Source organism: Chrysemys picta, chromosome 20, assembly GCF_011386835.1.
Source record: "Chrysemys picta bellii isolate R12L10 chromosome 20, ASM1138683v2, whole genome shotgun sequence".
In the NCBI taxonomy this organism is placed as follows: domain Eukaryota; kingdom Metazoa; phylum Chordata; order Testudines; family Emydidae; genus Chrysemys; species Chrysemys picta.
In genome coordinates, this window is record NC_088810.1 from 4,845,916 (window position 1) to 4,917,074 (window position 71,159).

At 50.4% G+C, this 71,159-nt stretch overlaps 2 protein-coding genes across 2 annotated transcripts; both read left to right on the plus strand.

Annotated features, from left to right (window-relative positions):
• Positions 1-9,679: 9,679 nt before the first annotated feature.
• LOC135976896 (sialic acid-binding Ig-like lectin 5) lies at positions 9,680-29,281 on the plus strand. The gene is made up of 9 exons (XM_065574649.1): positions 9,680-9,719; positions 21,580-21,977; positions 24,371-24,680; positions 24,912-24,982; positions 25,025-25,373; positions 25,870-26,175; positions 26,424-26,517; positions 26,779-26,884; positions 27,897-29,281. The coding sequence occupies exons 1-9, from the start codon at positions 9,680-9,682 to the stop codon at positions 28,086-28,088; spliced, it is 1,866 nt and encodes a 621-aa protein (XP_065430721.1). The 3' UTR covers positions 28,089-29,281.
• LOC135976793 (sialic acid-binding Ig-like lectin 12) lies at positions 22,127-24,056 on the plus strand. The gene is made up of 2 exons (XM_065574289.1): positions 22,127-22,444; positions 23,925-24,056. Exons 1-2 carry the CDS (start codon positions 22,129-22,131, stop codon positions 24,023-24,025), a joined length of 417 nt encoding a protein of 138 aa, XP_065430361.1. The 5' UTR covers positions 22,127-22,128; the 3' UTR covers positions 24,026-24,056.
• Positions 29,282-71,159: the final 41,878 nt, after the last annotated feature.

The window sequence follows — 71,159 nt, forward strand, 5'->3', positions numbered from 1 at the left end:
CCCAGTACCTGGCCTCCTCCCTACCCCTCTGAATCAGACCCATCATGGGTCCATCTAGCCCGGTATCTCGCCGCCTCCCTACCCCTCCAGCTCAGACCCATGGGCCTGGGAATCACGTGGAAGCTGCCTGTAATATTTGTATGACCAGTAGATGATCTGTTTGTTGCCCTGATGGTTATGACCAGGGCTGGCCTTAGGGAAAATGGCACCCTGGGCAAACTTGTATTTTGGTGCCCCCCCATCACTCCTGGCCCGCATGGTCTCCCTGGGCTTCCCCGCCCCATCACCTCTGGGCCCCATTCCCTCCCACAGTTTAATTTGTATTGAAAGAGATGCCAGAGCTCAAATTAAGCCCTGGCAGGGTGGCCTGATAAGGGCGGGTGCTGGCCGGGCACCCAGCTCTGAAGGCAACGCCACCACGAGCAACACCACAGAAGTCAGGGGGGCCTGGAACATGGGATATTGCCACCTTCCTACACTGCTGGGGCTTGTGGTGCCTGATGCTCGGCATGTGGCTCAAGGCTTCGCGCTGTCACACGTGGGCTGCATCTCGCCAGTGCTCACGGCCTCCTGCAGCCCCCTGGCCACTCCTGGCTCACCTGGGGTGGGGGCACTAGTTCAGATTTGGGGTGGGGGTGTGTGGCAGGAAACTTTAACCATGATTCTAGGGACTACTTAGGCACCTGAAAACTCTCAGGTTTTTTTCAGATATATTAACTTGTAAGCAGAGTCAGGATAAGCTCTACCCTGACATCTGGTGGTGAATTATGGTGAGGGTTGAAAAGAACTGCAGGGGCTGATCTTGTTTGCATAGGCACACCCACCCGCCTGGCCTGGTACAACAACAACTGAAAGTGGTTACTTTGGCTGGTGTGGGATCCCCAGTTTCTCTGTTATTGGGGCAGGAAGAATAAAGTGTTGTTACCCTGATTTGGTGAATCAAGGCCAGTGGAACTGTTGTATGACAGAGAGATTCACCAGTAACTAAGTAGCACTTGCTAGACAAGGAACATGGTTTCCACAACCCAGTGAATTGAGAAAGAACGGGGGTAAGTATTTGTACCTGATAGTGTGGTCTTCCTTTGGGGGGGGGGGGTCGGGTCTGAAACACTAATTGCACTACTGTCACTGTTGAATGTCAGAGCTAACTTTGATTCTATTGGGAGTCTAGTTACAGGCTGCTAAGCTGGATTTGCTTTGCACCAATGGTGCACCAATGCTGAGGCTCCCCTACTATGAGCTGAAATCACAAAAGAGCTAAAGTTATTAAGAGCTGAGATCACTGAGAGCTGTGTTAAACAGTGGGAGAGCCTGAAGCTATATTGCTAAGCGGCTGGTGGAGCAAGTTTGCAGGATGGCTGGAGCGGCTCACAGGTTGTTGAGTGGAGCCCTTTGCAGAGACGGGTGGAGCGTCTCCTAGAGCAGAGCAGTTTGTGGGATGGCAGGAAGTGGACTGGCTCGTGATGAAGGCTGTGGAGAGATGGCTGGCTGGCCTCAGATCATGTAAGGTGCCCCTTAACACCCTGCGGGGCCCCCTTTTACTCTGGAGCTGCACTGACCAGGGACAGAGACTTTGGGGGTTGTTGGACTTTGGGGACTCTGGGTGATTTTGGGGTTGCTGGATTCAGGAACCCAAGGGAAAGCATACAGCCCAATTTGCTGGGATGGGTCTTTTGCTCATGGTTTGTGTTATGAATCCTGTTTGTGGGGTTTTTCCAATTTAATGCTGATGTCGTTTACCTCATGTTATTAAACATTTTCTGTTACACTCAGACTCCGTGCTTGCGAGAGGGGAAGTATTGCCTCTTAGAGGCGCTCAGAGGGTGGTATGTAATTGTCCCAGGTCACTGGGTGGGGGCTCGAGCCGGTTTTGCATTGTGTTATTGAAACGGAACCCCTAGATACAGAACCCGGCCCTTGTGGCTGCCAACTTAGATGGGCAGAAGGGTTACAAACTTAAGGATTAGCTGACAGGAGCACTGTATCTAGCTATTATATAAAGATAGAAAAAAAATATACAAAAGCCAATTAAAGCCACGTTTAAAGCTTATATGTAAATTTAGAACAGTCAGGAGATAATACAGCAAGATATTCCCAATCCCAAGCCTTTAGGTATCAGTTCTGGATCTCTAAAGCAGATATCAGAAACATGTCTCATACTTTGTACACTATCTTTAGTAGAGATAAATAAAATCTGCTTACACAGACACACTGTGTTACTGCCATTATCTCCTCTATTTTAGTCAATTGTTTTTCACTTAATTTCAACCTATGTGATTAAGGTTTTTTTTCTCTTTTATTAAGAAAGGGAATTAATTTTTTAAATTATTTTGGCATTTATGTTTACCGACCACAATCATGTATTTGTATGTGACTCACTAACGTTTGACTCCATCATTGCTATTGATATCCTAGTTGGAACTGCAGTTATTTTCATGCAAATGTTGTTAGTTTACAGATATAACTAAAAATACAATTTAAAAATAAAGGACTTTCATCTGCGCAATGTCTCTAGTTCTGTGTTTAGCTAATGTTTTTGAAAATGGAATTACTAAAGTGAGTACAAGCTAAAGCTACATTCTAGGAGAATATTATTATTCGATTGTACCACTTTACATAATGAATGGCAGAGCACAATATGATACTAACAGTAATAATGCTCATTACTCCGGCCAGGACAGGTTAGGCAGTTTAGAACTCACTACTCAAAGAATTCAATGTAAGCGTAAGCGAAAAATAAAATTATGAAATGCAGAAACTCAAAGAACAGCACTTTGAAAGAATAAAATTACAGAGAATATGTGTGTATTGCAGTAACAAGAGCACTATAGGTATGTGTAGGGGGGTGAGTGTGAAAGAGACAGTGTGTGTGAGCTGGGGGAGTGTGTGAGCTGGGGGAGTGGGTGCGGTACCGTTCATTGCCCCTTTAGGAGAGCGGCACTCAGCAGTCTGAGGGAGAGCTCCTTCAGACACAGCAGCAGCCGCCAACAGCACCGTCCCTCTCTCGGAGAACCCTGTCCCCCCACCCCACCTGCTCTGAGGAGATGGGGTACATGGGGGGACAGGGGACAGACTGATATCAGAGCCCCTCCCCCCTGCTCCTTACAGCAGACAGGAAGCTCCCAGGAGCAGCTGGACAGGGGCAGCTCCAAGGCAGGGGGCAGGAGCCACAGGGCTGCAGAGGCCAGCAGGGGGAGGAGCACCCCTGCTCCGGAGACACCCCTGTGATGTTACACTCCATCATGCTTTATACAAATGTGTATAAGTGTGAATATAATGTAACTGGAATGTGCTTTATGCAAAAGGTCTCTTGTAAGGTATCATTACAAAGCTTATAATCTACTAAGTGTGTTCCCCCTATTTATATGAATGCATCATTCATGTTCCAGAATCTAGGAATATGTAGCATAACTCTGAGGTCCTATTGTAATTATGCAAAGTGTGGGCCATTAATGGTGGTTTGGAATCTCCAAGGCAGGGGGCAGGAGCCGCGGGGCTGCAGACACCAGCAAGGGGAGGGGCACCCCGCTCTGGAGGCCCCCCCATTTGCCCATGCCTTAGGCTGGCCCTGGATTACTTTGTTTTCTCTGTGATGTCTGCAAGGTGCCCATATACCCCTGTGATGACTGCAGTACGACACCCTTTAGTTTAGAGCAGTGGTTCTCAAACTGTGGATCAGGGACTCCAAAGTGGGTCGTGAACCCATTTTCATGGGGTCACCAGGGTTGGCTTTGACTTGCTGCGGCCTGGGGCCAAAACCCGAGAGCTTCAGTCCTGGGCTTTGGGTCTCAGGTTACAGGCCTCCAAACCCAGGGTTGAAGCCCTTTGGCTTTGGCACCCCTACCCACCCGTGGCAACGCGCCTCAGGCGGGCTCAAACTTTGGTCCCCCTCGTGGGGTTGTGTAGTAATTTTTGTTTTCAGAAGGTGGTTGTGGTGGGATGACGTTTGAGAACTGCTGCTCTAGAGAATGGAGCAGACCAGCTGATGCTAGTTACTGATCCCTGCAGGACAACGCCCAACCCGGCGGCTCTGACGGATGATCCCAGCCAGCGTGGGGAGAAAGTTTCACTGACAAACTATTTTTGGGTGCAAAATGCAAAATTGGCAACACCAAAACTTTGTTTGAATCTGGGTCGATTTGCCAATTTGTTTGTTTGGGGGAAAAAAACCTCCCAAAATTGAAAGATTTCATTTAGGCATTTTCAAAAAGAAACGTTTCACTTTCTCGATTCAAACACACTGTATGGTTTGAAATTTCCTGTAATTTTACTTTGTAGTTAAAAAACATCTAAAATGCTTGAAAATGAAACAAAATGTTTCATTCTCAAACCAAATCAATTTCTGACCTTCTGGTTCATTGAACATTTTGACCAATTTCCATTTTTGGTTTTACATGAAAAGATTTTTTCCCCTGACTTTGGGTTCCCTCAAAATTAATCAGATTATGCTTTCAGATTGACCTCAAAGTATTTTTTTCAAATGTTTGGTTCGCCAAAAAATTTGGTTCTACCCAAACAGTTTTTAGTTTGCTAAAATTTGTTACCTATTTTTTTTTCAAGCCACTAGTCAGGTGGGGAATGCCAGGGCAGGGGACTGGCTGGCTCAGGTAGCAGCGGTGGGATACCTGTGATGATGAGTGCAGGCTGTGTTGCTCAGTAGCTGTGCTGAACAATTTCCCCTTGCAGATGTGCAGATAATAGCAGCCCCCATCCCCGTATCTCATGTTCTCGATGCCCAAGGAGCAGCGCCCCTTCTCCAGGTACCCCAGCATCCAAAAGTGGACCTGTGCCTCCCCCAACACCTCTCAGTAGGGGATGTTGGCAGCGATGGGTTTCCCCCAACAGACGTCCACTTGCTCCATGAACCAAGGCTCACAGATCCCACCATCCTATCCAACCTCATCAGTGGCTTGAATGTGCAGGGGATGATGAAGCAGAGACCCACCCAGGCTCGCACCGATTCTGGGACCCTCAGGCCCAGGTCTCGTCTCTGGGCAAAGAATCCTGCATAGGAGAGATGGGATGGGAACAACACGCTGTTCTTGATGGAGCCACCAGATGGCGCAGTTACACAAACCCAGACATAATCTTAGTGTGTGACCAAGTGTTAAGTCTTTGGAGAAATGCTGGATTGATTGTGTTCAATATTTTTATGTAGACATATACCTCTCTCTAGATATATGTGTTGTGTGTATATATTTTTATGTTATTATATACCTACACACACATATATATATAGACACACAAAGTATATATAGACAATATATCTAATTATGCTCAGTTTTATGTTAATATAATATACATATATATGTGTGTGTACACACACATACACTTACACACACAAACACATATATAAACACAGAGAGAGAGAGAGAGAGAGAGAGAGAGTACATATAGACTTTGCATACACACATATACTGGATATATACATATGTTGACTATTATTTTAGGATATATTTTATATAATGATGGTAATTATGTTTTATTTCTTGTATTAAATGTATTGAACCAGATCTGGGTGGAGTCATAACCTCCCAGGACCCGGGCTCTCTTGACTCCTTATGGTCCCTGGGAGGACCCCCCTTCAGTGTGACAGCCCTTCTCGGGGTCACACACACTCTGGGGGGGTTAAGACCTGGGATGCAGCGCCTCATGGAACCACACCTCCCCGAGCCTTCAGCCTGCCTGTCACCATCAGCCCCCTCAGGGAGTCCCCTACCTCTGCACCACTGGGGTGTCCCCAACCAGAGGGAGCAACGCCCCCCGATCTCTACCCTGCAGTGACCCTCAGCCAGCATAACACAGGAGGTTTATTGACTGTCTGAACCCAGCACAGGAAGTTCTCAAGGCCCTCAGACCTGGCCAGTCACAGCACAGTCCAGCTGGGTCTGACCTCATCCAGGTAGCTCAGGCCCCTCTTTGTCCTCAGTCCAGAAGTGACCTCCTTCCCACCGAGCCCACCATATCCCCTCCCCCACCAGCCCCTCCTCCACCCTTTGTCTTTGTTCCTGGGCAAATAGGTCATCTGGGCTCCATCTCTTCCATCCTTTGTTTCCCAACTGACCAGAACCAGCTGCCTTATCGGGCCCTCTCTCCTCCACTTTTTATCCTCCTGCGGGCCTGTCAGGGTTCACTCCCTACTCTGAACTCTGGGGTACAGATGTGGGAACCAGCATGAAAGACCCTCTTAAGCTTATTTTTACTAGCTTAGGTTAAGAACTTCCCCAAGGCACAAATTTCTTTCCTTGTCCTTGGAAGGTATTGCTGCCACCACCAAGGGATTTAGACAAAAAACTCAGGAAAAGCGTCACTTGGAGTCCCTTGTTCCCCAAAATATTCCCCCCAAGCCCCTTCACCCCCTTTCCTGGGGAGACTTGAGAATAATATATTAACCAATTAGTTACAATGTGAGCACAGACCAAACCCCTTGGTTTTTAGGACACTGAAAATTAATCAGGTTCTTAAAAAAATAATTTTGTTTAAAGGAAAAGGAAAAGAATCACCCCTACAAAAATCAGGATGGAAGGTAACTTTACAGGGTAATAGAAAGATTTAAAACACAGAGGATTCCCCTCTAGGCTCAGCTTCAAAGTTACTAAAAACAGGAATAAAACTCCCTGTTAGCATAGGGGAAATTCACAAGCTAAAACAAAAGATAATCTAACGCATTTCCTTGCCCTTACTTACAATTTTTGTAATCTTAGGTGCTCATTTCAGGTATGATTTCAGGAGATGTTTTTCCTGCCTCGTCTTTCTCTCCATCCAGAGAGAGAACAAGAAAGACAGCACAAAGAAAACCTCCCCCCTTGATTTGAAAGTATTTTCCTTATTGGTCCTTTTGATCAGATGCCAACCAGGTTATTTGAGCTTCTTAACTGCTTACAGGATTCAGTACAGATGCTCAGGCGGGATTTTATGCTACCCTTAGCTGTATGTTCACGACAGGGCCAGAACCAGCTGGCTCCCAAGATGGGATGGGCCTCTGGGTCATTGGCTGCTAAGATCCAGTGTCCAGGCCAGTGTCCAGGGTCCAGGCTGCTAGGCAGGGTCACACCTGGCCCTCTGCAACCACAAACCCCCTCGCCCACCACCTCATTACACATGCAGCACACAGAGAAACTGAGGTACGCACCATATTAATGCAAAACACTAACAAAATCCCCCACTTCATCATATCTCTCCCCACTTCGAGTCTGAACTGAGCAGGGTCACTTCAGCCAGGGCCCCGGGGAGGTTCAGGTACCTCTATCCGGGACAAAGCCTTGGCTATAACATTCATACTCCCATTCTTATGGCCCACCTCCATCTCGTAATCCTGGAGGCTCAGACTCCATCTCAGGAGCTTGGCATTCGCCCCTTTCATTTGGGGCAGCCCGTCAGCATGAGTGGTCAGTGTACACAGTAAAGTGCCGCCCAAATAGTTATACCTGCAGCTCCTTAAGGGCCCACCCCCCTGCCAGGTATTGCTTCTCTATGACTGCATAGTCCTGCTCCGCGGCAGCAAGCGCTGGGAGGGAGGGGGAACAAGGCACACTCGGGAAAGAGTGGGGACCGGGGCAGGGATTTAGTTTGATAGCATCCTGTCTGTCAAGAGATCACTCATCAATAGCTGTGGTTGTGAAAACCTCATTTCTTTATTGTTTTGTCATTATGGTCCCCACTTCCCTATTGTTTACCTGTCTGGTTCAGTAATTGTTTCTGTCTGTTACATAATTAATTTTGCTAGGTGTAAATTAATTCAGGTTTTGGGATAGGATTGGTTAGAGAATTTTGTGACACTATGTTAGGATTGGTTAGCAAAATTTTAGTATCATGATTGGTTAAGGTACAGATTAAAAGGGCTCAAATTTCACTATATAAACTGGGGTCCAAAAGGAAGTTCTTTGGGTACCAACTCCAGGACACAGCCCCAAGAACAGAGCTGCCAGACCTCAACTCTCTGCCAATGACACCATGCAGAAACTGGAGTCCCCCAGATGGACCTGATCCTGACTGGCCATCAAGAAAAGTTCATCTGCCTGATTGGGAGTGGTGAGCACTGTATGTGGGGAGAGGGATAGCTCAGTGGTTTGAGCATTGGCCTGCTAAACCCAGCGTTGTGAGCCCAATCCTTGGGGGCAGCATCTAGGAATCTGAGGCAAAAATCTGTCTGGGGATTGGTCCTGCTTTGAGCAGGGGGTTGGACTAGATGACCTCCTTAGGTCCCTTCCAACCCTGATATTCTATGATTCTATGTGTAGTGTGTGCAGTCTGGTTTGGGTGATTGTTAATAAATAGAGCTTATGTATGATATTACTGTGTAAGGCTCTTTCACTGGTAAAAGGTCCTGCAAACCTGCAGGGCTCTGCCTGAGGCCTAGGAACAGGGTAAGGTGGGTGCCCTACATTGTAAGGTGACACCTTGAGCCCTAGGAACACAGTAAGAGCAGGTGCCCTTGAGTGTGTGAGTAACAGAGAATTTTGTGCAGGTAACAACTTGGTGGCAAATGCCTGGGCAACCTAAGGTCTTTTGGACTGAACTGATGGAGTCTAACACTGTAAATAATAGCAGAGTACCTATGCCTGCTGTCAGAAAGGGTGGCTACCTATGTGGCAGAATGACCCCCCCCCCCCCGAGCAACAAGAAAGAAAGGGAACAAAAAAAAGGACCAGGACTGGTGGGGTCTAGCTGAGGAGTCCACCCTCCTTGCTAAATGGTTACTGCGACAAAGCCTGTGCCCCTGGGAAGGGGCGGTTCCACAAGAAAAGCAGGATCGGGCCCAGACAAGCAGGCAGGCAACAGAGAAGGAGATTGGAAAACAGGTTGGAAGTACCCTGTTACTAAATACTTTTCTACCATGTGCTTACTAAACAGACTCTGCCTGCTTCTCTCTTTCTTATTCTCTCTCATTCTGATTCCACCATGTGCTGTCTATCTTTTCTTGTCCTGTTCTTTCTTTTACCCTCTCTTTTTTCTTAACCTACACTGGTATTGAATAGTCTGAATGCATTTTTATTCACTTTTTTACCCTGTGCTTACTAAACAGGCTCTGCCTTAGTAAATTCCCTTTTTAAACCTATTTGTATTGTTTTTAATATTATTTAATAAGTTTAAAGGCTCTTTTCTTAACCAACCCTGATAGTGAGTAGTTTAAATGCTTTTTTATTTATTTTTTTTACCCTGTGCTCACTAAACAGGCCCTGCCTTAGTAAATTCCTTTTTTAAACCTAGTTTTTAATATTATTTAATGTTTTTAAAGGCTTTTTTCTCAACCTCCCCTGATAGTAAATAGTTTACTTGTGTTTTTCTTAGCCACCCTTTATAGTTTTTGGCCATGGGCTTACTAAACAGGCTGGCCTTAGAAAATTCCCTTTTTTGGCTATATGGGTTCTTTTTAAACCTAGTTTTTAATATTAATTAACTTTTTTCTTAAACTAACCCTTTAAAAACAAAATTTCCTTTTTTCTGTAAGTTCTATTTTTCTATTCTTGAATAACCTGCCTTTACCAACCTCTCTCCTTACTCAATCACATCCAATAACCTTTCTTTCCTTTTTTTCTCTAAACCTTACCAACACTTTTTTTCATCTTTATACTCTCTCACTCTCTTCTTTCAACCATTTTCTCTCCATGTACCCAAGCACAAACACACACAACACTTCCCCTAGTCAAACACACACACACACACACAAATTTTCAAAATGGCCGATGGCGCCAAACTTCTGCACCAACAGAAACAGGGTAGGAAGGCAGGACATAAGCCCTAAATGGGATGTGGAAACCTGTCAAAAAATGCATGGTGATGAATGCTATTGAGCGGTATACTACTGGTGTAATTGTTAATATTAAACATTGGGATAAACTTGCTGTTAATAAGTACCCCTGTAACAATGTTTAGTGTCTAAGATTTTTGGAAAAAAACCTTTAAAGTCATATGGTAATGGTGCTTCTCAGCTATTACCTCTGAATAAACTTAAAGCTTAGCACAGCAGAAAAAACATTACATATCTGGTCTTCTGTATAAAAAGGGAAGCTGAGTTACACCACCTCAAGAATGTAATGACTGAACAGTGGGATAATTTCCCCTAAACCCTTAAAGGGGAAAAGCCAATAAACCTGGCCTGCCTATAGAACAAAAAACAGGAAAGTATGGAGGTAATTGCTCTGTTTTGCCTGTAATCAGCAAGGGTATTTGTAAAAGGAAGGGATATTTTAAGCAATAATCTGCCACCCCAAAGGGTTTAGAAACATGTTCTTTTTGTCTTTCAGAAAATCAGGAAAAGCTGGTATCAGCTGAAGAGCAACCCAGAATACCGTGAATCTACTGTCATAACAAAGATTGTGTTTTGTGGTTTATGTTTTGTGTTTTGTCTTATGTTGTTTGTCTTGTTGCTAGCATTGTTCTGTATTGTGTTACAAAAAGGAAAATACTGCATTAGGCAGAAAAGGATTAATAAGCATTTTAACTGTATTTACAGAAACCAATGTTGCAGAAGAGCAGAGGTCAAAGAATGCCAGTCTGTTAACAAGGAAACATCCTTACATGCTAAAGGAAAATTAAAAGACAAAATATGCATAAGACACAAGGTTTATCTGTTGGTGGGAATAGAACAATAAACATTAAAAAAATTGAAAAATAAAGGGAAAAAAAGGGTATGTGAAATAATTGGTTTCTTGGGGGGGGGGGATCAGTAATAATTGGCAAGTCTTTATCAACTTCCAGCATGCAAGCCCAGCTGAACGCACCTGTATGTTGTATAAAATTGTATGTAAGGAAAGAATGGCCATTGCAACATCTTCTCTGATTACTACAAGGGGCAGTACGGTAAAGGCCCAGTGAAGGTAGAGCTTCCCTAATACTATCTCAGTGTGAACTACTGAAGGTTATTGGATTTGCCTGGCAGCCAGGAGGGATGGGTACCCTAAAGAAAAGGCTCCCATTAAATGTATTGAACTGCTTTGGGTAAAACTGGATTAGGAGTTGGAGTACTGGATGCTACTAACATAGAGGTAATGGCAAACAAACTAAGTTATGCTACAGCTGAAATACAAGAATTGGGAAAGTCCATCCGTGCATCCTTATCAACATTAGGAATGGGTCAACAATTATTTTCTAAAATGCTGCCAGTATGGCAAGAGAAAGGTGAAAAGAATTTGTTATTGTTAGCAGGGACTATGGAATCAATACAAGAAAACGTGTCCCTCACATTAGCCTGTACACTGGCCCAGGAAATAAGTCAGCAATTTTGGTCATTCAAATAATCTGGGAAGGCATGCAAGGAAATTTGCCTTTGGAAATGAAAAAGTTGTTGGAAAATGTTACAGAAGGGGAGAGACAAGTAATGGTGTGGTGGAAATTGGTAAATTTTCCCTAAATAAAGATCAAATGGTTCTACAAGCACATGTAGTAACTGTACACCACAGTCTAACTATTGATATATATCCAGTGGTACCTGTGGGAATCCAATTAACCAAAAAATTGGTTGTGTATTACACTGATCATCATTCCTCGGCATATAAAGAAAACCAACAATGGAAAACCATTGACATGTTTCATTGTGTAGCCTATGAATATTTGGGATATGTGTGTGAGGATCAAAATTTACAAGAAAGAGATAAATGTTTCTATGTTAAAGACAAAGGAACTCAAAGATGTATAAATATATTCGCTGAACAAAAGTCAGCTGTTGTATATGCAGGAAGGGGATGTGTTTGTGTTAGAAGTCATTGTCCAATGGTGGTAGTAGACGATAAGGAATTGTATTTTATGACTTATTTAGTTAATTGATGTTTTTGCAACATTAGAAGTTGTGATTTTCAATACTGTGTACCTGTATGGAATGTGAACTACTTAAAGTTTAAACCACAATTGTATCACAATGTAACACCTGTAACCTTAGGCAGGGCCGCTCAGAGGATTCAGGGGACCTGGGGCAAAGCAATTTCGGGGGCCCCTTCCATAAAAAGAAGTTGCAATACTATAGAATATTATATTCTCATGGGGGCCCCTGCGGGGCCGGGGGCAAATTGCCCCACTTGCCTCACCCCACCCCCGGGCAGCCCTGACCTTAGGTATTATGACCATGATCAGAAAATTGTTAATCCATTCTCTGTTACATTCGCATTTACAAAATATTGCAAAGACAGAAAAACTAACACATATTGAAGTACAACATGATAATACAGACATCACTCATGTACTAAAAACTATTGCAAATGCAGGACAACACTCCTGGTGGGAAACACTATTAAGGTGGTCACCTGCAACTGGTATGCTAAATATCATGATTCACCCCATTGTGGTGATCATTGGAATCCAGTTGGCTTTATTAGTGAGCATAATAGCCTTGGCTTGCTGGATGAAGACAACTGTTTGTAGACTACAGGAAGCTGGCATGCAAAGTCAAATAAGGCCCTTGTTAATTATACCCAGGAGGAAAGCCCAAGGGGACTGTAAGGAAAAAGCCTTGAGCCCTAGGAACTGGGTAAAGGTGGGTGCCCCTAGAGTGTGTGAGTAACAGACAATTTTGTGTGGGTAACACTCCCACTGGACAGAACCGGCTGGCTCCCAAGATGACTTGCCCTCAGGGCCACTTTCTCCTAAGTTCCATAATGTCCAGGCCATTGTCCGGGGTCCCGGCTGCCAGGTGAGGTCACACCTGACCCTCTGCAACCGGAATCCCCCTCTTCCACCACCTCGTTACACATACAGCACACAGGGAAACTGAGGCACATACGGTATTCATGCGGAACACTCACGAAATCCCCCACTTTGTCATAGGTTGTGTTTAAAATAAAAATTTTGTGCAAATGTTCCATTTTCTAAAAACTAATAATGAGATTTTTTGGTTTTTAGAAAGGTTTCACAGAGATCTTGGCCGTTTAAAATTAATGATCACTAGAAAAAATTCACTGGCTAGGAAATTGTCACAAAAAATATCCCACATTTTTCAATTACCACCCTCTCTCCTCCACCTGCCATATTTTAAAATATACTGGTAATTAACCCTTGCCCTCCCATATCAGTAAGAAACGGACCCCAGTCCCCATGATCTCCATGTTATCAGCCATGTCAGGTTTCGATCTCGACCTGGCGGTTCCAAGATTTCCCAGTCAATCTCTTTTTTTCCTGCATCTGAACCTGGTAATTCCCAAGACCCAGGAAAAACACACAAATCAAATACTGAGCTCAATACAATGCACAAAGATCCCTTGCTCAGCACTGAGATGCGGCCACATCTGGAGTGGGGTGTGGGGTCTGTTTATAGAAGGATCCCTTGCCCGGCTGGCGCAGAAATGCAGCCACCTCCAGGTAGGGCATCTGTTTAACAGCCACTGAGGGAAACCTACTGGGCAGCTAATTAAAAAAAGTCTGAAACCAAATGGGGATTAACCAGAGGCAGAATGTACCACACCAAACTAGGGGCCAGCCCGGACACCAGGGTTCCTGCCCCGGCTCTCACCCAATGACCAGGGGTCTGCCCTGATCCGCATGGATCCAGTGCAGCAAGCTCTAACCCATAGACCTTGCAGCCACCGTCCCAGCAGGAATCTGCCCCGGGTTCGCCCGTTCCGCCATTGGCTGGGGACCTATGTCCATGCGGCCGCACCCCAGTGTTCAATGGGACCCTCTCCCCTGCTCTCCGCGGCTCTCGCCCAGCCACGAACAGGGGCCGACCGGCCGGAGGTGGAGCAAACTCACCAACTGGAAACTTCCTGTTGTGGAAGATCCGCTCAGCAACCAGCCTCCCAGCACAGCCGCCGGGGCCCACACACATAGGGCAGAGCTGACGTGCCACTGGCCTGCGGCAGAGCGGGCCAGGGTCTGGCTGGGGTGGGAGACTTAGGAGGACCCGGCCATCGGGGCTGGTCCCAATGCCCCTAGGGGGCGCAGTGTTCTTTTAGTTCTCCTGAGCCAGCCGATGACCCGGATCCCATCACAAGGGAATCCCCAGACTCAGTGACCCAGGACTTGGGAGACATTTGAGGAACCGAGAGACAGAAAACAAACGTCTGTGCTCAATGGTGCCTACTGGCATCTGCCCTGCTGAGAGACCCTAGAGGGGAAGGCCCCAGGTTCCATTCCTACGCCCCAGACCCAGCCAGTGCCCCACCCTGGGGCGGATCAGAGCCAGTGCCCCCTAGAGTGAAAAAGCCATATGCCCCATTCCCCCTACCCCTGGCCAGCTCCCAGCGGGGGTCCAGAAGCCGACTGTCTGTGGATGCTGCCTGTGTCTGTGACAATCTCCCTCTTGCGTCAAAGGCACCGAGATCTCCAGCCACTTGAACCGGCTTCAGCAAGACATCCTAGGGCCAGATTCACAAGCTGACTTCCCCTTCCTGTCTTGAAATCTCACATCTCACCGCAGCCCTCGCTCTGACACTTGCAACCGCTCCATCCCAGGCAGATCTCCACACGCACCTGACTCTTTCCATTGGAGTAGGGATTCACTAGCTGTCGTAACCAGGCATCTGCTGTTCCAGTGTGCTGTTCCTGTCCCCCCCACCCAAGAGGTGGATGCATCTCAGCTCCCAGTGAGCGACCCCTGGGCAGAGTCACTGTGTGGCTGTTCCCCAGCTGCCCCGCCTGGAGGTGGCTGCATCTCAGCTCGGGGTGAGTGATTAGCGTCTGCAGCATGTACAATACGATAAGAGGTGTGAGCTGCTAGCATTCAAATATTATTGTGTGACTTGAAAAAGCAGTAATAAAGGGATAGAGCTGGGATGGGGGGCAGGGAGCCCAACCTCCTGGGTTCTATCCCTGGCTCTGGGAAGGGAATGGGGTCTAGTGGTCAGAGCAGTGGATCTGGGAGCCAGGACTCCTGGGTTCTGTCCCTGGCTCTGGGAGGAGAGCAGGGTCTAGTGGGTTACAGTGGGGGTTGGAGGCAGGGACTCACAACTCCAGAGCTCTATCCCAGCTCTGGGAGGAGAGTGAGGTGTAGAAGGGCTCAAAGCCCAGACTCCTGGGTTCTATTTCCAGCCCCACAAGCAATATGCAGCCTCCCCCGTTGCAGGGAAATCGCAGGCAGCCCCAGCCACAGGGAGGGGAAGTGGGCAGGATGCTGGTGCTGTGGTTTCTGAGAGAGCATCTTCCTCCAACCCCCTCCTGTCCACACCCACTTCTACTTTCACATTCCTGTGCATGCCGCTTCCCCAGGCTCTGAGTCACAAACCCTGGGGAACTCGAGCTGCAAGGTCGGAGAACCAGGTGCCAGGCCCCACTCTGCAAATCTAGGGGTAAGTGGAACTAGGGTGGGGGAGGGAGCTGGACAGTCTATGGAGCCTGGTGTGCCCCTCAATTCTGACGCGCAGCCCCTTCCGATCCCAGCCCTCGGCTCCCTGCCCCCACAGCTCTGCCGGTGCCCCTCAAGCCCGAGCAGGGTCCAACCCCAGGGCTCCACCACCATGGGGACCACACTGGAGGCGTCGGCTCAGGGGGTCACGTACAACCTCATATCTCAGCCTCCTTCCCGAGAATGCCTGAAGGCAGCAGAGGGATGGTGGGAAATTGAACTGCTGGGAGTTTCCCCCTTCCTGATGGGGATGGTTTTGGGGGACAGGGAGTGCAGGCATTGCAGAGGGCAGCCCCGCAGGGATGGGGATGGAGGCTGGATCTCTCATGGCCGGCCCTAGGACAGCAGGGCCCGTCCCACCCTGCTCTGGCAGGGGATGGTGCATGGGCCACAGGGCATCCAGGCTGAGACCCGCCCAGCTCACTGCATTAGTGACCGGCCCCAAGGCTGCAGAACTCCAGCCTTGAACCCCACCTCTGATTGGCTGCCCTGACCACTTGCCCCACCTCCTGGAGAAGGGCAGCCAATTAGGAATGCTGCAGGAGGGAGGCAGCTCCCCCCTCAGGAGCTGAGAAGAGTTTTTAGGTATGGGAGGGAAAGGGGGGAGCGACCTGTACCATTTTCATGGGGGTGCGAGGAGCCATTGCCCTGTACCATTTGCACAGAAAAGGAATTGGGAGGTGGGGAGTGGCTCATACCATCTTAAAAGGAAAGGAGGTGTGTGGAGTGAGTAGTCCACACCATTTTCATAGGGGAGGAAGGGAGACCAGTGAGTCACCCATACCATTCTGACAGTAGTGGACGGGGGACCGGGGAAGGAGTGAGTGGCCCATACCATTCTCATGGGTAAGGAAGGGGTAAGAGGGAACGGCCCAAATCATATTAACAGGTGAGAAGGGGGGAAGGTGTGAGGAGAGTCCCAGAAGCAGGAGGAGCAGCGTGGAGCGGGGGTGGGGGAGACAGCTGTGGGGCAGGGAGGGCAGGATTATTGCCCCACCCTGGCTGCAGAGGGGGGAGCCATCAGCTCTCTGCATTCCCCCTCCCACTCCCGGGACGCTTTACCCACATCCAGGCCATCTGTCTCAACTGGATCCCAGCAGAACCGAGCCACTCACCGTGTGGGGGGCGACACCAGCACCAGTGGGGGGGGGGAGGGGGGAGCCAACGGGCCACAAACAAAAGGGCTTGCAAACACACAAATCTGTGTATTTTAAAAGCCAATCTCAGGATTCTTATACCAAACCTTGGCATTTATTAGTGAATATTGGGAGGAAGAGGGGAGTTGTCATCACATTAAATCTCAAGATTTTTTAGTGAATCCTAGAATCACAGACCCTAAGTGGAGCACCTTCCATTTGTCCTTGATGAATTTCATTGTGTCGTCTACAGCCCAGTTCTGCAATTTATCGAGGTTCTTCTGAATTTTAACTCTATCCTCCAAAGTGTTGGCAACTCCCCCCAGCTTTCTGTCATCTGCAGATCTGATCAGTCTGCTCCCTAGTCCTACATCCAGGTCATTGATAAAGGTGTTAAACAGCACAGGACCCAGAACAGATCCCTGTGGAGCCCCACTTGGGACCTCCCTCCAGTCCAATATCGTTTTATTAACAGTTACTCATTGTTTGCAGTTGTTTAACCAGTTATGTATCCACTTAATGGTAATGGACCCACATTTCTCCATAAGAACAGCCATTCTGGGTTAGAACAAAGGTCCATCTAGCTCAGTATCTTGTCTTTCAATAGTAGCCAATGCCACATGCCTCAGAGGGAATGAACAGAACAGGTAATCATCAAGTGATCCGTCCCCTGTCTCCCATTCCCCGCTTCTGGCAAACAGAGGCTAAGGACACCATCCCTCTCCATCATGGCTAATAGCCATTGATGGATTTTGTTACCAGCTTTGCCTCTGACTTTTGGGTACTTTGGGGTACACTCATTTATGAGGGTTACTCTTCTGGGTTGGAGGGTCTGTATTTCTATGGAGCTCTACTTCTCCCTGCTGCAAGTCCCCTCCCAGTGGAGCTGTCCTGCAGGACCTAGGTTCCCCAGGGCTGGGTTCTTCCAGCCCCAGAATCAGATGAACACCCACACAAACACACACACACTTTAATAGAGTGCATCTGAGAGGAACGGGTTAATCAGAACTCCCAAGCTGACCCTTTATATGTCCCTCGACTCAGCTGATTGGATCGAGCATCATCTCCAAGCTGTCACCCTCATATGTCCCATGTTCAGGATGTGCCTACCCCCACTGTAACGTTACAATTGTTCTGGTAGTAACCCACGTGATGAGCAAACCCCACAGGATTTTTGGGTGATGAAGGGATCTTTTAGCTTAGGTATGAGGAGCGTTGCTACAGAACGAATGAGGAAACCAAAAAACACCCATGGGGTGGGAGGGGAGAGAGAGAGAGAGAAGCAACCAGTTTAATCATGAAAGTTATTTATTGGCAGGAAATAACCATTGGGGAGCCAAACCAAAAAAACAGATTTAATATTAAATCTAACTTAAATTTGATTGTAAAAGTCAGGTTTACAAAACTATAACTGATCACACAAGTCAGGGTCAGAAGGCTACACCTAGAGAGAGAGAGATGGGTTCTCACCGCTCCATGAAGCTTGACTCAATCAGGGGTCCCAGGTGATGGTGGTAGCTCAGGGTCCTGAGTGCTGGAGTCAGGCAGAGCCCCCAGCATGATCAGTCAGGAGAAGATGGAACTGATGCAGCTGTTGGATCCAGGCATCAGAACACTGACTGGAGTGTCGATCGGGGTTTTTGTAAAGAAAGAATAATAGTTCAAGGGAAAACACTAGATTTGTTTGTGTGTAAACACGCGAGAATACCAAAGTTGTTTTGTTCAAGCTAGACATGGGAGCTTATCATTCCTGGCTTTGGGTGGTGTTCCTTGGAGGGAGCTCATAATGTATTTCACTATTTTCGATACCAATAAAGGATTCATTACTAGAATTGGTCTGATAACTGCTGAGCTGGGTGTGTGCAGGTGTGGGCTGGTTAACATCTGGAGCAGAGATCCCCCATCATGCATTGCTTCCCTGCTTTTCTGGTCCCAGAGTTCAGTGTGGTTCTTGCCTGTCAATCTCTGTTCTCCATTCTGTAAGCTAATGGAGATACCTCCCTGTCCCATCTTCGATTCAAATGAGGCTGGGGGAGTTTACTTAATTCTGTCATTGTTGTCACAGGGGTTGAGGTGTGTCTCCCACTGGCTTTCCATTGCTTTTTGTAAGTCTTTCTTCTGATGCAGGTTTGGTTCAAGCAGAGGCTGGGGGGCCTTCTGTCTTTCATGAGTCAGACAGGCTGGGTACTGCACTCTGGTTCCCCAAGAACACAGAGCTGCTAAGTAAAAACCTGTACTGCATGAATTTATCCAGTTCTTTTTCAACCCTGTTATAGTTTTGGCCTTCACAACATCCTCTGGCAAAGAGTTCCACAGGTTGACTGTGCGTTGTGTGAAGAAATACTTCCTTTTGTTTGTTTTAAACCTGCTGCCCATTAATTTCATTTGGGGACTCCTAATTCTTGTGTTATGGGAAGAAGTAAATAACACTTCCTTATTTTCTCCACACCTGTCATGATCAGATAGATCTTTATCATATCCTCACTTAGTCATCTCTTTTCCAAGCTGAACAGTCCCAGTCTTATTAATCTCTCCTCATATGGAAGCTGTTCCATACCCCTCATCATTTTTGTTGCCCTTTTCTGAACCTTTTCCAATTCCAATTTGAGATAGGGCCACCAGAACTGCACGCAGTATTGAAGGTGGGGGTGTACCATGGATTTATATAAAGGCAATATGATATTTTCTGTCTTATGAACTATCCCTTTCTTAATGATTCCCAACATTGTGTTTAGTTTTTTGATGGCCGCTGCACATTGAATGGGCGTTTTCAGCGAACTATCCACAATGACTCCAAGATAACATAAGAACCTAAAAAGATAAGGATGGCCAGACTGGGTCAGACCAATGGTCCATCTAGCCCAGTATCCTGTCTTCCGACAGTGGCCAGTGCCAGGTGCCCCAGATGGAGTGAACCTAACAGGTAATGATCAAGTGATCTCTCTCCTGCCATCCATCTCCACCCTCTGACAAACAGAGGCTAGGGACACCATTCCTTACCCATCGTGGCTAATAGCCATTAATGGACTTAACCTCCATGAATATATCTAGTTCTCCTTTAAACCCTGTTATAGTCTTCCTTGAGTGGTAGTACCTCATTTTATAGCTATAGTTGGGATTATGTTTTCCAATGTGCATTACTTTGCATTTATTAACATTGAATTTATCTGCCATTTTGTTGCCCAGTCACCCAGTTTTGTGAGATCCTTTGTAGCTCTTTGCTGTCAGCTTTCAACTTAACTATCTTGAGTACGTTTGTATCATCTGCAAATTTTGCCACCTTACTGTTGACCCCTTTTTCCAGATCATTTACAAATATGTTGAACAACACTGGTCCCAATACAGATCCCTGGGGGACACCACTATTTACCTCTCTCCACTGTAAAAATTGACCATTTATTCCTATCCTTTAACTATCTTTAACCAGTTACTGATCCAGGAAAGGACCTTCCCACTTATCCCATGAAACCTTACTTTGCTTAAGAGTCTTTCGGGAGGGATGTTTGCAAAGGCTTTCTGAAAATTTAAGTACATCAAAAAATTCTAATAGATTGGTGAGGCATGATTTCCCTTTACAGAAACCATGTTGACTCTTCTCCAACAAATTGTATTCATTATGCATCTGATAATTCTGTTCTTTACTGTAGTTTCAAACAGTTTGCCCAGCTCTGAAGTTAGGCTTAGTGGCCTCTAATTGCTGGAATCACCTCCAGAGCCTTCTTTAAAAATTGGTGTCACATTAGCTATCCTCCAGTCATCTGGCACAGAAGCTGATTTAAATGATAGGTTACATACGACAGTAAGTAGTTCTGCAATCTTACAGTTGAGTTCCTTCAGATGTCTTATCCAGCTTATGTAGGAGAAAGTCATGTTGGACTCTGTCAAAAGCCTTGCTGAAGTCCAGTTTTATTATTTCCACTTCTTTCCCCCTGCCAGCAACCAGTTACCTCGTCAAAGAAGGAAATCAAGCTGGTTTGGAAAGATTTGTTCTTGGTGAATCCATGCTGGTGATCACCCTTTCGTCCTCACAAATTGAAGGCTTTATATATTGCTCTAGTAGCTTTCCATTTGTCGAGGTCAGGCTGACTGTTCTATAGTTCCAGGGCTCCTCCTTTTTCCCCTTTTAAAGATGGCCACTCTGTTAGCCCTTCTCCCGTCTTCTGGGACCTCTCCTGGCAGACATCAGTTTGCAAATATTATTGCCAGTGGCTCCAAGATTTCTTGAACAGTGTCATGCCCCACTGATTTGAATTCATTTAAATTGGTTGGAACATCTCTGACGTGTTATTTACTTATCCCGATCTGCAGCCCTTCCCCTTTGTTGTCTGTGGTAACTTCAGTGGTCACCCACTCACATGTTGATTTTTGTGGGAAGACTGAAACAAAGCAGGCCTTCCGATGATCTTCTGATACCAGCTCGGGATTTTCTGGCATATCTTTTGATTCTTAGAGAAAATCTCTCTTTTTTGGTGTGTGCCAATTTAAGGATTCTTTTAGCCCACGGTCTCTCAGGACTGTCTGGTGATTTGGGGATTTGGGGGCGGGGGTCACTGCGCTGCCAGAAGTCCCAGATCAGGCCCCTGCAGAGCCCAGCAGTACTGATGGTCCCCCAGGCAGATCTGTCCTCCCCAAACAACCTCTGCTCTTACACTTCGCACTCACCCCGTTTGTCTCTAGGTCTGTCCCAGCCAGACGCCCCAGCCATGGGCAGAGCCCTGCTACCACAGCAGGATTCAAGAGAGTGGGAGCTCCGGGCTCAGGGCACCCCCTGGAGAGCAGGGGGTCCTGCCACACTGAGGGTCCTGATCCTCGCCCTGCTCTGGAGGGGTAAGTAAGCAGCACCTGCAGCCCCAGTGCAGGGGGAAGGGCAGAACTTCGCTGAGCGGTGCCACGACTGTCACAGAGTTTGGAAGGGAGACTGGCCAGAGGGGGAGGGGAGCCCAGTGCCCCACTGTGGTGCTAGGGGGGCACTGAGTGACAGGGAGCAGGCAGGGGGCTCGATGGAGGGAGGAATGGAAACTAAATGGAGTGAGAATTGGTCAAGGACCCAGGGCTGGGCTCGCAGGGGGCTGCACGTCTGGAGTGAGGGGCACCGGCAGAGCTGTCGGGGAAGCTCAGGGTTGGTCTCTGCTCTCTATGGGTCCCACTTCAATCCCTGTCTGTCCCCTGCAGGGTCCCTGTCCCTGGAGTCTGGTTATTCCCTCATGGTGCTGCAGTCAGTGTCCGTGCAGGGGGGTCTCTGTGTTCTCATCCCCTGCAATTTCACGTACCCAGCCTCGTATGACACCAACAATTCCCAACACCAGCTTTACAGATACTGGTTCAAGGATCCAGTCGATGTGCACAATGATCCGCCTGTGGCCAGCAATGACCCCAGCCGGAACGTGTCGCAAGACACCCAGGGCCGGTTCCGGCTGACGGGGGATCCGGCGCCCGGCGACTGCTCCCTGCAAATCAGCGACGCCCGAGGTACGGATGCAGGGAGATATTTCCTTAGAGTCGAGAAAGGAGACTTTAAATACACTTACCGCACCAATAACGATCACACTTACCCTATGCTAGAGATCTCCGTGCCAGGTAAGAGCAGCCGCAGTCACCACTCATCAGTTCCCCTGAGCCAGTCAGTCCCCGCCCTGGGGCCAGATTGGAGCGGCGCCCCTATAGGGGAAAGGCCCCATGTCCCCGAGTGATTCTCTACCCTCTTGACATGTCTCAGGGCTGATGGAGGACCCAGAGATCGAGATCTCGCCAGTGTGGGGGCTGCCAGGGACGCTGCTGGCTGGGGAGCCGGTGACTGTGACCTGCACGGCCCCCGGGCGCTGCTCTGGGACCCCTCCCCGAGTCACCTGGACGGGGCCGTTCTGCGACACAGCCCGGAACGTCTCAGCCCAGCTGGCAAACGGCACTTGGGCCCACAGCTCTGAGCTCCGCTTCACGCCCACCCCAGGGGACGATGGCAAAGAGCTCATCTGCACCGTCACCTACAGCCCACCAGAGGGACCTTCCACCAACAGAACCATCCGGCTCCACGTCGATTGTGAGTGACCCACTAGCCCCTCGACGCCAGCCCCCAGCTCCCTATGCTGGGTTCCCCACCCCTGGGCTATCCCAGCCCTGCTCTCCAGCCCCTCCCCAACCCTGCCCTGTGCTGGGATCCCCACCCCCCACCATGCAGCCTCAACCAATTCTACTCCAGGCCCCTTCCCTCCACACCGTGCAACCCCTTCTCCCTTGGGATCTTCACCCTTCCTGCCCCCCTTGGCTATGGCTCCCCTCTCTACCCCCGACCTGCCATGCCCCCAGAATCCTCCTGTGCTGCGATCCACACACTCCACTCCAATCCCACCTTGTTGCGATTTCTCCTCGCACCAACCACCCCAGTTCCCCCTGAGATTCCCCCAGACTGTCCCACTGCGTCTCCTCCACCCCCTCCCCTTTCTGCCGGGATCGGTGGATGCTCTATATGGGGCAGAGTGTTATTGGGACTCAGTCACTGCCCAGCACTAAACACACTCCGGGGTCGGTGCCCAGAGACCTCGGCCCGCCCTGCCCTAGGGCAACCCCCCATTAAATGGCTTGTGACCCTAATGCTGCAGATCCAGGGTAGAGGGGAAATCAGTGGCCGTCTTTGCGAGGTGAAGGATCAAATCAGGCATCAGTGTAAGGATGGCCCTTGTTCCCTTCAGCCGGAGGGAGCTTTAGAAGGAACCCGCCCCCCAGTCCCCCGCCCATGTCTGAGCCCAGGCCCCAGCCTGACCCCGAACATCTACACAGACCTCGGAGGAAACGTCCGCACTGCAATCGAAGACCCACAGCCCGAGCCCCCCGAGTCCAACCCAACGGACCCAGGCTCTGAGTTCCGGGTGTTGCTTTTCCCCACCCCTCTGGGAGCAGCCGGGTAGCCAAGCAGCAAAATACCCAATCCTGGCCAGTCAAGCTCGGGGGCAAAAGGAGAGGGCTGGGGAGAGATGAACCGAGGGAGGAAAGCAAAGGACCCATGACGGGGGTGTCTGATGTCCCTGGTGGTGGCTGGGTCTGGGGTGGGGGTGTGAGTGGGGTTATTTAGACCCCTGGCTCTGTCCCCCGCTTGGGAGGACACGTTTGAGGAGCAGGACGCTGAATGCCCAGGCGCCCGGCAGACAGTGGCACCGAGATGGTGACGCTCGCTCCAGTACCCAGGCTGGAGCAGCTCGTCCTCTCGTTAGTGCCTCTGCCAATTAGGCTGAATTTTGACCCACTGGTTTTGGTCCCTTGGGTTTCAATTCCCCATGGTTCTGGTTCCCTGGCGCGGCCCTAACCCGGCCCCTGGGCTCTGTTTGGCGCCTCTTGGGTGGGGCTCAGTCGGGTCTGTCACTTCCCTTCCCCACCCACGGGTCTTGTGCACTTCAGGGACTTTCCCGTCCCCCAGCTGAGCTCACAGCGAGGGTCCATGTCTAGACTCGGTGATCACTAGTGACCCCCCACCCCGCCCGGTGCTCTCCAGCCCCCTGATCCCCCCTGTCTGGTTTGTGTTACAGACCCACCCGGGCCCCCCAACATTACTGGGAACCTGACCAGGAACGGACGCCCTGGTGAGAGGCCGCGCTGTGAGCCCCGGGAATCAGCGAGTGCCTCCTAGTCACACTCTGCCCGCGCTCAGGCCAGGCGTCAGGATCAGCCAGGCCAGACTGCTCCATGCCCGGAGGGGAGAGCCCGAGGAAGCTGCACGGCTGTGAGGAGGGTGGTGGGGAGAGCGGGCCCGGTTCCCTCAGTCTCCAGACCCCCAGACAGAATTAAGGGGGTGCTGGGCAGTGGGAAGGAGATGGGTCAGGGACTGATTTCTGCAACGGAAACTGCTGCCATGGAAAGGCACCGAGATTGTGCACCCACCACAGAGGGGCCATGTCTCAGCGCTGGGTGAGGCGTCCCTGTATAAACAGCCCCCAGGTCCCACCCCAGTGGTGGCTGCGTCTCAGCTCCTTAGTGGGGGATCTCTGCGGGGATCAAACCCACCTGCTCGTCTCTTCCAGTGCCAGATGCGTGGGGAGCTGAGGGCAACGTCGTGTCTCTGGAGACCCAAGAGGGCGACTCCCTGAACCTGAGCTGTGAGGCTTTGAGCAGACCCAAGTCCAACCTGAGTTGGGCCAAGGGGAACGAGTCCCTCAGCCCCGGCCAGGGAGGGGCCGGGCACCTGGAGCTGCCGAATCTCAGCAGAGGAGACGCTGGGGAGTATCGGTGCTGGGCGAAGAATTCCTACGGGTTGGCCAGCCGGGTCCTGCGTGTGGACGTGCAGTGTAAGGCACTAGGGGGCGCTGTGCCACACAGAGGGGCCTTAGTGGAGGGTATTGGGCTGCAGTGGGCAGGTGGTCAGTAGGGGGCGCTGTGCTGCAGGGGGCAGGTGGGGGATCCACCGGGGGTGCTGGGCTGCAGTGGGGGCAGGAGGGTCTTTGGGGGGTGCTGGGCTGCGGAGCAGGGGTTCTGTGTGGGGCTCTCTCCAATCTAATACTTTGCCGTGGGTATTTCAGCTCTAGAGAGGACTCTGCAAATCACTGCCTCCAGAGCTAACAGGAGCGACCCCCAGCTATTCCAAGGTACCGCTAGGAGGCAGGGAGTGGGGGATGGGGCCTTTCCCCTCTAGGAGGCTCCGGCCCCGAACCAGTCCCCAGGCAGGGACTGGCTGGCTCAGGCTGTGAGTGGCTCCGTGTTATTTCTATTCCCAGATCCCGGCACCGTGGTGGGGAACGGGTCACAGTTTACGGCCCGGGAGGGTGACTCCCTGCGGTTCCTCTGCTCAGTCTCCAGCAGCCCCCCTGCTGCGCTGGGCTGGGTGAGGGGGGCCCGAGCCGTCGAGGGTGCCTGCCCCCTGGAGGAGAATCAGCTGCGGCTGGAGCTGCCCAACGTCACAGCCGAGGATAGGGGGCTGTATGGGTGCTGGGCCCAGAGAGAGAAGAGCTCTGCCCAGGGGACGTTCCAGCTGCTCGTCGAGTGTGAGTGGGGTTAACCCCAAGACGCTGACACTGGAGAGTAGCAGGGTTAATCCGTGGGACTCCTCGCCACTGAGTCCTAGCAGGTGTCACAGGTGCCTGGCCCCTTTAAACAGAGACAGTGCATACCGCCCCCCCGCCACCCACCATGCCATAGTTAATTAGCTGCTTCGAGGGCAGCCCCAAGGGGGGCAGCTGAGGCTTGAACCAACTCCTGGTCTGTCTACGAGGGCCATGAGCGCCCAGACTGAGGGCAGAGAAGCTGGAGGGTTGGTGCGAAGCACTGCTGGCCGAGAATGGGGCCAGATCAGCACCCAGGGGCCGGCCGAAGGGATGTCCCAGGGCAGAAGAACCCACAGGACTCCCTGCCACTGGATATTAGCAGGTTAATCTGTGGGACTCCCTGCCACTGGGTGTGAATGGAGTTAACCTATGGGACTCCCTACCACTGTTTCTTTCTCTCTCTGACTATTGTCGCTGTGTCTCCTGCTCTCCCCAGACAGCCCTCGGCCGGGGACTGGGCTGAACTCGTCCTGCCAGCACCAGGGGACCAGCGTCAGCTGCAGCTGCTCCCTGCGCTCCCACCCCCCACCACGGCTCCAGTGGCAGGTGGACGGGGAGCCCGTGGCTGGGAACAGCAAGCGGGGGGCCCTGCAGGTCAGCTCGTGGGACCGGGGGGACGAGGCCGTCAGCACCCTGAGCTGGACGGGGAGTGGGGACAGGGGACCCCGGATCTTCTGCCTCGGCTCCAACCCCCACGGGACCTACGCCGCCCTGCACTTTGACTTCAGTCCCCCACGGAGAGGTGAGACATTTGGACTCCTGGGTTCTCTCCCCAGCTCAGGGAGGGAGCCAGGACTCCTGGGTTCTCTCCCCAGCCCTGGAAGAAGAGTGGGGTCTGGGTGTTGGAAGCAGGGGAGTTGGGAACCAGGACTCCTAGATACTATCCACAGACCTGGGAGGGGAGTGGGGTCTAGTGGGAAGAGCAGGGGGCCGGGAGCCAGGACTCCTGGGTTCTCTCCCAGCCATGCTCCGTGCTGTGTGTTTTTGCAGGTGCGGAGGTGCCTGGCAAGCTGCTGGGCGTCGGGGTGGCCTGTGGGCTGGGGGTCGCCATCGGCTTCTTCCTTCTCGGGCTCTGTGTGATCAAGTGAGTCTGACGCCTCCTGCCCTGACCTGCACCTGCCTCCCACCCCGCTAAGATCTCACTGAGATCCCCTGCCATCTCACCTGGGCTATTCCAGCCCCTCCCCCAGTGAGATCCCCCCAACCCCTCTCCCTGGCCTATCCCAGTCCCCTGTGATCTAGCCTCTCATACTGGGCTGCCACCTTCCTCCCTCCCCACGGAGCTATTCTACACCTGCCCCCCCGCCCCTGTCTCATGAATCCATCCTGATCCATCTTCCCACAGGCTGCGGGGCCGGGAGCCGGCCAGGGAGACAGCTAACAGGATCCAGGCCGAGCACACAGCTGATGACGCCAGCCTGATCTACAGTAACATCCCCACCATGCCCATGGTATGTACCTGGGGGGAGTGGGGGACCAAGACCCACATGCCCTTCCCACCCTGTCTCTGCCCCCCTTCATTTCTCCTCCTCCCTCCCCACGCTTTCACACCACCTTAATGAATGCATGAATATAAGCCAGGCTTTGAGTAGGGCACCCAACCCCCCCGATGCATGCCTGGTACAAGAAATGCACCCCTGCCACCAGCCTGGGCTCCCGGAACTGCGTGGGATTGGCTCCTGCATGCAGAAAATGCACCTCATCCCTCGGGTCTCACTTAGAGGGGAGGACATGCAGCAAATGCATTCATGGGCATTCACAAAGTGCACGGACTAGATTGGTGCTGGGATGCTGGTAACTCCCGGGCATCTCCTGGATGCACCAACCGGGCAAGAAATGTATTTCTGCAGCTGCCTGCTATGGTATCAGGTGCTTGTCATTAGACAGTGCATGCAGCATGCTCTGTGTCTGTTGCACCCTTCAGAGAATGCCTCAGCACAGTCTATGCAACCATGAGATGCATGGGATCAAATCATGAATGCACAGTGCATAAAATGCACACAACCCCATGTGTCTTGCTAATGCATGGCCAGTACAGGCAATGCAGAGAATGCATTAACTTACCTGGTGCTGCCCCAAGACGCATGAGATCAGTTCACGCATGCTCGGAGCATGAAATCCAGTCAATACATTTCCTAAACATGTTCTGTGATGAGATGCATGAGATGAAATCCTGCATGCGTGGTGCATGAAATGCACACACCCCCATGCATCTTGCTAATGCATGGCCTGTACAGCTGAGGCAGGGAATGCATTAACCGAGCTGGTGCTGGCGTGGGATTGGTTCATGCGTGCAGCGAATGTGAAACACCCAATCCCACTTCTCTTGCTAGTGCACGCCCGATGCAGGAAATGTATTAGCACGGAGGGTGGGGGAAACGAGGCCTGGGGCAGCCCATGCAATCAGCTCAGCAGGGTGGATGCAAGTCTCTGCCTGGTGTCTCTGCCTTGCTTCTCACTCAGCATCACAAGACTCCAGCCGCCCACCGGACCAAAGGCGCCCAGGACGGGGCTGGCACAGCCCAGACCCCACTAGGCCCCGGGGAGCCGGAGGAGCTGCACTACGCCGCCATCGACTTCTCCAAGCTGCAGCGCAAAGGGGCGGAGCCTCCGGAGGCCCCGGCCACAGAATATTCCGAGGTCCGGCGGAAATAGCCCCTTAGCGCCATGGGCCCAGGCTGGGCATCTCTGGCCTGTCCAGTGGGCGGTGGGGGGGTACAGTCAGGGGGAAAGGGGAAAGGGGTCAGCCCAGGACTGGAAACCTGGGTGCAAATCCCTGCTCCGCCCCAGACTCAGGGCAGAGTCAACTACGCCTTGGAGATGCTGGAGCGCTGCATTGTGGGGAAGTATCCCAGAGTCCTCTGCAGCTGGGTCCCAAAGCCTGCCCCCTCCCAATCCCCACTGCCCCTGGGGGAAAGAGCCTCTCACCCCTCAGCCTTAGAGCATCTCTCTTCTACCCTGCCTGAGCCCTCACCCCCTCGTTTCACAGATGGACAGGATTTTCACGCTCAGGGGCAGCAAATGGCAGGAGCTAGGGTGACCAGACAGTAAATGTGAAAAATCAGGACGGGGGTGGGGGGTAATAGGAGCCTATACACAGTGGTGAGCTGGAGCCGGTTCTCGGGAACGGGTTGTTAAATTTAGAAGCCCTTTTAGAACCGGTTGTCCCGCGGGAATTGGTTGTTACGTTTTTGGCAGTTCATCACTGCCTATACAGCAACTCCTCACTTAACGTCCTCCCGCTTAACATTGTTTCAAAGTTACGTTGCTGCTCCATTAGGGAACATGCTCCCTTATAAGGTTGTTTGGCTGACTTTACAAGGGACTTTACAAGGGAGCATTGCACAAGTTCCTCTTCTCCGCCTCCCTCCCCCTTCCTCACTTCCTCCCTCCCTCCCAGCACTTCCCCTTCAAAGCTGGCTGGAGAGAAGCAGTGGTTTGATGGGGGAAACGCCGCTTCTCTCCAGCCGCTGGCTGCGCGGCTGCCCCTGCTTCTCCTGAGTCCTCCAGCCCATGCTCACATCCTGAGCTCCCTTCCACACCCTAACTCCCTCCCAGACCCTGCACCCCCACCCTGCGCGCCCTCCCGCACCCTAACTCCCTCCCAGACCCCTCACCCCCACCCTGAGCACCCTCCCACACCCTAACTCCCTCCCAGACCCCGCATCCCACCCTGCGCGCCCTCCCACATCCTAACTCCCTCCCAGACCCTGCATAAGTCCCTCCCAGACCCTGCACCCCCAGCCCTTATCCCCCTCCCGCACCCTAACTCCCTCCTAGACCCCGCACCCCCACCCTGAGCACCCTCCCACACCCTAACTCCCTCCCAGACCCTGCATCCCCACCCTGAGCGCCCTCCCACACCTTAACTCCCTCCCAGACCCTGCACCCCCAGCTCTGATCCCCCTCCCGCACCCTAATTCCCTCCCAGACCCTGCACCCCCACTCTGAGCGCCCTCCCACATCCTAACTCCCTCCCAGAACCCGCACCCCCACCCTGAGCACCCTCCCACACCCTAACTCCATCCCAGACCCTGCACCCCCACCCTGAGCACCCTCCCACACCCTAACTCCATCCCAGACCCTGCACCCCAGCCCTGATCCCCCCTCCCGCACCCTAATTCCCTCCCAGACCCTGCACCCCCACTCTGAGCGCCCTCCCACATCCTAACTCCCTCCCAGAACCGGCACCCCCACCCTGAGTGCCCTCCCACATCCTAACTCCCTCCCAGACCCTGCATAAGTCCCTCCCAGACCCTGCACCCCCAGCCCTGATCTCCCCTCCCGCACCCTAACTCCCTCCCAGACCCTGCACCCCCACCCTGAGCGCCCTCCCGCACCTTAACTCCCTCCCAGACCCTGCAGCCCCAGCTCTGATCCCCCCTCCCGCACCCTAACTCCCTCCCAGACCCTGCACCCCCACCCTGAGCACCCTCCCACACCCTAACTCCCTCCCAGACCCTGCACCCCGAGCCCTGATCCCCCCTCCCATACCCTAACTCCCTCCCCGACCCTGCACCCCGCCCTGAGCCCCAGGAGGAGAATGGAGAAAAAAGTATGAAAAATGGCGGGGGGGAGATAAGAGAGAATGCTCCCCCCAGGGGGGGGGCCCAAAAATGAAGCTGAGCACAGGGCCCCACTAACTCTAAATCCGCCACTGGTGGGAGGGGGAGGAGCGGGGAAGCGCCGCATCTCTGCTTCTCCCCCTTGCTCCCAGAAAGTCCTACATGCTGCCAAACAGCTGTTTGGTGGCAGGGAAGTGCTGGGAGGAAGGGGGAGGAGCGGGGACGTGGCATGCTCCGGGGAGGAGGTGGAGTGGGGACGGGAAGAGACGGGCCCGGAGTGGAGCAGGGACGGGAAGAGGCAGGCCTGGAGCATCTCTCGGCAAGTCAGCACCTGTTCTTCTGGGGGGAAGCTGCTGCTGCACAAGGTGGTTCCTAGAGTTCTTGCTTGCCTCATTGCCTGCAGCGGGCTGTGCCTGCGTGGGGTAAGCCAGGGGCACCTCCCCACCACAGTACAGTATATAATGCCTTTTGTCTGCCCCCAAAACATTTCCTTGGAAACTAACCCCCCCCCCCATTTACATTAAATTGTATGTGAAAATTGGATTCGCTTAACATTGTTTCACTTAAAGTTGTATTTTTCAGGAACAGAACTACAACGTTAAGTGAGGAGTTACTGTACAAGAAAAAGTCCCCAAAATCAGGACATCTCATCACTCTAGTAGGACTAGAGAGATGGGCTTGTGGCTAAGGGACGGGTCTGGTATTCAGGCTTCCTGCGTTCTAATCCTTGCTCCACTAAGAACACTGTAGGTGAGCTTGGCCAAGTTGCTGTATCTGTTCAGTCTCAGTTAGGATACTCCTGGTCCCCTGGGTTGTTTATTTTATAAACTCTTAGGGGCAGGGAGTGTCTCTCGCTGTGTCTGGACAGCGCCTGGCACAACAGGGCCCCGGTCTCTGCCTAGGTCAAGCAGTGCCCCGTGATTATAACTTCGTAATAACAATGTTCTATTGAAGGTAACTTGTTCACTCCAAAGCGAAAAACATCCGACTGTAAAATTCCCTGTTCACAAGCTGTTACTTGAAATAGATTTTCATGTGTCATTTTTTGTCACTGCTACTTTTTAACAAAGGGCCACTAACAACTCTGACTTATTTGTGTCCAGTAAATAATCAGTTTTCACGTCTGCCTTTCCCCTGGAAGACCCTGATCGCAGCTGGTTTCTGGGCAGGGCCGGGCATAACACAGCCCCGATCCCAGCTGGGGCGAGGCCTGTCTCTCGCTGTGTCTGAGCAGCACCTGGCACAATAGGGCCCTTGTCATAAACATACAGCTAAGGGGAGCATAAAATCCCTCCTTTACCTCTAAGGGGTTAAGAAGCTCAAGTAACCTGGTTGGCACCTGACCAGAAGGACCAATGGGGAAGGAAGATACTTTCAAATGTGTGGGGGAGGGGAAGGTTTTGTTTGTCCACTTTGTGTGTGCTCCCTCGGGACGGAGAGGGTCCTGGGCAGGAAAAAAACCTCTCCTAAAACCCTACCTGAAATAAGCATCTAAGGTTACAAAAATTGTAAGTAAAACAAGGAAATGTGTTTGATTATCTTTTGTTGTAGCTTGTGAATTTTCCCCATGCTAAGAGGGAGGTTTATTCCTGTTTTTGGTAACTTTGCAGTTTTGCCTGCAGGGGAATCCTCTGTGTTTTCAATCTTATTACCCTGTAAAATTCCCTTCCATCCTGATTTTACAGAGGTGCTTCTTTTACTTTTTTCTTTATAATAAAGTTCTGCTTTTAAGAACCTGATTGATGTTTAGTGTCCAAAAACCCAAGGGTCTGGTCTGTGCTCACCTTGTTTACCTATTTGGTTGGTCTATTATTCTCCAGTCTCCCCAGGAAAGGGGGTGAAGGGGTTTGGGGGGATATTTTGGGGAAACAGGAACTCCAAGTGGTCCTTTCCTGAATCTTTGTCTAACTCCCTTGGTGGTGGCAGCGATACTGTCCAAGGACAAGGAAGGATTTGTGCCTTGGGGAAGTTTTTAACCCAAGCTGGTAGAAATAAGCTTAGGGGGTCTTTCATGCGGGTCCCCACATCTGTACCACAGAGTTCAGAGTGGGGAGGGAACCCTGACAGCCCTGATCCCAGCTGGGGCAAGGCCTGTCTCTTATGTGTCTGGGCAGCCCCCAGCTGTCACGGACTCCCAGGACACATTCTCACTGGGCTCTGTACAGCCCCCAGGAGTGACCCTCCTTTGACATGACACCCCCCGGGACAGTTGCACTCTGTCTCCGGGGTTAGGCCCTCTGGCCCCACTGCCTCCTGGGACCGCACCTCTGAGCTGGCCTGCCTCTGCCGTGGGCCCCTCGCCCTGGACCCCCAGGGCCTCCACGCCCAGAGGGAGCAATGCCCCCCGATCTCTACCCTGCAATGACTCTCAGCCAGCGGAACACAGGAGGTTTATTGAATGTCTGAACCCAGCACAGGCAGTTCTCAGGGCCCTCGGGCCTAGCAACCCTCAGCACAGGACATCTGGGTCTCTCCTGCATCCAGATGGGCTCTGACTGCTCTCTCCCCAGCCCAGAAGCCCCCTCCTTCCAGCTGAGCATCCGATATCACCGGCCCCAATAGCTCCTCCCCTGTCCTTTGTGTCCTTTGTCCTCCATCCCAGGTAAACAGGTCACTGGGGTCCTCTCTGCTCAGCCCACTGTCCTCCGCTGCCCAGAATTGGCTGCCTTCCAAGCTGGAGGGGCCTCCTGGTCACCAGTTACTAGGGTCCCCCATCTCCAGGCCGTTGTCCGGGGTCCCGGCAGTTAGGCGAGGTCACACCTGTCCTCTGCAACAACGAACCCTCTTCCACCACCTCATTTCACACACAGCACACAGGGAAACTGAGGCACACACACAGCATTCATGTAAACCACTGTGAAAATCCCCAGCTTCTTCACACCAGCACGCCAGGGCCCCAATCTCATCTAGCGCAGGGCCTGTCTCTGTCTGTATCTGTGCACTGCTCGGCACGACGGGGCCTTGACCTCAGCCAGGGTTTCAAAAGCACTATTGCAGTGAAAATAACACACACACACAGGCCTTTGATTTTCACATTGTTGCTAAAGGCAACAGTGGTGATGTAATATCCATCGCCATCCATAAAAAGTTTCACTTGGCTCCGCACGATATTTTGATTCAAAATCTAGAAGGATACGAAATTACTGTGACCCAGATTCAAAACTGGCTATCTGCTAGATCTCCAGAGGTAATTGACACCGGGGAATCAGCAGCAAACGCGTGTTTCCAGAGGGATCCCACAGGGAACTGTTCTTGGCCCGACGCTCATTAACACCTTTTTTAACGACCTGGAAGACAACATAAAATCAGCCCTGATCCAGTTTGCAGATGACACACAGATGTGGGGAGTGGCAAATAATGACGAGGCCAGGTTACTGCCACAGAGCACTCCGGGTCGCTTGGTAAACTGGGCACAAGCAAACAATGTGTGTTTTAATAGGGCTAAATGTCAACATGTCCACCTAGGAACACAAGGACTTACAGGACCGGGGACGCTCTCCTGGGCAGCAGGGACTCTGACCACAATTCGGAGGTGATGCTGGATAAGTAGCTGAACATGAGCTCCCGGTGCGATGCTGCGGCCAAAACAGCTGTGGCCGTCCTGGGTGCATCAACAGTGAGCTCTGGAGTCAGAGCGCCGAGGTGATTTTCTCTCTGGATCTGGCCCTGGTGCGACCGCTGCTGGGATCCTGTGTCCAGTTCTGGTGCCCGCAGTTCCAGAAGGATGTTGACCCAATGGGGAGGGCTCAGAGGGGAGGCAGGAGAACGATGAAACAGTTAGAAAACCTGCCTCAGAGTGAGAGACTCCAGGAGCTCCAGCTGTTTAGCTTAACAAAGAGCAGGTTCAGGGGTGACTTGATCCCGGTCTATAATACCCACGTAGGGAACAAATATATAATAGCGGGCTCTTCAGTCGAGCAGAGGAAGGTCTAACACCATCCAGTGGTTGGAAGTTGAAGCTGGACAGATTCCGACTGGAAAGAAGGTAGAAATATTTAACCATTGGGAAAACTTACAAAGGGCCATGGTGGATTCTCCATGGCTACCAATTGCTAAACCAAGATGAGCTGGTTTTCTAAGGGCACGTCTACATTGGCAAAGTGCCAGCAGTTACTGCGCCGCTCAGAGACTGCTGAAGGGAAACCGCTGTTGTGTGTTCACACTTGCGACACTTGCAGCGGTATTCAGAGCGGTGCACTCTAGGCAGTTATCCCACAGAGCTCCTCTTTCTCTTCTCCCGCTAAGACTTGTGGGAAGGCGGATGGGGTCATGTGGCATCCTGGGTTTTATCCCCATGTCCCATGATGCATTGCTTCGCATCTCAGAAATCCCTGTGCTTCCATCCACATTTAGCGCCCTTCTTCAATGTTTTGTGTACTGCGCGCCCAGCCCTGCCTCTTCGGGCTGCAGGAATGGATCCCGAACTGTTGACCAGTATGCTGCTCGCTCTGACTAACATGTCATGAGTGGCAGTGGAGTTATTCCTTAAATTACAAAGGCAAGAGGAGTGCGACGTTGATCTTGCCACATGTACTAGCTATGACATGAGATTCCTTGTGGCATTCATGGAGTTGCTGACCACAGTGGAACGCCACTTTTGGGCTCGGGGAAACAAGCACTGAGTGGTGGGATCACATCGTCATGCACGTCTGGGGTGATGAGCAGTGGTTGCAGAACTTTCAGATGAGGAAAGCCACATTCATGGGACTGTGTGATGAGCTCACCCCAGCCCTGCGGCACAAGTACACGAGAATGAGAGCTGCCCTGCCATTGGAGAAGTACGTGATGATCGCACTGTGGAAGGTGGCTATTCCACACTGCTACTGATCTGTCGCAATCCACTTCGGAGTGGGAAAGTCGACCGTTGGACTCGTGTTGATGGAAGTGTGCAGGGCCATTAATCGCATCCTGCTCCGAAAGACCGTGATTCTGGGCAACGTGCGTGACATTGTGGATGACTTTGCACAAATGGGTTTCCCTAACTGCGGAGGGGCGATCAATGGCAGGCAAATTCCAATTCTGGCACCAGACCACCTAGCCACTGAGTACATTAATCACAAGGGGTATTTCTCTATGATTCTCCAGGCGCTTGTGGACCATCGTGGGCGTTTCATAGGCATTAACGCAGGCTGGTCTGGAAAGGTGCATGATGACACATGCATCTTTCGGAACACTGGCTTGTTCAAGAAGCTGCAAGCAGGGACTTTCTTCACAGACCAGAAGAGCCGTGTAGGGAAAGTTGAAATGCCCATTGTGATCCTGGGCATTTTGCCTACCCCTTAATGCTGTGGCTTATGAAGCCAGATGTAAGCAGTCAGGATGAGCTCTACCCTGACATCTGGTGGTGAATTATGGCGAGGGTGGAAAAGAACTCCAGGGGCTGATCTTATTTGCATAGGCACACCCACCCTCCTGGCATGAAACAACAGCAACTGAAAGTGGTTACTTTGGCTGGTGTGGGATTCCCAGTTTCTCTGTTATTGGGGCAGGAAGAATAAAGTTTTGTTACCCTGATTCTGTGAATCAAGGCCAGTGGAACTGTTGTATGACAGAAGGACTGAGTGAGTCCTTCACCATTACCTAAGTAGCACTTGCATGACAAGGGGTATGGGTTACAAAACCCAGTGAATAGGAGGAGACTTGTAGTATGGGTCTGTCCTGTGGGTTTGAAATGACAATTGCACTAGCTTCTCTCTCTACTGTTGAGTGTGGGAGCTAACTTTGATTCCCTTCAGAGTCCAGTTACAGGCTGGTGAGTTGAATTCACTTTGGGCCAATGGTGCACCAGCAGTGGGGCTCCCCTACTATGAGCTGAAATCACAAAAGAGCTAAAGTTATTAAGAGCTGAGATTGCTGAGGCTGTGTTAACTAGTGGGGGAGCCTGAAGCTATATTACTAAGCAGCTTGCAGGATAGCTAGCAGAGTGGAGCCTTGCAGGGATGGTTGGAGCAGAGCTGAGCAACTCACAGGTCGGTGAGCAGAGCGGAGCAGCTGCTAGAGCAGTTCATGGGATGGCAGGAGCGGCTCACAGGACAGCTGGTGGAGTGGAGCGGCTCGTGGTGAAGGCAGTGGCGGAACCCCACGGAGAGGCAGCTGGCCGGCCTCAGATCATGTAAGGTGCCCCTTAACACCCTGCGTGTCCCCAACCTTGAACTCTGGCGCTGCACTGACCAGGGACAGAGACTTTGGGGGGTTGTTGGACTTTGGGGAGTTTGGTGATCCTTGGGTTCCTGGTTTCAAGAACCCAAGGGAAAGGACACAGCCCAATTTGCTGGGGTGGGATTTTTGCTCATGGTTTGTGTTATGAATCCTGTTTGTGGTGTTTTTCCAATTTAATGCTGATGTTGTTTACCTCATGTTATTAAACATTTTCTGTTACACTCATACTCCGTGCTTGCAAGAGGGGAAGTATTGCCTCTTAGAGGCACCCAGGGGGTGATATGTAATTTTCCCAGGTCACTGGGTGGGGGCTCGAGCCAGTTTTGCATTGCGTTATTGAAACGGAACCCCTAGATACAGAACCCGGCCCTTGCTGCTGCCAACTTAGATGGGCAGAAGGGTTACACATACATGGGGCAACTTGACAGCAGGAAGGAGCGGTTCAACTCTGAGCCCAGGCCCCACCCCGACCCTGAACGTCTACACAGACCTCGGAGGAAATGTCCGTGCTGAAATCAAAGACCCGCAGCCCAAGCTTCGTGAGCCCAACCCAACAGACCCAGCCTCTGAGCCTTGGCACCGCGGGGCTTTGAGGGTAGGGTGGACAGACCCTGCCAGGCCTGCCCAGCCGGTACCAGCATCTGGCTGTTCTGGGTGTTGCTTTTAGCTGCCCTTCTGCAGGCAGCCAGGCTGCAAAATACCCAGGCCTGGCCAGCTAAGCCAGAGGGCAAAAGGAGAGGGCTGGGGAGAGATGAACCAAGGGGAGAAGGCAAAGGACCCAGGGGGTGTGTGTTTCTGATGTTCCTGTGGTGGCTGGGACTGGGGTGGGGGTGGGAGTGGGGTATTTTAGACCCCTGGCTCTGGCCCGCCCTGGGGAGGATACGTTTGGGGACCGGGAGGCCATCATTGTTAATTTGCTGCATCAAGGGCAGCCTCAATGGGGGCAGCTGAGGCTTGATTGGACTCCTGGGCTGTCTAGAAGGGCCATGAGTGCCCAGACTGAGCGTAAAGAAGCAGGTGGGTTGGTGTGAAGCGCAACTGACCAAGGATGGGGCCAGATCCGTGCCTGGGGGCCAGCCGAAGAGACACCCCAGGGCAGAAGAACCTGTGGGACTCTCTGCCACTGGATATTCGCAGGTTAATCTATGGGACTCCCTTCCCCTGGGCATTAGTATGGTTAACCTGTGGGACTCCCTGCCTCTGGGTTTCACTCTCTGACTATTAATTTGTGGCTGTGTCTCCTGCATTCCCCAGACAGTCCCCAGCTGGGGATTGGGCTGAACACATCCTGCCAGTGCCAGGGGACCAGCCTAAGCTGCAGCTGCTCCCTGCGCTCCCAGCCCCACCCCGGCTCCAATTGCAGGTGGATGGGGAGTCCCTGACAGGGAACAGCTCACGGGGGCCCTTCAGGTCAGCTCCTGGGCCCAGGGGGATGAGGCCATCAGCACCCTTAGCTGGACAGGAAACAGTCACTGGGACCCCAGGATCTTCTGCCTTGGCTCCAACACTGACAGGATGTTTGCTGTACTGCTGAGCCCACTGGAAACAGGTGAGACCCCATCCCCGCTAGGGGGTGCGAGCTCCAATCCTGGCCCAGGGGTGGGGATTTGCTGTCTTGCGGGGGGCAGGGATTGGACCATGGGACCTTTCCTCTCAAGCGGGCGCCGGCTCCGTCCCAGCACCAGGGGGGGGGGTTGGCTGGCATAGGAGCTGGGGAATTTCCCCTCTAGGGGGCGCTGGCTCTCACCTGGCCTAAAGGCAGGGACCGGCTGGCTCAGGGGGCTGGGAATTTCCCCTCTAGGAGGCACCAGCTCTGACCCAGCCCCAGGGCGGGGGCTGGCTGGCTTGGGACAGGGGTTGCAGGGATCTACCCAGACTCTCAGCTTGTTCCATCTCCCACAGGTGGCCTTAGTCGGGCATTTATCGAAATCAGCTGCAAACTCGTTTTCGTGGTGACTGGATTCTTACTGGCCTATTACCTCACCCTGCTCTATTATGGATGGTAACTCAGCTACTGACCCACCTATCAATCTGCCCACCTATGTACCCACCTAACTACCAAACTACTGACCCACCAATCTACCCACCTACCACCCCGCCTAGCTACCTACCTACAAAATTACCATCCTACTCACCCACCTAACATCCCACCCACCTACGTACCCACCTACCTACCTATGTACCCTTTGACCCACCCATCTACCTACTACCCCATCTAGCTACCAACCCACTTACCTAACCACCCACTGACCTACCCACCTACTGATCTACCCACCTACGTACCTCTCTATCCACTTACCCAACTAACTAGCTACCCACCCACCTATGTACCCATCTACCCACCTACCACTCGACCTACCTACCTATTCACGCACCCATCTACCTACTCACCTACAATCCCATCCACCCACCCATACATCTATCTATCTGTCTATCTATTCTGACTGCCAGCCACTTATATACCACAGAATCTCTCTCCCTCTCCCCCAGGACATGCTTTCATTCCTCAGCCACCGAAGAGCCAACAAGGAATTGGAATCTCACAGGACTGAGGAAATGGAGAATGAGACCTCAGCTGGGGGCACTGCCACCCCGGGTCAGGCCAACAGGACAGTTTAGCCCAGTACCTGGCCTCCTCCCTACCCCTCCAAATCAGACCCATCATGGGTCCATCTAGCCTGGTATCCCGCCGCCTCCCTACCCCTCCAGCTCAGACCCATGGGCCTGGGAAGCATGTGGAAGCTGCCTGTAATATTTGTATGACCAGTAGATGATCTGTTTGTTGCCCTGATAGTCATGACCAGAGCTGGCCTTCGGGAAAATGGCACCCTGGGCAAACTTGTATTTTGGTGCCCCCCCCATCACTCCTGGCCCCCATGGGCTCCTTGGGCTCCCCCCCCATCACCTCTGGGCCCCATTCCCTCCCACAGTTTAATTTGTATTGAAAGAGATGCCAGAGCTCAAATTAAGCCCTGGCAGGGTGGCCTGATAATGGCAGGGGCTGGCTGAGCACCCAGCTCTGAAGGCAATGCCACCATGAGCAGCAGCACAAAAGTCAGGGGGGCCTGGCACGTGGGGTATTGCCACCTTCCTACACTGCTGCTGGTGCTTGTGGTGCCTGATGCTCGGCATGTGGCTCAAGGCTTCGCACTGTCACACGTGGGCTGCAACTCGCCAGTGCTCACGGCCTCCTGCAGCCCCCTGGCCACTCCTGGCTCATCCGGGGTGGGGGCACCAGTTCAGATTTGGGGTGGGGGTGTGTGGCAGGAAACTTTAACCATGATTCCAGGGACTACTTAGGCACCTGAAAACTCTCAGGTTTTTTTCAGATATTAACTTGTAAGCAGAGTCAGGATAAGCTCTACCCTGACATCTGGTGGTGAATTATGGTGAGGGTTGAAAAGAACTCCAGGGGCTGATCTTGTTTGCATAGGCACACCCACCCGCCTGGCCTGGGACAACAGCAACTGAAAGTGGTTACTTTGGCTGGTGTGGGATCCCCAGTTTCTCAGTTATTGGGGCAGGAAGAATAAAGTGTTGTTATCCTGACTCAGTGAATCAAGGCCAGTGGAACTGTTGTATGACAGAGAGACTCACCAGTAACTAAGTAGCACTGGCTAGACAAGGGACATGGGTTCCACAACCCACTGGATTGAAAGAGAGGGACTGGGAGGCTGGCAACATTGATGGTGCTATCTTCACTGTTGAATGTCAGAGCTAACTTTGATTCCATTAGTAGTCTTATTACAGGTTACTGAGCTGAATTTACTTTGGGCCAATAGAGCACCAGTATTGGGGCTCTCCCACTATGAGCTGAAATCACAAAAGAGCTAAAGTTATTAAGAGCTGAGATCACTGAGAGCTGTGTTAAATAGTGGGGGAGCCTGAAGCTATATTGCTAAGCAGCTGGTGAAGCAAGTTTGTGGGGATGGCTGGAGCGGCTCACAGGTTGGTGAGTGGAGCCATTTGTGGAGATGGCTGGAGTGGCTTGTAGTGCACAGCAGTTTGTGGGATGGCAGGAAGTGGACTGGCTCATGGTGAAGGCTGTGGAGAGATGGCCAGCTGGCCTCAGATCATGTAAGGTTCCCCTTAACACCCTGCAGGGCCCCCTTTTACTCTGGGGCTGCACTGACCAGGAATAGAGACTTTGGGGGTTGTTGGACTTTTGAAACTTTGGGTGGTTTTGGGGTTGCAAGAACCAAAGGGAAAGGACACAGCCCAATTTGCTGGGGTGGGTTTTTTGCTCATGGTTTGTGTTATGAATCCTGTTTGTGGTGTTTTTCCAATTTAATGCTGATGTCGTTTACCTCATGTTATTAAACATTTTCTGTTACACTCAGACTCCGTGCTTGCGAGAGGGGAAGTATTGCCTCTTAGAGGCGCCCAGGGGGTGGTATGTAATTGTCCCAGGTCACTGGGTGGGGGCTTGAGCCGGTTTTGCATTGCGTTATTGAAACGGAACCCCTAGATACAGAACCCGGCCCTTGTTGCTGCCAACTTAGATGGGCAGAAGGGTTACAAACTTAAGGATTAGCTGACAGGAGCACTGTATCTAGCTATTATATAAAGATAGAAAAAAAATATACAAAAGCTAATTAAAGCCACGTTTAAAGCTTATATGTTAATTTAGAACAGTCAGGAGATAATACAGCAAGATATTCCCAATCCCAAGCCTTGAGGTATCAGTTCTGGATCTCTAACGCAGATATCAGAAACACATGTCTCATACTTTGTACACTATCTTTAGTAGAGATAAATAAAATCTGCTCACACAGACACACTGTGTTACTGCCATTATCTCCTCGATTTTAGTCAATTGTTTTTCACTTAATTTCAACCTATGTGATTAGTGTTTTTTTTCTCTTTTATTAAGAAAGGGAATTAATTTTTTAAATTATTTTGGCATTGATGTTTACCGACCACAATCATGTATTTGTATGTGACTCACTAACGTTTGACTCCATCATTGCTATTGATATCCTAGTTGGAACTGCAGTTATTTTCATGCAAATGTTGTTAGTTTACAGATATAACTAAAAATACAATTTAAAAATGAACGACTTTCATCTGCGCAATGTCTCTAGTTCTGTGTTTAGCGAATGTTTTTTAAACTGGAATTACTAAAGTGAGTACAAGCTAAAGCTACATTCTAGGAGAATACTATTATTTGATTGTACCACTTTACATAATGAATGACAGAGCACAATATGATACTAACAGTAATAATGCTCATTACTCCGGCCAGGACAGGTTCGGCAGTTTAGAACTCACTACTCAAAGAATTCAATGTAAGCGTAAGCGAAAAAGAAAATTATGAAATGCAGAAACTCAAATAACAGCACTTTGAAAGAATAAAATTACAGAGAATATGTGTGTATTGCAGTAACAAGAGCACTATAGGTATGTGTAGGGGGGTGATTGTGAAAGAGACAGTGTGTGTGAGCTGGGGGTGTGTGTGAGCTGGGGGAGTGTGTGCGGTACCGTTCATTGCCCCTTTAAGAGAGCAGCTCTTAGCAGTCTCAAGGAAAGCTCCTTCAGACACAGCAGCAGCCGCCAACAGCACCGTCCCACTCTCGGTGAGTCCTGTCCCCCCACCCCACCTGCTCTGCGGAGATGGGGTACATGGGGGGACAGGGGACAGCCTGACATCAGAGCCCCTCCCCCCTGCTCCTTACAGCAGACAGGAAGCTCCCAGGAGCAGCTGGCCAGGGGCGGCTCCAAGGCAGGGGGCAGGAGCCACAGGGCTGCAGAGGCCAGCAGGGGGAGGGGCACCCCTGTTCCGGAGGTGCCCCTGTGACGTTGCACTCCATCATGCTTTATAAAAATACGTGTATAAGTGTGAATATAATGTAACTGGAAAATGCTTTATGCAAAAGGTCTCTTGTAAGGTATCATTACAAAGCTTATAATCTACTAAGTGTGTTCCCTCTATTTATATGAATGCATCATTCATGTTCCTGAATCTAGGAATATGTAACATAACTCTGAGGTCCTATTGTAATTATGCAAAGTGTGGGACATTAATGGTGGTTTGGAATCTCCAAGGCAGGGGGCAGGAGCCGCGGGGCTGCAGACACCAGCAAGGGGAGGGGCACCCCGCTCTGGAGGCCCCCCCATTTGCCCATGCCTGAGGCTGGCCCTGGATTACTTTGTTTGCTCTGTGATGTCTGCAAGGTGCCCATATACCCCGGTGACGACTGCAGTACGACACCCTTTAGTTTAGAGCAGTGGTTCTCAAACTGTGGATCAGGGACCCCAAAGTGGGTCGTGAACCCATTTTCATGGGGTCACCAGGGTTGGCTTTGACTTGCTGCGGCCTGGGGCCAAAACCCGAGAGCTTCAGTCCTGGGCTTTGGGTCTCAGGTTACAGGCCCCCAAACCCGGGGTTGAAGTCCTTTGGCTTTGACCCCATTACCACCCATGGCAACGCGCCTCAGGCGGGCTCAAACTTTGGTCCCCCTCGTCGGGTTGTGTAGTAATTTTTGTTTTCAGAAGGTGGTTGTGGTGGGATGACGTTTGAGAACTGCTGCTCTAGAGAATGGAGCAGACCAGCTGATGCTAGTTACTGATCCCTGCAGGACAACGCCCAACCCAGCGGTTCTGACGGATGATCCCAGCCAGCCCGGGGAGAAAGTTTCACTGACAAACTATTTTTGGGTGCAAAATTCAAAACTGGCAACACCAAAACTTTGTGTGAATCTGGGTCGATTTTGCCAGATTCTGGGGGAAAAAACCTCCCAAAATTGAAAGATTTCATTTAGGCATTTTCAAAAAGAAACGTTTCAGTTTCTCGATTCAAACACACTGTATGGTTTGAAATTTCCTGTAATTTTACTTTGTAGTTAAAAAACATCTAAAATGCTTGAAAATGAAACAAAATGTTTCATTCTCAAACCAAATCAATTTCTGACCTTCTGGTTCATTGAAAATTTTGACCAATTTCCATTTTTGGTTTTACATGAAAAGATTTTTTCCCCTGACTTTGGGTTCCCTCAAAATTGATCAGATTATGCTTTCAGATTGACCTCAAAGTATTTTTTTCAAATGTTTGGTTAGCCAAAAAATTTGTTTCTACCCAAACAGTTTTTAGTTTGCTAAAATTTGTTACCTATTTTTGTTTCAAGCCACTAGTCAGGTGGGGAATGGGCCACTTGGCCTTTCCCCTCTTGTGGGCGATGTCTTGGATGCCAGGGCAGGGGACTGGCTGGCTCAGGTGGCAGCGGTGGGATACCTGTGACAATGAGTGCAGGCTGTGTTGCTCGGTAGCTGTGCTGAACAATTTCCCCTTGCTGATGTGCAGATAATAGCAGCCCCCATCCCCGTATCTCATGTTCTCGATGCCCAAGGAGCAGCGCCCGTTCTCCAGTTACCCCAGCATCCAAAAGTGGACCTGTGCCTCCCCCAACACCTCTCAGTAGGGGATGTTGGCAGCGACGGGTTTCCCCCAACAGACGTCCACTTGCTCCATGAACCAAGGCTCACAGATCCCACCATCCAATCCGACCTCATCAATGGCTTGAATGTGCAGGGGATGATGAAGCAGAGACCCACCCAGGCTCGCACCGATTCTGGGACCCTCAGGCCCAGGTCTGGTCTCTGGGCAAATAATCCTGCATAGGAGAGATGGGATGGGAACAACACGCTGTTCTTGATGGAGCCACCAGATGGCGCAGTTACACAAACCCAGACATAATCTTAGTGTGTGAACAAGTGTTAAGTCTTTGGAGAAATGCTGGATTGATTGTGTTCAATATTTTTATGTAGACCGAGCCCCCCATATCCCCTCCCCCACCAGCCCCTCCTCCACCCTTTGTCTTTGTTCCTGGCCAAATAGGTCATCTGGGCTCCATCTCTTCCATCCTTTGTTTCCCAACTGACCAGAACCAGCTGCCTTTTTGGGCCCTCTCTCCTCCACTTTTTATCCTCCTACGGGCCTGTCAGGGTTCACTCCCTACTCTGAACTCTGGGGTACAGATGTGGGAACCAGCATGAAAGACCCTCTTAAGCTTATTTTTACTAGCTTAGGTTAAGAACTTCCCCAAGGCACAAATTCCTTCCCTTGTCCTTGGAAGGTATTGCTGCCACCACCAAGGGATTTAGACAAAAAACTCAGGAAAAGCGTCACTTGGAGTCCCTTGTTCCCCAAAATATTCCCCCCAGCCCCTTCACCCCCTTTCCTGGGGAGGCTTGAGAATAATATATTAACCAATTAGTTACAATGTGAGCACAGACCAAACCCCTTGGTTTTTAGGACACTGAAAATCAATCAGGTTCTTAAAAAAATAATTTTATTTAAAGGAAAAGGAAAAGAATCACACCTACAAAAATCAGGATGGAAGGTAACTTTACAGGGTAATAGAAAGATTTAAAACTCAGAGGATTCCCCTCTAGGCTCAGCTTCAAAGTTACTAAAAACAGGAATAAAACTCCCTGTTAGCATAGGGGAAATTCACAAGCTAAAACAAAAGATACTCTAATGCATTTCCATGCCCTTACTTACAATTTTTGTAATCTTAGGTGCTCATTTCAGGTATGTTTTCAGGAGATTTTTTCCTGCCTCGTCTTTCTCTCCTTCCAGAGAGAGAACAAGAAAGACAGCACAAAGAAAACCTCCGCCCTTGATTTGAAAGTATTTTCCTTATTGGTCCTTTTGATCAGATGCCAACCAGGTTATTTGAGCTTCTTAACTGCTTACAGGATTCAGTACAGATGCTCAGGTGGGATTTTATGCTACCCGTAGCTGTATGTTCATGACAGGGCCAGAACCAGCTGGCTCCCAAGATGGGATGGGCCTCTGGGTCATTGGCTGCTAGGCTGCTGCCAGTGTCCAGGGTCCAGGGGTCCAGGCTGCTAGGCAGGGTCACACCTGGCCCTCTGCAACCACAAACCCCCTCTCCCACCACCTCGTTACACATGCAGCACACAGGGAAACTGAGGTACGCACCATATTAATGCAAAACACTAACAAAATCCCCCACTTCATCATATCTCTCCCGACTTCAAGTCTGAACTGAGCAGGGTCACTTCAGCCAGGGCCCCGGGGAGGTTCAGGTACCTCTCTCCGGGACAAAGCCTTGGCTATAACATTCATACTCCCATTCCCATGGCCCACCTCCATCTCGTAATCCTGGAGGCTCAGACTCCATCTCAGGAGCTTGGCATTAGCCCCTTTCATTTGGTGCAGCCCGTCAGCATGAGTGGTCAGTGTACACAGTAAAGTGCCACCCAAATATTTATACCTGCAGCTCCTTAAGCGCCCACCCCCCAGCCAGGTATTGCTTCTCTATGACTGCATAGTTCTGCTCCGCGGCAGCAAGTGCTGGGAGGGAGGGGGAACAAGGCACACTCGGGAAAGAGGCGGGGCCAGGGCAGGGATTTAGTTTGATGGCATCCTGTCTGTCAAGAAATCACTCATCAATAGCTGTGGTTGTGAAAACCTCATTTCTTTATTGTTTTGTCATTATGGTCCCCACTTCCCTATTGTTTATCTGTCTGGTTCTTTAATTGATTCTGTCTGTTACATAATTAATTTTGCTAGGTGTAAATCAATTCAGGTTTTGGGGTAGGATTGGTTAGAGAATTTTGTGACACTATGTTAGGATTGGTTAGCAAAATTTTAGTATCATGATTGGTTAAGGTACAGATTAAAAGGGCTCAAATTTCACTAATTAAAGTGGGGTCCAAAAGGAAGTTCTTTGGGTACCAACTCCAGGACACAGCCCCAAGAACAGAGCTGCCAGACCTCAACTCTCTGCCAATGACACCGTGCAGAAACTGGAGTCCCCCAGATGGACCTGATCCTGACTGGCCATCAAGAAAAGTTCATCTGCCTGATTGGGAGTGGTGAGCACTGTATGTGGGGAGAGGGATAGCTCAGTGGTTTGAGCATTGGCCTGCTAAACCCAGCGTTGTGAGCCCAATCCTTGGGGGCAGCATCTAGGAATCTGAGGCAAAAATCTGTCTGGGGATTGGTCCTGCTTTGAGCAGGGGGTTGGACTAGATGACCTCCTGAGGTCCCTTCCAACCCTGATATTCTGTGATTCTATGTGTAGTGTGTGCAGTCTGGTTTGGGTGATTGTTAATAAATAGAGCTTAGGTAGGATATTACTGTGTAAGGCTCTTGCACTGGTAAAAGGTCCCGCACACCTGCAGGGCTCTGCCTGAGGCCTAGGACCAGGGTAAGGTGGGTGCCCTACATTGTAAGGTGACACCTTGAGCCCTAGGAACACAGTAAGGGCAGGTGCCCTTGAGTGTGTGAGTAACAGAGAATTTTGTGCAGGTAACAACTTGGTGGCGAATGCCTGGGCAACCTAAGGTCTTTTGGACTGAACTGATGGAGTCTAACACTGTAAATAATAGCAGAGTATCTGTGCGTGCTGTCAGAAAGGGTCGCTACCTATCTGGCAGAATGACCCCCCCACACCGAGCAACAAGAGAGAAAGGGAACAAAAAAAGGACCAGGAGGGGTGGGGTCTAGCTGAGGAGTCCACCCTCCTTGCTAAATGGTTACTGGGACAAAGCCTGTGCCCCTGGGAAGGGGCGGTTCCACAAGGAAAGCAGGATCCGGCCCAGACAAGCAGGCAGGCAACAGAGAAAGAGATTGGAAAACAGGTTGGAAGTACCCTGTTACTAAATGCTTTTCTACCATGTGCTTCCTAAACAGACTCTGCCTGCTTCTCTCTTTCTTATTCTCTCTCATTCTGATTCCACCATGTGCTGTCTATCTTTTCTTGTCCTGTTCTTTCTTTTACCCTCTCTTTTTTCTTAACCTACACTGGCATTGAATAGTTTAAATGTATTTGTATTCACTTTTTTACCCTGTGCTTACTAAACAGGCTCTGCCTTAGTAAATTCCCTTTTTAAACCTATTTGTATTGTTTTTAATATTATTTAATAAGTTTAAAGGCTCTTTTCTTAACCAACCCTGATAGTGAGTAGTTTAAATGCTTTTTTATTTATTTTTTTTACCCTGTGCTCACTAAACTGGCTCTGCCTTAGTAAATTCCTTTTTTAAACCTAGTTTTTAATATTATTTAATGTTTTTAAAGGCTTTTTTCTCAACCTCCCCTGATAGTAAATAGTTTACTTGTGTTTTTCTTAGCCACCCTTTATAGTTTTTGGCCATGGGCTTACTAAACAGGCTGGCCTTAGAAAATTCCCTTTTTTGGCTATATGGCTTCTTTTTAAACCTAGTTTTTAATATTAATTAACTTTTTTCTTAAACTAACCCTTTAAAAACAAAATTTCCTTTTTTCTGTAAGTTCTATCTTTCTATTCTTGAATAACCTGCCTTTACCAACCTCTCTCCTTACTCAATCACATCCAATAACCTTTCTTTCCTTTTTTTCTCTAAACCTTACCCACACTTTTTTTCATCTTTATACTCTCTCACTCTCTTCTTTCAACCATTTTCTCTCCATGTACCCAAGCACAAACACACACAACACTTCCCCTAGTCAAACACACACACACACAAATTTTCAAAATGGCCGATGGCACCAAACTTCTGCACCAACAGAAACAGGGTAGGAAGGCAGGACGTAAGCCCTAAATGGGATGTGGAAACCTGTCAAAAAATGCATGGTGATGAATGCTATTGAGCAGTATACTACTGATGTAATTGTTAATATTAAACATTGGGATAAACTTGCTGTTAATAAGTACCCCTGTAACAATGTATAGTGTCTAAGATTTTTGGAAAAAAACCTTTAAAGTCATATGGTAATGATGCTTCTCAGCTATTACCTCTGAATAAACTTAAAGCTTAGCACAGCAGAAAAAACATTACATATCTGGTCTTCTGTATAAAAAGGGAAGCTGAGTTACACCACCTAAAGAATGTAATGACTGAACAGTGGGATAATTTCCCCTAAACCCTTAAAGGGTAAAAGCCAATAAACCTGGCCTGCCTATAGAACAAAAAACAGGAAAGTATGGAGGTAATTGCTCTGTTTTGCCTGCAATCAGCAAGGGTATTTGTAAAAGGAAGGGATATTTTAAGCAATAATCTGCCACCCCAAAGGGTTTAGAAACATGTTCTTTTTGTCTTTCAGAAAATCAGGAAAAGCTGGTACCAGCTGAAGAGCAACCCAGAATACCGTGAATCTACTGTCATAACAAAGATTGTGTTTTGTGGTTTATGTTTTGTGTTTTGTCTTATGTTGTTTGTCTTGTTGCTAGCATTGTTCTGTATTGTGTTACAAAAAGGAAAATACTGCATTAGGCAAAAAAGGATTAATAATTATTTTAACTGTATTTATAGAAACCAATGTTGCAGAAGAGCAGAGGTCAAAGAATGCCAGTCTGTTAACAAGGAAACATCCTTACGTGCTAAAGGAAAATTAAAAGACAAAATATGCATGAGACACAAGGTTTATCTGTTGGTGGGAATAGAACAATAAACATAAAAAAAATTGAAAAACAAAGTGAAATAACCAAGGGAAAAAAAGGGTATGTGAAATAATTGGTTTCTTGGGGGGGGGGGGGGATCAGTAATAATTGGCAAGTCTTTATCAACTTCCAGCATGCAAGCCCAGCTGAATGCACCTGTATGTTGTATAAAATTGTATGTAAGGAAAGAATGGCCATTGCAACATCTTCTCTGATTACTACAAGGGGCAGTACGGTAAAGGCCCAGTGAAGGTAGAGCTGCCCTAATACTATCTCAGTGTGAACTACTGAAGGTTATTGGATTTGCCTGGCAGCCAGGAGGGATGGGTACCCTAAAGAAAAGGCTCCCATTAAATGTATTGAACTGCTTTGGGTAAAACTGGATTAGGAGTTGGAGTACTGGATGCTACTAACATAGAGGCAATGGCAAACAAACTAAGTTATGCTACAGCTGAAATACAAGAATTGGGAAAGTCCATCCGTGCATCCTTATCAACATTAGGAATGGGTCAACAATTATTTTCTAAAATGCTGCCAGTATGGCAAGAGAAAGGTGAAAAGAATTTGTTATTGTTAGCAGGGACTATGGAATCAATACAAGAAAACGTGTCCCTCACATTAGCCTGTACACTGGCCCAAGAAATAAGTCAGCAATTTTGGTCATTCAAATAATCTGGGAAGGCATGCAAGGAAATTTACCTTTGGAAATGAAAAAGTTGTTGGAAAATGTTACAGAAGGGGAGAGACAAGTAATAGTGTGGTGGAAATTGGTAAATTTTCCCTAAATAAAGATCAAATGGTTCTACAAGCACATGTAGTAACTGTACACCACAGTCTAACTATTGATATATATCCAGTGGTACCTGTGGGAATCCAATTAACCAAAAAATTGGTTGTGTATTACACTGATCATCATTCCTCGGCATATAAAGAAAACCAACAATGGAAAACCATTGACATGTTTCATTGTGTAGCCTATGAAAAGTTGGGATATGTGTGTGAGGATCAAAATTTACAAGAAAGAGATAAATGTTTCTATGTTAAAGACAAAGGAACTCAAAGATGTATAAATATATTCGCTGAACAAAAGTCAGCTGTTGTATATGCAGGAAGGGGATGTGTTTGTGTTAGAAGTCATTGTCCAATGGTGGTAGTAGACGATAAGGAATTGTATTTTATGACTTATTTAGTTAATTGATGTTTTTGCAACATTAGAAGTTGTGATTTTGAATACTGTGTACCTGTATGGAATGTGAACTACTTAAAGTTTAAACCACAATTGTATCACAATGTAACACCTGTAACCTTAGGCAGGGCCGCTCAGAGGATTCAGGGGACCTGGGGCAAAGCAATTTCGGGGGCCCCTTCCATAAAAAGAAGTTGCAATACTATAGAATATTATATTCTCGTGGGGGCCCCTGCGGGGCCGGGGGCAAATTGCCCCACTTGCCCCACCCCACCCCCGGGCAGCCCTGACCTTAGGTATTATGACCATGATCAGAAAATTGTTAATCCATTCTCTGTTACATTCGCATTTACAAAATATTGCAAAGACGGAAAAACTAATACATATTGAAGTACAACATGATAATACAGACATCACTCATGTACTAAAAACTATTGCAAATGCAGGACAACACTCCTGGTAGGAAACACTATTAAGGTGGTCACCTGCAACTGGTATGCTAAATATCATGATTCAACCCATTGTGGTGATCATTGGAATCCAGTTGGCTTTATTAGTGAGCATAATAGCCTTGGCTTGCTGGATGAAGACAACTGTTTGTAGACTACAGGAAGCTGGCATGCAAAGTCAAATAAGGCCCTTGTTAATTATACCCAGGAGGAAAGCCCAAGGGGACTGTAAGGAAAAAGCCTTGAGCCCTAGGAACTGGGTAAAGGTGGGTGCCCCTAGAGTGTGTGAGTAACAGACAATTTTCTGTGGGTAACAATCCCACTGGACAGAACCGGCTGGCTCCCAAGATGACTTGCCCTCAGGGCCACTTTCTCCTAAGTTCCATAATGTCCAGGCCATTGTCCGGGGTCCCGGCTGCCAGGTGAGGTCACACCTGACCCTCTGCAACTGGAATCCCCCTCTTCCACCACCTCATTACGCATACAGCACACAGGGAAACTGAGGCACATACGGTATTCATGCGGAACACTTACGAAATCCCCCACTTTGTCATAGGTTGTGTTTAAAATAAAAATTTTGTGCAAATGTTCCATTTTCTAAAAACTAATAATGAGATGTTTTGGTTTTTAGAAAGGTTTCACAGAGATCTTGGCCGTTTAAAACTAATGATCACTAGAAAAAATTCACTGGCTAGGACGTTGTCACAAAAAATATCCCACATTTTTCAATTCCCACCCCCTCTCCTCCACCTGCCATATTTTAAAATATACTGGTAATTAACCCTTGCCCTCCCATATCAGTAAGAAACGGACCCCAGTCCCCATGATCTCCATGTTATCAGCCATGTCAGGTTTCGATCTCGACCTGGCGGTTCCAAGATTTCCCAGTCAATCTCTTTTTTTCCTGCATCTGAACCTGGTAATTCCCAAGACCCAGGAAAAACACACAAATCAAATACTGAGCTCAATACAATGCACAAAGATCCCTTGCTCAGCACTGAGATGCGGCCGCATCTGGAGTGGGGTGTGGGGGCTGTTTATAGAAGGATCCCTTGCCCGGCTGGCGCAGAAATGCAGCCACCTCCAGGTAGGGCATCTGTTTAACAGCCACTGAGGGAAACCTCCTGGGCAGCTAATTAAAAAAAGTCTGAAACCAAATGGGTATTAACCAGAGGCAGAACATAACAAACCAAACTAGGGGCCGGCCGGACACCAGGGTTCCTGCCCCGGCTCTCACCCAATGACCAGGGGTCTGCCCTGATCCGCATGGATCCAGTGCAGCAAGCTCTAACCTACTAGACCCGGCAGCCACAGTCCCAGCAGGAATCTGCCCCGGGCTCGCCCCTTCCGCCACTGGCTGGGGACCTATATCCAAGCGGCCGCGCCCCACTGTTCAATGGGACCCTCTCCCCTGCTCTCTGCGGCTCTTGCCCAGCCACGAACAGGGGCCGACCGGCCGGAGGTGGAGCAAACTCACCAACTGGAAACTTCCTGTTGTGGAAGATCCGCTCAGCAACCAGCTTCCCAGCACAGCCGCCATGGCCCACACATGGGGGGCAGAGCTGACATGCCACTGGCCTGGGGCAGAGCAAGCCAGGGTCTGGCTGGGGTGGGAGACTTAGGAGGACCCGGACATCGGGGCTGGTCCCAATGCCCCTAGGGTGCGCTGTGTTTCTTTTAGTTCTAGGTTTCTCCCAAACCCTTGTGTATCTCAACACCGGACAAGGAGTCCTTGTATAAACAGCCTGTGCACTCCACCTTAGAGGCAGCCACATCTCAGCACTGGGGAGAGGTCCCTATGTAAACAGCCCCCAGGACCCAGGCCAGATTCAGCTGCATCTCAGCTCTTAAGTCGAAGGACAGAGTCTGTGGTGGGCCGTGGGATCCAGCTGCTTCTCCTGAGCCAGCCGATGACCCGGGTCCCATCACAAGGGAATCCCCAGACTCAGTGACCCAGGACCTGGGAGACATTTGAGGAACCGAGAGACAGAAAACAAACGTCTGTTCTCAATGGTGCCTACTGGCATCTGCCCTGCTGAGAGACCCTAGAGGGGAAGACCCCAGGTTCCATTCCTACACCCCAGACCCAGCCAGTGCCCCACCCTGGGGCGGATCAGAGCCAGTGCCCCCTAGAGTGAAAAAGCCGTATGCCCCATTCCCCCTACCCCCGGCCAGCTCCCAGCTGGGGTCCAGAAGCCGACTGTCTGTGGATGCTGCCTGTGTCTGTGACAATCTCCCTCTTGCGTCAAAGGCACCGAGATCTCCAGCCACTTGAACCAGCTTCAGCAAGACATCCTAGGGCCAGATTCACAAGCTGACTTCCCCTTCCTGTCTTGAAATCTCACATCTCACTGCAGCCCTCGCTCTGACACTTACAACTGCTCCATCCCAGGCAGATCTCCACACTCACCTGACTCTTTCCATTGGATTCGGGATTCACTAGCTGTCGTAACCAGGCATCTGCTGATTCAGTGCGCTGTTCCTGTCCCCCCCACCCAAGAGGTGGATGCATCTCAGCTCCCAGTGAGCAACCCCTGGGCAGTGTCGCTGTGTGGCTGTTCCCCAGCTGCCCCGCCTGGAGGTGGCTGCATCTCAGCTCGGGGTGAGTGATTAGCGTCTGCAGCATGTACAATACGATAAGAGGTGTGAGCTGCTAGCATTCAAATATTATTGTGTGACTTGAAAAAGCAGTAATAAAGGGATAGAGCTGGGATCGGGGGCAGGGAGCCCAACCTCCTGGGTTCTATCCCTGGCTCTGGGAAGGGAGTGGGGTCTAGTGGTCAGAGCAGTGGATCTGGGAGCCAGGACTCCTGGGTTCTGTCCCTGGCTCTGGGAGGGGAGCAGGGTCTAGTGGGTTACAATGGGGAGTAGAGGCAGGGACTCACGACTCCTGAGCTCTATCCCAGCTCTGGGAGGAGAGTGAGGTGTAGAAGGGCTCAAAGCCCAGACTCCTGGGTTCTATTTCCAGCCCCACAAGCAATATGCAGCCTCCCCCGTTGCAGGGAAATCGCAGGCAGCCCCAGCCACAGGGAGGGGAAGTGGGCAGGATGCTGGTGCTGTGGTTTCTGAGAGAGCATCTTCCTCCAACCCCCTCCTGTCCACACCCACTTCTATTTTCACATTCCCGTACATGCTGCTTCTCCAGGCTCCGAGTCACAAACCCTGGGGAACCCGGGCTGCAGGGTCGGAGAACCAGGTGCCAGGCCCCCCTCTGCAGGTCTAGGGGTAAGTGGAACTAGGGTGGGGGACGGAGCTGGACAGTCTATGGAGACTGGGGTGCCCCTCAATCCCGACGCGCAGCCCCTTCCCATCCCAGCCCTTGGCTCCCTGCCCCCACAGCTCTGCCGGTGCCCCTCAAGCCCGAGCAGGGTCCCGCCCCAGGGCTCCACCACCATGGGGACCACACTGGAGGCGTCGGCTCAGGGGGCCACGTACAACCTCATATCTCAGCCTCCTTCCCGAGAATGCCTGAAGGCAGCAGAGGGATGGTGGGAAATTGAACTGCTGGGCGTTTCCCCCTTCCTGATGGGGATGGTTTTGGGGGGGCAGGGAGTGCAGGCATTGCAGAGGGCAGCCCCGCAGGGATGGGGATGGAGGCTGGATCTCTCATGGCCGGCCCCAGGACAGCAGGGCCCGTCCCACCCTGCTCTGGCAGGGGGATGGTGCATGGGCCACAGGGCATCCAGGCTGAGACCCGCCCATCTCACTGCATTAGTGACCGGCCCCAGGGCTGCAGAACTCCAGCCTTGAACCCCCCCTCTGATTGGCTGCCCTGACCACTTGCCCCACCTCCTGGAGAAGGGCAGCCAATTAGGGTGCTGCAGGAGGGAGGCAGCTCCCCCCTCAGGAGCTGAGAAGAGTTTTTAGGTATGGGAGGGAAAGGGGGGAGCGGCCTGTACCATTTTCATGGGGGTGGGAGGAGCCATTGCTCTGTACCATTTGCACAGAAAAGGAATTGGGAGGTGGGGAGTGGCTCATACCATCTTAAAAGGAAAGGAGGTGTGAGGAGTGAGTAGTCCACACCATTTTCATAGGGGAGGAGGGGAGACCAGTGAGTCGCCCATACCATTCTGATAGTAGTGGACGGGGGACCGGGGAAGGAGTGAGTGGCCCATACCATTCTCACGGGGAAGGAAGGGGTAAGAGGGAACGGCCCAAATCATATTAACAGGTGAGAAGGGGGGGAAGGTGTGAGGAGAGTCCCAGCTGCAGGAGGAGCAGCATGGAGTGGGGGTGGGGCAGACAGCTGTGGGGCAGGGAGGGCAGGATTATTGCCCCGCCCTGGCTGCAGAGGGGGGAGCCATCAGATCTCTGCATTCCCCCTCCCCCCTCCCGGGACGCTTTACCCACATCCAGGCCATCTGTCTCAACTGGATCCCAGCAGAACCGAGCCACTCACCGTGGGGGGGGGCGACACCAGCACCGGTGGGGGGGGGGGGGAGCCAACGGGCCGCAAACAAAAGGGCTTGCAAAGACACAAATCTGTGTATTTTAAAAGCCAATCTCAGGATATTTCTACCAAACCTTGGGATTTATTAGTGAATATTGGGGGGAGGAGGGGAGTTGTCATCATGTTCACATTAAATCTCAGGATTTTTTAGTGAATCCTAGAATCACAGACCCTAAGGGGAGCACCTTCCACTTGTCCTTGATGAATTTCATTGTGTCGTCTACAGCCCAGTTCTGTAATTTATCGAGGTCCCTCTGAATTTTAGCTGTATCCTCCAAAGTGTTGGGAACTCCCCCCAGCTTTCTGTCATCTGCAGATCTGATCAGTCTGCTCTCTAGTCTTACATCCAGGTCATTGATAAAGATGTTAAACAACACAGGACCCAGAACAGATCCCTGTGGAGCCCCACTTGGGACCTCCCTCCAATCCAATATCGTTTTATTAACAGTTACTCATTGTTTGCGGTTGTTTAACCAGTTATGTATCCACTTAATGGTAATGGACCCACATTTCTCCATAAGAACAGCCATTCTGGGTTAGAACAAAGGTCCATCTAGCTCAGTATCTTGTCTTTCAACAGTAGCCAATGCCACATGCCTCAGAGGGAATGAACAGAACAGGTAATCATCAAGTGATCCGTCCCCTGTCTCCCATTCCCGCTTCTGGCAAACAGAGGCTAAGGACACCATCCCTCTCCATCATGGCTAATAGCCATTGATGGATTTTGTTACCAGCTTTGCCTCTGACTTTTGGGTACTTTGGGGTACACTCATTTATTAGGGTTACTCTTCTGGGTTGGAGGGTCTGTATTTCTATGGAGCTCTACTTCTCCCTGCTGCAAGTCCCCTCCCAATGGAGCTGTCCTGCAGGACCTAGGCTCCCCAGGGCTGGGTTCTTCCAGGCCCAGAATCAGATGAACACCCACCCACACACACACATACACTTTAGCAGAGCGTGTCTGAGGGGAACGGGTTAATCAGAACTCCCAAGCTGACCCCTTATATGTCCCTGGACTCAGCTGATTGGATCGAGCAGCATCTCCAAGCTGTCACCCTTGTATGTACCACGTTCAGCATGTGCCAATCCCCACTGTAACGTTACAATTGTTCTGGTAGTAACCCACGTGATGAGCAAACCCCACAGGATTTTTGGGTGATGAAGGGATCTTTTAGCTTAGGTATGAGGAGCATTGCTACAGAACGAATGAGGAAACCAAAAAACACCCACGGGGTGGGGGAGGGGAGAGAGAGAGAGAGAAGCAACCAGTTTAATCATGAAAGTTATTTATTGGCAGGAAATAACCATTGCGGAGGCAAACCAAAAAAAAAACAGATTTAATATTAAATCTAACTTAAATTTGATTGTAAAAGTCAGGTTTACAAAACTATAACTGATCACACAAGTCAGGGTCAGAAGGCTACACCTAGAGAGAGAGAGAGATGGGTTCTCACCGCTCCATGAAGCTTGACTTAATCAGGGGTCCCAGGTGATGGTGGTAGCTCAGGGTCCTGAGTGCTGGAGTCAGGCAGAGCCCCCAGCATGATCAGTCAGGAGAAGATGGAACTGATGCAGCTGTTGGATCCAGGCATCAGAACACTGACTGGAGTGTGGGTCGGGGTTTTTGTAAAGAAAGAATAATGGTTCAAGGGAAAACACTAGATTTGTTTGTGTGTAAACACGCGAGAATACCAAAGTTGTTTTGTTCAAGCTAGACATGGGAGCTGATCATTCCTGGCTTTGGGTGGTGTTCCTTGGAGGGAGCTCATAATGTATTTCACTATTTTTGATACCAATAAAGGATTCATTACTAGAATTGGTCTGATAACTGCTGAGCTGGGTGTGTTCAGGTGTGGGCTCATTAACATCTGGAGCAGAGATCCCCCATGATGCATTGCTTCCCTGCTTTTCTGGTCCCAGAGTTCAGTGTGGTTCTTGCCTGGCAATCTCTGTTCTCCATTCTGTAAGCTAATGGAGATACCTCCCTGTCCCATCTTCGATTCAAATGAGGCTAGGGGAGTTTCCTTAATTCTGTCATTGTTGTCACAGGGGTTGAGGTGTGTCTCCCACTGGCTTTCCATTGCTTTTTGTAAGTCTTTCTTCTGATGCAGGTTTGATTCAAGCAGAGGCTGGGGGGCCTTCTGTCTTTCATGAGTCAGACAGGCTGGGTACTGCACTCTGGTTCCCCAAGAACACAGAGCTGCTAGGTAATAACCTATCCTCCATGAATTTATCCAGTTCTTTTTCAACCCTGTTATAGTTTTGGCCTTCACAACATCCTCTGGCAAAGAGTTCCACAGGTTGACTGTGCGTTGTGTGAAGAAATACTTCCTTTTGTTTGTTTTAAACCTGCTGCCCATTAATTTCATTTGGGGACTCCTAGTTCTTGTGTTATGGGAAGAAGTAAATAACACTTCCTTATTTTCTCCACACCTGTCATGATCTTATAGATCTTTATCATATCCCCGCTTAGTCATCTCTTTTCCAAGCTGAACAGTCCCAGTCTTATTAATCTCTCCTCATATGGAAGCTGTTCCATACCCCTCATCATTTTTGTTGCCCTTTTCTGAACCTTTTCCAATTCCAATTTGAGATAGGGCCACCAGAACTGCACGCAGTATTGAAGATAGGGGTGTACCATGGATTTATATAAAGGCAATATGATATTTTCTGTCTTATGAACTATCCCTTTCTTAATGATTCCCAACATTGTGTTCACTTTTTTGATTGCCGCTGCACATTGAATGGGCGTTTTCAGCGAACTATCCACAATGACTCCAAGATAACATAAGAACATAAAAAGATAAGGATGGCCAGACTGGGTCAGACCAATGGTCCATCTAGCCCAGTATTCTGTCTACCGACAGTGGCCAATGCCAGGTGCCCCAGATGGAGTGAATCTAACAGGTAATGATCAAATGATCTCTCTCCTGCCATCCATCTCCACCCTCTGACAAACAGATGCTAGGGACACCATTCCTTACCCATCGTGGCTAATAGCCATTAATGGACTTAACCTCCACGAATATATCTAGTTCTCCTTTAAACCCTGTTATAGTCTTCCTTGAGTGGTAGTACCTCATTTTATAGCTATAGTTGGGATTATGTTTTCCAATGTGCATTACTTTGCATTTATTAACATTGAATTTATCTGCCATTTTGTTCCCCAGTCACCCAGTTTTGTGAGATCCTTTGTAGCTCTTTGCTGTCAGCTTTCAACTTAACTATCTTGAGTACGTTTGTATCATCTGCAAATTTTGCCACCTCACTGTTGACCCCTTTTTCCAGATCGTTTACGAATATGTTGAATAACACTGGTCCCAATACAGACCCTGGGGGACACCACTATTTACCTCCCTCCACTGTAAAAATTGACCATTTATTCCTATCCTTTAACTATCTTTAACCAGTTACTGATCCAGGAAAGGACCTTCCCACTTATCCCATGAAAGCTTACTTTGCTTAAGAGCCTTTCGGGAGGGATGTTTGCAAAGGCTTTCTGAAAATTTAAGTACATAGACAGGGTCACCCTTGCCCACATGCTGTTGACTCCCTCAAAAAATTCTAATAGATTGGTGAGGCATGATTTCCCTTTACAGAAACCATGTTGACTCTTCTCCAACAAAGTGTATTCCTTATGCATCTGATAATTCTGTTCTTTACTGTAGTTTCAAACAGTTTGCCCAGCTCTGAAGTTAGGCTTAGTGGCCTCTAATTGCTGGAATCACCTCCAGAGCCTTCTTTAAAAATTGGGGTCACATTAGCTATCCTCCAGTCATCTCGCACAGAAGCTGATTTAAATGATAGGTTACATACGACAGTAAGTAGTTCTGCAATCTTACATTTGAGTTCCTTCAGATGTCTTATCCAGCTTATGTAGGAGAAAGTCATGTTGGACTCTGTCAAAAGCCTTGCTGAAGTCCAGTTTTATTATTTCCACTTCTTTCCCCCTGCCAGCAACCAGTTACCTCGTCAAAGAAGGAAATCAAGCTGGTTTGGAAAGATTTGTTCTTGGTGAATCCATGCTGGTGATCACCCCTTCGTCCTCACAAATTGAAGGTTTTATACATTGCTCTAGTAGCTTTCCATTTGTCGAGGTCAGGCTGACTGGTCTATAGTTCCAGGGCTCCTCCTTTTTCCCCTTTTAAAGATGGCCACTCTGTTAGCCCTTCTCCCGTCTTCTGGGACCTCTCCTGGCAGCCATCAGTTTGCAAATATTATTGCCAGTGGCTCCAAGATTTCTTGAACAGTGTCATGCCCCACTGATTTGAATTCATTTAAATTGGTCGGAACATCTCTGACATGTTATTTACTTATCCCAATCTGCAGCCCGTCCCCTTTGTTGTCTGTGGTAACTTCAGTGGTCACCCGCTCACATGTTAATTTTTGTGGGAAGACTGAAACAAAGCAGGCCTTCCGATGATCTTCTGATACCAGCTCGGGATTTTCTGGCATATCTTGTGATTCTTAGAGAAAATCTCTCTTTTTTGGTGTGTGCCAATTTAAGGATTTTTTTAGCCCATGGTCTCTCAGGACTGTCTGGTGATTTGGGGATGGGGGGGGGGGGGTCATTGCGCTGCCAGAAGTCCCAGATCAGCCCCCTGCAGAGCCCAGCAGTACTGATGGTCCCCCAGGCAGATCTGTCCTCCCCAAACAACCTCTGCTCTTACACTTCCCACCCCCCGTCTGTCTCTAGGTCTGTCCCAGCCCAAACCCCAGCCATGGGCAGAGCCCTGCTGTCACAGCAGGATGCAAGGGAATGGGAGCTCCGGGCTCAGGGCCCCCCCTGGAGAGCAGGGGGTCCTGCCATGCTGAGGGTCCTGATCCTCGCCCTGCTCTGGAGGGGTAAGTAAGCGGAACCTGCAACCCCAGTGCAGGGGGAAGGGCAGAACCTGTGCTAAGCGGGGCCAGGTCTGTCCCAGAACTTGAAAGGGAGACTGGCCACAGGGGGAGGGGAGCCCAGTGCCCCAGTGTGGTGCTAGGGGGCGCTGAGCGACAGGGAGCGGATGGAGCTCAATGGATGGGCTGTGGGTCGGGAGTGAGGGGCATTGGCAGAGCTGTGGGGGGAGCTCAGGGTTGGTCTCTGCTCTCTATGGGTCCCACGTCAATCCCTCTTCGTCCCCTGCAGAGTCCCTGTCCCAGCTGCCCGGATTTACCCTGACGGTGCCACCATCAGTGTCAGTGCAGGAAGGTCTCTGCGTTCTGGTCCCCTGCACGTTCATGTACCCAGCATCCTATGACACTAAGAATTCCCAGTCCCGGCTCTACAGATACTGGTACAAGGATCAGGCCACTGGGGGCTATGATCCGCTCGTGGCCAGCAGTGACCCCAGCCGGGGGGTGTCAAAGGAGACCCAGGGCCGGTTCCGGCTGGCAGAAAATCCAGCGCGCGGCGACTGCTCCCTGCAAATCAGCGATGCCCGATGGACGGATGCGCGGAGATATTTCCTTAGAGTCGAGGGAGACTTTAGCTACAATTACCGCTCCAGTACAGATGGCACTGACCTTACGCTCACAATCTCCGTGACACGTAAGAGCAGCTGCAGTCACAGCTCATCAGCCCCCTGAGCCAGCCAGTCCCCGTCCTGGGGTCAGATCCGGGCTGAGCCCCTAGAGGGGAAAGGCCCCGTGTCCCCGACTGATTCTCTCCCCTCTCCCCATGTCCAGGGCTGACGGAGGAGCCAGAGATCCAGATCTCACCAGCGCGGGGGATGCCAGGGACGCTGCTGGCCGGGGAGCTGGTGACTGTGACCTGCACGGCCCCCGGGCGATGCTCCGGGACCCCTCCCCAAGTCACCTGGACGGGGCCGTTCAGCGACACAGCCCGGAACGTCTCAACCCAGCTGGCGAATGGTACCTGGGCCCACAGCTCCGCGCTCCATTTTACACCCGGCCTGGGGGACCACAGCAAAGAGCTCGTCTGCAACGTCACGTACAGCTCAGCACAGGGACCTTCCACCGGCAGAACCATCCAGCTCCACGTCGGCTGTGAGTGTCCTGCCCAGCCCCTCCACGCTGCTCCCAGCCCCCTCTGCTGGGATCCCGACCCCTGGGCTCCCTAGCCCTGCACTCCAGCCCCTCCCCAAACTCAGCCCTGTGCTGGGATCCCCTCCCACCACCATGTACCCTCAGCCAATTCTACTCCAGGCCCCTTCCCTCCACACCTTGGAGCCCCTTCTCCCTTGGGATCGTCACCCCTTCCTACCCCCTTTGGCTATGGCTCCCCTCTCTACCCCCGACCTGCCCTGCCCCCAAAATCCTCCTGTGCTGTGATCCACACCCCCCATTGCAGTCCCCCCTTGTTGGGATTTCCCCTCACAATAGCCACCCCAGTTCTCCTTCAGATCCCCCCAGGCTGTCCCACAGTGTCTCCTCCACCCCCTCCCCTTTCTGCCAGGATCAGTGGATGCTCTATATGGGGCAGAGTGTTAATGGGACCCAGTCACTGTCCGGCACTAAACACGCTCCGGGGTCGGTGCCCAGAGACCGCGACCCGCCCTGCCCCAGGGAAAAACCATTAAATGACCTGTGACCCTTGCGCTGCAGATCCAGGCCAGAGGGAAAATCAGCGGCCGCCTTTGCAAAGTGAAGGATCAAATCAGGCATCAGTGTAAGGGACGGCCCTTGTTCCCTTCAGCCGGAGGGAGAGTTAGAAGCAACCGACCCCCCAGTCACCCACACGTGTCTGAGCCCCGGCCCCAGCCCGACCCCGAACGTCTACACAGGCCTCGGAGGAAACGTCCGTGCTGCAATCAAAGACCCGCACCCCAAGCCCTGCGAGCCCGACCCAACGGACCCAGGCTCTGAGGCTCGGCACGGTGGGGCTTTGAGGACAGCGTGGACAGACCCTGCCAGGCCTGGCCAGCCAGTATCAGCGTCCGGCTGTTCTGGGTGTTGATTTCAGATGCCGCCCTCTAGGTGGAGCCGGGAAGCCCGGCTGCAAAGTACCCAGGCCAGGCTGGCTAAGCCAGAGGGTGAAAGGAGAGGGCTGGGGAGAGACGAACCAAGGGGGGAATGCAAAGGACCTATGAGGGGGGTGTCTGACATGTCTGATGGTGGCTGGGGCTCTTCTGGGGGTGAGAACAGGGTTATTTAGTCCCCTGGCTCTGGCCAGGCCTGGAGAGGACACGTCTGGGGAGTGGGAGGCTGCCATAGTTAATTAGCCGCTTTGAGGGCAGCTCCATGGGGGCCAGCTGAGGCTTGAGTGGACTCCTGGGACATCTACAAGGGCCATGAGCTCCCAGGCTGAAGGTGGAGAAGCAGGTGGGTTGATGTGAAGCGCAACTGACCAAGGATGGGGCCAGATCAGTGTCTGGGGGCCAGCTGAAAAGACACCCCACGGCAGAAGAAACTGTGGGAATCCCCTACTGGATACTAACAGGTTAATCTATGGGACTCCCTTCCCCTGGGTATTAGTATGGTTAACCCATGGGACTCCCTGCCCCTGGGTTTCTCTCTCTGACTATTAATTTGTTGCTGTGTGTCCTGCGCTCCCCAGATAGCCCCTAGCTGGGGACTGCGCTGAACTCGTCCCGCCAGTGCCAGGGGCCCAGCACAAGCTGCAGTTGCTCCTTGCGCTCCCACCCCCTGCTCCGGCTCCAGTGGCAGGTGGACGGGGAGCCCGTGGCTGGGAACGGTTCTCGAGGGGCCCTGCAGGTCAGCTCGTGGGCCCAGTGGGATGAGGCTGTCAGCGCCCTGAGTTGGACGGGAAGTGGGGACAGGGGCCCGGATCTTCTGCTTCTGTTCCAACATCCACAGGACGTACACTGTACTGCTGAGCCCACCGGAAACATGTGAGAGCGCTTCCCCACTAGGGGGTGCGAGCTCTGATCTTGCCCCAGGGAGGGGATTGACTGGCTTTTGGGGGGTGGTGGGCGGGCATTGGGCCACAGGACCTTTCCCGCTCAAGGAATCACTGGCTCCTACCCGGCCCCAGGGCGGGGGCTGTCTGGCTTAGACAGGGGTTGCAGGGATCTATCTCAGACTCTCGGCTTGTTCCAGCTCCCACAGATGGCCTCACTCTGGCATTTATCGAAATCAGCTGCAAACTCGTCTTCGTGGCAACTGGATTCATCCTGGCCTATTACCTCACCCTGCTCTATTACAGACGGTAACTCAGCTACTAACCCACCTACTGATCTGCCCACCTATGTACCTACCTACTCATATAACTATCCACCATTCTACACACCTATGTACCCACCTAGCTACCAACCCACTGACCGACCCATCTACCCACCTGCCACCGTGCCTAGGTACCTACCTACGACTTAGCATCCTACACACCCACCCCCCCTACCATCCAATCCACCCACCTACCTATGTACCCATTGATGCACCCATCTTCCTACCACCCGACCTAGTTCCCAACCCATTGACCAACCACCCACTGACGTGCCCACCCACTGATCTACCCACCCACCCATCTACCCACCTACCCACCTACCCATAAACTTTCACACATATCTGCCCACCTACCTCCCCACCAACTTACTGTCTACTCACCTACCCAACTATGTACCTACGCACCCATCTATCTATCTATCCAGACTGCCAGCCACATATATACCCCAGAATCTCTCTCTCCCAGGACACCCTGCTGCTGTCGTGGAAGCAGAAGGAAGGACAGGCCGGGGGCCAGGGAATCCACTGTGCCCGAGTCCGGTGTGTAGATCGGGACGTTCCTCAGCCACCGAAAAGCTGACAAGGAATTAGAATCTCAGAGGACTTAGGAAACAGAGAATGAGACCTCAGCTGGGGGAACTGCCACCCTGGGAGAGGCCAACAGGCCCATTTACTCTGATATCCTGCCCCCTCAGACCCGTGCATGTGGGAAGCACATGGAAGCTGCTTGTAATGTTTATATGACCAGTAGATGATCTGTTTGTTGCCTTGATGATTATGACTTTGTTTGCTCTGTGATGACCGCCAGGCACCCAGATACCCCAGTGACAAACACAGTATGAGACCCTCTAGAGAACAGAGCAGACCAGCTGATGCTAGTTAGTGATCACTGCAAGACAACGCCCAACCCAGCAGCTCTGACGGCCGCTCGCAGGCAGCGCGGGGAGAAAGTTTCACCCACAAACTTTTTTTTGGGTGCAAAATGCAAATTCGGCAACACCAAACTTTGTGTAAATCTGGGACGATTTTGCCAATTTGTTTGTTTGGGGGGGGGGGGAACCTCCCAAAATTCCCCGAAATTGAAAGATTTCATTTAGGCATTTTCAAAAAGAAACATTTCACTTTCTCAATTCAAACACACTGTATGGTTTGAAATTTTCTGTAATTTTACTTTGTAGTTAAAAAACGTCTAAAATGCTGGAAATCGAAACAAAATGTTTCATCCTCAAACCAAATCTATTTCTGACCTTCTGATTCGCAGAAAATTTTGACCAATTTCCATTTTTGGTTTTACATGAAAAGATATTTTCCTGCTGACTTTGGGTTCCCTCAAAATTTATCAGATAATGCTTTCAGATTGACTCCAAAGTATTTTTTTTCAAATGTTTGGTTCACCAAAAAATTCAACATTTTTTCTTCTTGTTTCTACTTAAACAGTTTTTGGTTTGCTAAAAATTGTGACCAGTTTTTGTTTCAAGCCACTAGCCAGGCAGGGAATGGGCCACTGGGCCTTTCCGCTCGTGTGGGTGATGACTTGGATCCAGCCCCAGGGTGGGGGACTGGCTGGCTCAGGCAGGGCTGTCTCCAGGCACCAGCCAACCAAGCACGTGCTTGGGGCGCACCTGGTAAGGGGCGGCCAATCTTGGGTTGGCGGGGGGGCGCTTGGGTTTTGTTTGGTTTTTTTGGTTCGGTCGGGCGGCACTGGGGGTGGGGGGGTTGTTTTTGTTTCAGCGGCGGGGCGGTCGGCAGCGCGGCGCTCCGGGGGAGTGGCGTCGAGGCGGGGCGCTCCACAGGGGGGGTGTTCGGTGGTGGGGGGGTTCGGCAGCACAGCGCTCGGCAGGGGGGTTGGGCAGCATGGTGCTTGGCGGGGGGTATCGCAGCAGGGGGATTCAGCAGCGCAGCGCTCGGTGGGGGGGTATGGCAGAACGGCGCGCCGCTCAGCGGGGGGGTACGGCAGCACGGCGCTCTGGGGGGGGGGTTGCGCGGTGCTCGGTGAGGGGGGTGTTCGGTGGCGGGGGGGTTCGGATGTGCAGATAATAGCAGCTCCTGTCCCTGTATCTCATTTTCTCGATGCCCAAGTAGCAGCTCCTGTTCTCCAGGTACCCCAGCATCCAGAAGTGGCCCTGTGCCTCCCCCACCACCTCTCTGAGGATGTTGGCAGCGACGGGTTTCCCCCAGAAGATGTCCGCTTCCTCCATGAACCAAGACCCACAGGTCCCCCCATCCGATCCGGGCCCCATCGGTGGCCTGAATCTGCAGGGGATGATGAAGCAGAGACCCACCCAGGCTCGCACCGATTCTGGGAGCCTCAGGCCCAGGTCTGGGCTCTGGGCAAAGAATCCTGCATAGGAGAGATGGGATGGGAGGAACACGCTGTTCTGGACGGAGCCACCAGATGGCGCAGTTACACAAAGCCAGACATAGTCTTAGTGTGTGAGCAAGTGTTAAGTCTTTGGAGAAATGCTGGATTGATTGTGTTCAATATTTTTATGTAGATATATACCTCTCTCTCTCTACATATATACATATATGTGTGTGTGTATCTAATATTATGTTATTATATAGCTTCTGAAACACATATATACATACACAAACAGAGAAGTATATGTACACAATATATCTAATTATGCTAAGTTTTATGTTAAGATAATATATATGTGTGTGTGTATACACACACATATATACAGAGAGAGGGAGTACATACAGACAGTGCACACACACATATACTGGATATATACATATGTTGACTTTTATTTTAGGATATATTTTATATAATGATGCTAATTATGTTTTGTTTCTTGTATTAAACCTATTACACCAGATCTGGGTTGTGTCACAGACTCCCAGCCACGGGCTCTCTCAGCTCCCTACGGTTCCTGGGAGGACCCCCCTTCAGTGTGACAGCTCTTCTTGGGGTCACACACACTCTGGTGGGTTAAGACCTGGGCTCCAGCGCCTCCTGGAACCACAGCTCCCGAACCTTCAGCTGGCTGTCTCTCACCATCAGCCCCCTCAGGGAATCCCCTCCCTCTGCACCACAGGGACATCCCCACCCAGAGAGAGTATCGCCCCCTGATCTCTACCCTGCAGTGACTCTCAGCCAGTGTAACACAGGAACCAGAACAGGCAGTTCTCAGGGCCCGTGGGCCTGGCCAGTCTCAGCACTGTCCAGCTGGGTCTGTCCCCATCCAGGTAGCTCAGGCCTCTCTTTGTCCCCAGTCCAGAAGCGACCTCCTTCCCACCGAGCCCCCCATATCCCCTCCCCCACCAGCCCCTCCTCCACCCTTTGTCTTTGTTCCTGGCCAAATAGGTCATCTGGGCTCCATCTCTTCCATCCTTTGTTTCCCAACTGACCAGAACCAGCTGCCTTATGGGGCCATCTCTCCTCCACTCTTTATCCTCCTACGGGCCTGTCAGGGTTCCCTCCCTACTCTGAACTCTGGGGTACAGATGTGGGAACCAGCATGAAAGACCCCTTAAGATTATTTTTACCAGCTTAGGTTAAGAACTTCCCCAAGGCACAAATTCCTTCCCTTGTCCTTGGAAGGTATTGCTGCCACCACCAAGGGATTTAGACAAAAAATTCTGGAAAAGCGTCACTTGGAGTCCCTTGTTCCCCAAAATATTCCCCCCAAACCCCTTTACCCCCTTTCCTGGGGAGGCTTGAGAATAATATATTAACCAATTAGTTACAATGTGAGCACAGACCAAACCCCTTGGTTTTTAGGACACTGAAAATCAATCAGGTTCTTTAAAAAATAATTTTATTTAAAGGAAAAGAATCACACCTGCAAAAATCAGGATGGAAAGTAACTTTACAGGGTAATAGAAAGATTTAAAACACAGAGAATTCCGCTCTAGGCTCAGCTTCAAAGTTACTAAAAACAGGAATAAAACTCCCTCTTAGCCTAGGGAAAATTCACAAGCTAAAACAAAAGATAATCTAACGCATTTCCATGCCCTTACTTACAATTTTTGTAATCTTAGGTGCTCATTTCAGGTATGTTTTCAGGAGATGTTTTTCCTGTCTGGTCTCTCTCCGTCCAGAAAGAGAACAACAAAGAGAGCACAAACAAAACCTCCCCCCCTCAGATTTGAAAGTACACCACTACCCCAATATAACACGACCTGATATAACATGAATTTGGATATAACGCGGTAAAGCAGCGCTCCGGGGGTGCAGGGCTGCACACTCCAGTGGATCAAAGCAAGTTTGATATAACGTGGTTTCACCTATAAGGCAGTACGATTTTTTGGCTCCCGAGGACAGCGTTATATCGGGGTAGAGGTGTATCTTCTTTCCTTATTGGTCCTTTTGGTCAGGTGCCAACCAGGTTATTTGAGCTTCTTAACCCCTTTCACGTAAGGATTCAGTACAGCTGCTCAGGCGGGATTTTATGCTACCTTTAGCTGTATGTTTATGACAGGGCCAGAACTGGCTGGCTCCCAAGATGGCCTGGGCCTCTGGGTCACTGGTTGCTAAGATCCACAGTGTCCAGGCCGGTGTCCAGAGTCCAGGCTGCTAGGCGAGGTCACACCTGGCCCTCTGCAACCACAAACCCCCTCTTCCACCACCTTGTTACACATGCAGCACACAGGGAAACTGAGGTACGCACCATATTCATACAAAACACTAACAAAATCCCCCACTTCATCACATCTCTCCCCACTTCAAGTCTGAACTGAATGGGGTTACTTAAGCCAGTGACCCAGGGAGGTTCAGGTTCCCCTCTCCGGGACAAAGCCTCGGCTAGAACATTCATACTCCCATTCCCACGTCCCACCTCCATCTCGTAATCCTGGAGGTTCAGACTCCATCTCAGGAGCTTGGCATTAGCCCCTTTCATTTGGTGCAGCCTGTCACCATGAGTGGTCAGTGTACACAGCAAAGTGCCACCCAAATATTTATACCTGCAGCTTCTTAAGCGCCCACCCCCCAGCCAGGTATTGCTTCTCTATGACTGCATAGTTCTGCTCCGCGGCAGCAAGCGCTGGGAGGGAGGGGGAACAAGGCACACTTGGGAAAGAGCCGGGGCCGGAGCAGGGATTTAGTTTGATAGCATCCTGTCTGTCAAGAAATCTCTTATCAATAGTTGTGGTTGTGAAATCCTCATTTCTTCATTGTTTTGTCATTCTGTTCCCCACTTCCCTATTGTTTAACTGTCTGGTCCATGGGTCAGCAACGTTCGGCACGCGGCTCGCCAGGGTAAGCACTCTAGCGGGCCGGGACAGTTTATTTTCCTGCTGACATGGCAGATTCGGCCGATCGCGGCTCCCACTCACCGCGGTTCACCGTCCCGGGCCAATGGGGGTGGCGGGAAGCCGGGGCCAGCACATCCCTCAGCCCGTGCCACTTCCTGCCACCCCCATTGGACCGGGACGGCGAACCGTGGCAAGTGGGGGCCGCAATCTGCCAAACCTGCCAAGTCAGCAGGTAAATAAACTGACCTGGCCCGCCAGGGTGCTTACCCTGGTGAGCCGCATGCTAAACGTTGCCGACCCCTGGTCTGGTCTCGGTCTGGTTCTTTAATTGTTTCTGTCTGTTACATAATTAATTTTGCTAGGTGTAAATTAATTAAGGTGGTGGGGTGGGATTGGTTAGAGAATTTTTTACACTATCTTAAGATTGGTTAGTAAAATTTTAGTATCATGATTGGTTAAGGTACAGCTTAAAAGGGCTCAAATTTCCCTATATAATCTGGGGTCCAAAAGGAAGTTCTTTGGGTACCAACTCCAGGACACAGCCCCCAAGAACAGAGCTGCCAGACCTCAGCACTCTGCCAATGATGCCGTGCAGAAACTGGAGTCCCCCAGATGGACCTGATCCTGACTGGCCATCAAGAAAAGTTCATCTGTCTTATTGGGAGTAGTGAGCACTGTATGTGGGGAGAGGGATAGCTCAGTGGTTTGAGCATTGGCCTGCTAAACCCAGCATTGTGAGCCCAATCCTTGGGGGCAGCATCTAGGAATCTGAGGCAAAAATCTGTCTGGGGATTGGTCCTGCTTTGAGCAGGGGGTTAGACTAGATACCTCCTGAGGTCCCTTCCAGCCCTGGTATTCTATGTGCAGTCTGGTTTGGGTGATTGGTAATAAATAGCGGGTAAGGATATTACTGTGTAAGGCTCTTTCACTGGTAAAAGGTCCCGCACACCTGCAGGGTTCTGCTTGAGGCCTAGGACCAGGGTAAGGTGGGGGCCCTACATTGTAAGGTGACACCTTGAGCCCTAGGAACACAGTAAGAGAAGGTGCCCTTGAGTGTGTGAGTAACAGAGAATTTTGTGCAGGTAACAATTTGGTGCCAAATCCCTGGGCAGTCTAAGGTCTTTTGGACTGAACTGATAGAGTCTAACACCATAAATAATAGCAGAATACCTGTGCGTGCTGTCAGAAAGGGTCACTACCTATCTGGCAGAATGACACCCCCCCCCCCCCCCGAGCAACAAGAGAGAAAGGGAACAAAGAAAAGGGAGCAGGAGGGGTGGGGTCTAGTTGAGGAACCCACCCTCCTGTCTAAATGACTAGTGGGACAAAGCCTGTGCCCATGAGAAGGGGCGGTTCAGCGAGGAAAGCAGGATCAGGCCCAGACAAGCAGGCAGGCAACAGAGAAGGAGATTGGAAAACAGGTTGGAAGCCCTGAGGGCAGAGTGGCAGGAGTAAGGAAAGCAGTAATTGCAGGCATGGGGAATTCAGATCCCTGGGACAATACTTGGAAGGGTGATATCTGGGCTGAAGGAGGTGTCAGTCTGGGAGATAAGCAAGTGATTTAAGGAAAGAGAGTGAGACATTAACTCTGCAGAGGCTGGAGGGAATTAAGCAGCTGAACTTTGTAAAAATGTTAAACAGGAAAAGTGTTATAGACAGAGAATTGTTGGTTTCTTTGCAGCCATTCCGAAGGGTAAATGGGCCCTTTTCCCAAGGCAAAGAGACAATCTGATTTAAATCATTTGACTGTGAACAATTTAGTCAAATTCGCTAAAAGAACATAAGGGGTTTCTATTGGAACATAACTGCCCCCAAATGTATACAAATGTAATCTATGTACAGCTGTGTAAAAATGAAAGCAGTGTAAGGGGATGTTATGCAAAAGAGTATGTATGTATCTGTGTGTGTGTGTGTGTGTGTGTGTGTGTGTGTGTGTATAAATATATTGTGTAAATATGTGGAGTGTTTAGGACCTAAACCAACACCCCTGGTTTATAAAATTCTGTTTTGTGGGTTTAAGATAAATTGGTTTGTTTTTGTTTTTCAATAATACCACTAAAAATCCATTTGACTCTTTCATTCAAAGTTGCAAAACTGACAGACACTGTTTGCCAGACACAGGTAACTGGTGTTGTTTGGCTTTGATATGGAACATTTAACCCTTAAGGTACTCCAGTGCTTTATAAAGTTCAATATCTTTTTAAAGGCCAAAGTGGTGGCTGCAGCAGGGCAGTGAAACCCAGGAGAATGGGGAAAGAGTCTAGATTCGTTTTGTGGTAACAAAATAGCAGATAAGAGCTGTAGTAAGAGAATAAGAAATAAATTTAAAAAAAAGACGGTGTCCCTCTGGAGCAACAGCAGGGGTGAGGTGCACAAAAAAAGCAACATTCGGAACACTGAGCCTTAAGGTGGCTCTGAGTAATCAGACTGTCACTTTGATAAGGGTACATGAAAACTCTGTGAGCACAAAAGAAACAGTTCCACCGTATGTAACAATTCATATGGCTCATATAATGTTCTAAAAGTTAAACTACCAACTCTAAGGACAACTCCCACCTTTTCATGTTCTGTGTGTATATATATCTCCTCACTATATGTTCCATTCTATGCAGCCGATGAAGTGGGCTGTAGCCCTCGAAAGCTTATGCCCAAATAAATTCGTTACTCTCTAAGGTGGCACAAGTACTCCTGTTCTTTTTATGGAAGGAATGTGCATTTTCCCCAGGACATGTGCAGTGTGTATTGTAGAATAAAAGAAATGCAAACAAAACATGCTACTTAGTTAGAATCCTATTAGGGCTCGAAAGGGAGCCACAATAGGTTGTTTTTTTTCTTTTTCAGATCGCTGTGTGTTTTGGAAGCAGGAGTTGAAAGTGGAAAGAAATCAAAACTCTGGGGGAAGTTGACTGTGTCCCTTTTAAGACAAAAAGAACAGGAGTACTTGTGGCACCTTAGAGACTAACAAATTTATTAGAGCATAAGCTTTCGTGGACTACAGCCCACTTCTTCGGATGCATATAGAATGGAACATATATTGAGGAGATATATATACACACATACAGAGAGCATGAACAGGCTTATGCTCTAATAAATGTGTTAGTCTCTAAGGTGCCACAAGTACTCCTGTTCTTTTTGCGGATACAGACTAACACGGCTGCTACTCTGAAACCTTTTAAGACAGAGTCTCGGAGCTGCTGATGGCTT

What these genes read in the sequence shown, in the direction of transcription:
- LOC135976896 (XM_065574649.1), top strand. Translation starts at nt 9,680, where the DNA reads ATGGCCGATGGCGCCAAACTTCTGCACCAACAGAAACAGG. An exon ending in ACCCTATGCTAGAGATCTCC is followed by an intron (nt 21,978 to 24,370) that starts GTGCCAGGTAAG and finishes TCAGCTCCTTAG; the next exon opens with TGGGGGATCTCTGCGGGGAT. An exon ending in GTTCCAGCTGCTCGTCGAGT is followed by an intron (nt 25,374 to 25,869) that starts GTGAGTGGGGTT and finishes TGCTCTCCCCAG; the next exon opens with ACAGCCCTCGGCCGGGGACT.
- LOC135976793 (XM_065574289.1), top strand. Translation starts at nt 22,129, where the DNA reads ATGGAGGACCCAGAGATCGAGATCTCGCCAGTGTGGGGGCTGCCAGGG. An exon ending in CATCCGGCTCCACGTCGATT is followed by an intron (nt 22,445 to 23,924) that starts GTGAGTGACCCA and finishes TTTGTGTTACAG; the next exon opens with ACCCACCCGGGCCCCCCAAC.